A 71589-nucleotide genomic window follows, 5' to 3' on the forward strand; every position below is an offset into this window, starting at 1 on the left:
GTTCAGTCTGCGCAACGCCGCGGAAACCGTTGGCCACCTTGTGGCGCAGCGCACGTCCCCACCCCCTACGAATGACGAGTTCGTGAGGATGAATGAATACATCGTGGAATCTTTCCACGACCTTCTCGTGGGAGAATTGGAGTCGCCCTCCAACTCTGACTCCAGCAGGGGGAGCCATCACCCCTCGCGAGAGTGTTTCATGGCAGGTACCCCAGAGGGATACATCGAAAGCATCCACGAGGGAGGGGCTACCCCAATAGACGACCTCAACGACGAGGTCGAGGGGGATGTAGGGGCCCCACCTCACCTGTGGGTAGAGCAGCTAAGGGTGCGGCACCAAGAGCTCGAAGAAGCACGACTCTACCTTGAGTAGGAACGTGTGGAGCTCGAGCGAGAGATCGAGCACCGCTGAGATGGCGGGCGTGCGCGTGCTGTGGCCCGTGACATGAACTAGAGGATCATCAAGGACGACAAAGCCCTCCCACACTTCACCCGGGCAAGCCAAAACATCGCTGCCATGGCGGCCTTGCTCCTGGGGCTTCTGGAGCTCACGACACCTAAGGATCGTCGAACCCATCACGAGATTCGCACGCTACTCGAGCGTGCGGCGGCGCAGCAGGCCGAGAGCTCGCTGTCTCGACAACGTGAGCTCGACACCAACCAACGCACGCCCTTAGAGCAACCCGACAGGGATGAGTAAGTCCACCAAGCGCAGTGAGGCGGTAGGCCACGTGTCGTGGCCCTGGTGCATGAGTGTCTCAGCCTCCACCGTGACGCGCGCAACACCCTCGATGCCCATAGGCGTGCCTGCGGCAATGAGAGGGAGGATGCTAGCCGCGGCTACCACCCTCGTCATGGCGGACACTACGACAACGGCGAGGACCGAAGCCCGAGCCCCGACTTGCTTGGACATCAGGCCTTTGGTCGACACATCCTCAACGTCGTCTTCCCACCGCGGTACCGACCGCCGACCAACATCCTAAAATACTTCGAGGAAACAAACCCTGGACTGTGGCTCGAGGATTATCGGCTTGCTTGCCAAGCCGGTGGAGCGGATAGTGATAATTTCATTATCCGCAACCTTCCATTGTTTCTGGCCGATTCGACATGAACGTGGTTCGAACACCTTTCGCCTAACCGAATCCAAAGTTGGGCGGACCAAAAATAGATCTTTGTGGGAAACTTCCAGGGCACATACATGTATCCTGGGAACCCATGGGATCTAAAAAACTGTCGATAGAAGTCCGAGAAAACTCTTCGTGGGTACATCCGGCGCTTCTCCCAACAGTGCAATGAACTATCAGACGTCGTCAATGCCGATGTCATAGGAGCTTTCCTGTTCAAGACCACCTACGAGTCCCTGGTTCACAAGCTAGGATGTAAGGGCCCGCAAATCACCAAGGAGCTCCTCAACATCACCACCAGCCATGCCTTAGGCGAGGAGGCGGTCGGGGCGATGTTTGACCGCCCCAAGGGCAAGGCAAAAGCAGGATGAGGATGCCGGTGATGGCGCCTCCAACCACCCCAACAAGAAGAAGAACAAGCAGCGGCATGAGAGCTCGCTCATGGCCACTGCCGATCGCAAAGGGGGTCGAAAGCCAGCCGAGGGTACCCAGACCACTTCAAGAAGCTACTCGAAGGGCCATGCCCGAACCATACTTTTCCCATCAAGCACCTATACAAGGACTACATCCTCATAAAGCGATTCTTATCCAGAGGCTCCAATAAGGGGGAGCATAGAAAGGAGCCCAAGTAGGCCACAAACGACGTCGAGGGGAAGGACAGTGGATTTCTGACGCTGGATGGCTGCTCATGATCTTCAGAGGGTCGGTGGCCTACGACTCCAAGTGCCGCCAGAAGCTTGCATGCCACGAGGTCTATACGGCCGAGCTGGCCACGCCTTCCTTCCTCTGATGGTCGGAGTCCACCATAACCTTTGATCGGACCAACCACCCGGAAAGCGTCCCATAGCCAGGAAGATACCCGCTCATGGTCAACCCGATCATTGGCACAAAGCGGCTCACCAAGGTGCTGATGGATGGAGGCAGCGGCCTCAACATCATGTACGCTAAAATGCTCGACGCCATGGGCATCGACCGATCGCGCATCCGACTGACTGGGGTGCCTTTCCACGGCATCGTGCTTGGAAAGCAGGCCATGCCACTTGGGTAGATCGATCTACCCGTCACCTTTGGGAATTCAACCAATTATAGGATGGAGACCCTTAACTTCAAGGTGGTCAGGTTCCACGGGACCTACCACACCATCCTAGGACGTCCATGATACGTGAAGTTCATAGTCATCCCCAACTACACCTATCTGAAGTTAAAGATGTCGGGTCCATACGGGGTCATCACCATCGACACCTCCTTTTAGCGCGCCTACGAGTGCGAGGTCGAGTGCTATGAACATGCCGCGGCAATTGTTGCCGCCAAAGAGCTTGCAGCCATCAGGGACGAGGTTGTCGAAGAAGTGCCCAACCCCAAGCGGTCAGCTGGGTCTTTCGAGCCTATTGAGGGCGCTAAGGAGGTCCTCATAGACCCCAGTGGCTTCGAGGGCAAAGTGGTGCGCATCGACGCCACACTTTCCTCCAAATAGGAAAACACACTCGCCGACTTCCTCTGTGCCAATAGGGACATCTTTGTGTGGAGACCCTTAGACATGCCAGGCATTTCGAGAGATGTCACCAAACATGCCTTGAAGATTAGACCAGGCTCCAAGCTGGTGAAGCAGCGCCTGCATCACTTCGATGAGGAGAAATGCAGGGCCATCGGCAAGGAGATTACAAAGCTTTTGGCAGCCGGATTCATCAAGAAAGTATACCACCCCAAGTGGTTAGCCAATCCCATTCTTGTATGAAAAAAGAGTGGGAAATGAAGAATGTGTGTTGACTACACCGGTCTCAACAAAGCGTGTCCAAAGGATCCGTTTCCTTTGCCACGCATAGATCAAATAGTCGACCCGACCTTAGGATGTGAAACCCTTTGCTTCCTTGATGCGTACTATGGGTACCATCAAATCACGATGAAAGAGTTTGACCAGCTCATGATATCTTTCATCACCCCATTCATATAATTCTGCTACGTCACAATATCGTTCGACCTGAAGAACGCGGGGGTTACATACCAACACTGCATGCTCAAGTGTTTCGGGGATCTCATTGGGCAGACCATTAAGGCCTACGTGGATGACATCATGGTCAAGTCCAAATGGGCTGACCAGGTCATAGCCGACCTAGAGCAGACCTTCATGAAACTCCAAGCAAACGACATGAAACTTAACCCCGAGAAGTGCGTTTTCGGGGTCCCAAGGGGTATGCTGCTGGGTTTTATCATCTCCGAGCATGGCATCAAAGCCAACCCAGAGATGATCTCGGCCATCATGAAGATGGGCCCAATTCAGAACATAAAGGGGGTACCACAGCCGTCGAGTGCGGGGTCGAGCCTTCAACGTCGGGGACCTGGTGCTCCGCCTCATCTAGAACAACAAGAACTGTCACAAGCTTTCTCTGCCATGGGAGGGACTGTACATCATCGTGGAGGTGCTCTGACTAGGCACCTATAAGCTTAGGACCATCCACGGCAAATTCTTCATCAACGCCTAGAACATTGAACAACTACGTCGCTTTTACCCTTAATCTACACACGCTTTCTCTTATCGGTTTCGCTATCGACTCCTCGATCTTTAGTGACACTCAACCTTAGCAACGGCAAGGGGCTCATGACCATCGACGGTGAAGTCTTCGTCAATGCCTGAAACATCGAACAACTACATCACTTTTACCCTTAATCTACGCATGTTTTCTCTTATCGGTTTCGCTATCGACTCCTCGATCTTTAGTAACACTCGACCCCAGCAACGGCAAGGGGTTGGGCCTTACTCGGGTGCTGATAAGAGCATATCTATCCTATAGACATTCTCTATGCCTAGCCCTTTTTCACATTAAGATCTAGAAGCAAGGGTTACAGAAATAAACATTGAGTAAAACTGGTCGGACCACAAGAAACCTAAACCCTAGCGGCTACGGCATTTTTGCTCACCAGCGTGATTAGAGTTTTTTGTCCGCACCCTGAGCTTTTTAGCCTTAACTATAGAAAGAGTCGAAAGGCATCAAAGAGTATATTTATTCGGTAGAGATTCTCTACGCCCGACCATTTCTCACGTTAAGATCTAGAAGCAAGGGTTGCGAAAACGAACGCTGAGTAAAACTGGTCGAACTGCAAGAAACCTACGCCCCAGTGGCTACGGCTTTTTTGCTCACCAGCGTGATCAAAGTTTTTTCACCCGCACCTCGAGGTTTACAACCTTAATGATGGAAAGGGTCAAAACGCATTAACCTTTTTATACAAAAAGGGGAGAAGAGCTAAAAATCTGTTTGGCCATAACGAAATTTAAGAGCTTGTCCACTTATTATAAGTTCGCCGCCTGGCTTATCTACCTAACAAATTTCTAGGGGGGTGATCTCATCCTCTATCTCGGCAGGTAAGTCCTGTGCTAGAGGAGCCACCTCCTTCTCGATGTCATCCATCTCAGTGTCGGTGTAGATAGGCGTGAGAACCATCATAGATAAGTAGGGATACAGAGCTGAAAACGCTCCTATGGCCCATTTAGGACCAGGAGTTTGAAGGCTGGCCCTCTGATGGATTAATAGGCGCTCCAGGGCACCCTTAGAGTGAGGGATGGGTCCATTAGCAGCTAGTACCTAGACGCATGAGCACCATGGGCATCCTGGCCCATGTTTGAGTCTTGATCGGTTCCTAGTCTATGGTTTTTCCTCGAAGAAAGGCAGCGAGCCCTTGGGACCGGCCGAATGGACCAAAGAACTATATGGATTGGCTAGTGAGAGTCTAGAGTCGGTCACCAGCTGACCCATGTCGGGCCCTCGCGAACAGGAAGCCAGGGCCCCACTAGGACTAGCCCGTTTATAGCTCATCGAGCACCATATTTCATCCATCAAGGAAAAATGTGGCACGGCCCAGCCCCTCTGTTTTATCAAAAAAATGCTTGAGGGATGAAGATCACAAAGATGAGCTGACCGTCGACCGGACCCCTACTACGCATGGAGGCTCGAGGGAAGTTGGACTCGTAAGGAGACCGAACGCGCGGTCGTAGTACGACGGCAGACCGATCGGATCCTAGGGGACCGGAATCAAGGAAAATCTTTTCGATCTCCCGAATCCTACGGTTACATGCCCCCAAGAAGACCAATCATGACAAAGGGAATGGCCATTGTAACAACCCGGGTTTTTGGAGAAGCCAAAAATACGAATTTTTTAAAATTTTTCCTGCAATATGTGAAGCATGTAGATGCTAGGTCGAACTAAGAACAATTTATAAATAAATTGTTGCGTACATATAGAATTACTTGTAGGAGTTTGCCGGAGTTCTTTTGTTGGTTTAGTGTTTTGTGTTGGAGAGCACAAGTCCGTAGCAAATCTTTTTGATCCCTTCTAGAATAACTTATGAATCCCTTCTCCTCCATCTCAATTCATCTTCTTGCTTTTGAACCTCATTCGAATCCCTTGATCTAATTCATAAAGTCAATCGACCTTCCTTGTAGATCAATGCCCATCGAAGCCAACCCTTGGCATTTGGATTCCGAGACCTGAAGTAGACTCTAGTGGACTCCACCAGGAGGTGTACATGTTGGCGACATATGCATACAATACACGAGCCTTGGTTTATTTAGAAAATAGGAAATAGAAATAGAAAAGGAAGGAAATGGTAGGGGGAAAAAGAAATGACCCAAAACAGCCCAAGGCGCCAGCAGGCCCAGCCAACCTCTCCTCCCTTCTAGCCTCGGCCCAGCCTGTTCCGCCAGCCCACTCGCCCTTGGCCCAGCTCGCCACTCCTCCCTTCGGCCCGCCCCGCCAGCGCCTTGGCCCAACCAGGCCTGCAAGCCACGAGGCCTAGCCTGGCCAGCAGCTGCACGCCCCACCAACCCTAGGGCAGCGCATGCCCAACTCCCAGACCCCACCGCCGCCGCTCGCAATGCCTGCTTCCGCGCGTGCCCTGACAGCGCCCCGTCTTCTGCGCCGCTTGATGCGCGCCATGTGTCCCCGCCTGTGCACGGACGTCGAGGATGGACGGAGCCCCCGGAAGCCCTAAGCCGCTCGCCCTATAAACACCGAAGTAGCCGGCACCCTCTCCAATCCCAGCAGCCGCTGCACCCCATGCCCCTCTTCCTCTCCCGCGACAAGCCACGCCCGACCACCATGGCCACGCCATCGGCACCCATGGTGCTGCCCACCACTTCCCAACCGTGGTCGCCAGCGCTGAGCTCGTCCTCCATAGTGTCGCGACCGAGCCGCACCACTCCGAGCACGTCATCGCCAAGACCGCCACAAGCTCGTGGTCCGCCTTACGACGTCGTTGTCCCGGCCAGGCACCGAGCTCGACCTTCACTACGTCCGTGACTTCCGCGCAGCTGCACCGCTGAGGCCACACTGGTGCCCTCCACCTCGAGCCCACGCTGCCACCGGCGCCTCACCACCGCAACATCGAGCCAGCCATGGACACGATCCATCGCCCCAAGCCAAGCTCCTTCCCCGCCCGCGACGTGAGCCCGTTGTGACATCGCACCGTCCTGAGCCTCTGTACCAGCACCATGGCACCACGATGACTACACGGCGACCGCCCCTGACCACCATCTGCGCCGCGCCGAGCCCCTGCACTGACGCACCCCGATGAACGCCAACATCCTCCCCGCGGCCACGACCTGCACCGCGCGGACGCCCGGCGTCGAGCCTGTCGGTAAGCACCAGACCCCCAAAAGCTCCACCTTTGATTCATTGCCTTGAGGCCTGTCTGTCCGGCCTTCGTGCCGCATTGCCTGTGGCACCTGCACTTGCACACACGTTGCCAGCTCCTTCGAGCTCTCGGCCAAGCACGCACAAGACCGGACACGAGTACATACACGTAGGCCTCCGTGCCTCGACAGTCGACACACCGTCACATGGGAACCTGTATGCGGTGCTGCACGACCAAGGTACGACCATGCACCGGTGAACTCATCCTTGGCCAAGCTCCACCTTCTTGGCCCCTCGATGGCATGTCTGCATGCCCGGATGACGTGCCGCACTGACCTTGCCGCCCATGGCCATCATACGGCCAGGAGCACCGCACACCACTTGCCCATGTCGCTAGCACACCACGCTGGCACCCACACTAGCCACTGCCATCGCTTGACAAGGCCCTGCCTTGCCTCGGTGCCACACCGTCGGCGAACCTCGATGTGGCCATGACCACGCCACCACGCCGGCGGCCATGTCGCGGTGAGCACCTAGCTGGCAAACCAGAGCTGAAGACCTCTAGTTCGCTGCAGCGACGCCGGCGCCTCGCCAACAGCCACCACCAAGGATCACCATGCTAGCCCTCGCTTCCAAATCGCAGCATATGACCGCCGCGGTGAGCGCATCTCCACACGGCATCGTACCAACGGAGTAGCAGCCACATGACCACATCCTTGCTTTGTCCCCGTCCTGCCGCCACCCGACGTGCATGACGCGTGGGCACACAGCGCGCCGGTGCTGCCCCAAGCCGCCGAGCACCGGTAGGCTAAGGCCCCCTCTCTTCTTGGGCCGTCAGCAGCACCAGGAGCCCAAGTGCCGGCCCCTCTACTCCTTTTCTCCCCGCTGGTGGGCCGACCAGCAAGCCAACCCAGCCCACTCCGGCTTGTGGCCCACGTGTGAGCCCCTGCCGTGGGCCAATAGTAGGGAGAAGCAGCCCAACTGAAGCCTGCCCCTTTCCATCCTTCTTCTGATTTTCAGAAATTCTTGGCCACATTTGGAAATTCGCCAAAAAATTCATCTCAGCTCCTAAAATTATGAAACCAGTTCCATAAATTTTCTAAAATCAAGCCCTACGACATGGACCCATCCTTGAGTAGTTCTGACCCCTCCAAATGGTAAGCCATCACAATGCTTGCGCTCACTCACGTTCGCGTAGCTCACAGACTAACTTTGGATGACCACCGTTGCGAAGACCACCGTTGCCAAGACCACCGTTGCTGAGACCACTAAGACCCCGTCTACTGCGAGCCGTTACCTCTGGGTCTTTGAGTTATTGAACTTTAGTCGATGCCTTACCATGACGATGGAAAGCCCCGTCTATTATCTTCCCGTATATGCACATCTACCTTGTCGGACCCCAATCTCACCGACCACCTCGGTAACCTTTCCGACCACTTCGGTGATCTCATCGACCACATTGGTGACCTCTCCGACCACGTTGGTGACCTCTCCGACCACGTTGGTGACCTCTCCGACCACCTCGGCAACCTTTCCGACCACCTCGGTCACCATTCCGACCACCTCCGCGATCACTCCAACCACCTCGGCGACCACTCCGACCGGCTTCTCCTTTAGACCAGCGGGAAGACCCCACCATCTCACCGGGCGCTTTCTTCACCAACCCTTGCTGTGTCTGACAGCGGTAGGCGCATCTTTTCCAGTCGCTACCATGCCCGGCCAGCCAAAGCCAGCCTTTGGCCAACCATGGCCACTTGTAGCAAGCCACAACTAGCCACAGCAGGCCATATCTGGCCTTAGTTGGCCGGAAGAAGCCACAACCTCCAAGACAAGTAACAACAGCCTATGGCCCTCCACATCTTGGCCGTGAAGTCGAATTCTAGTCAAACGCCATTCCCCACCGACGAAAGCCCCTTCCGCTCATTCTTATACTCGTTCGTACACTTACAATACGTGATCTCGATCTATCTATATCTGTCTACACCATGCCTTTGTGCAGGTCTACCCATCCCCAGCTATGGAATGTGCTACTCCACAGTCGTGTCGAGTTGTTGCGTCTTTCGGTCGTGTTTGGTTCTTATTGCTGGTTGTTGGTGTTGTTGCCGGTGTGCCGAGCCTTCGAGCCAGCTGAGGGATCATACCTTGTCCGGACGTTACGATCGAGGGATCCATCTCGCCATGACCGTGATGCCGAGTGTAACTCGACCCCTCGCTTCTTAGTTGACTTCATAGTACCACAAGTGTTAGCTCCTGTCTTCGGGCCTAGAACCTGGTCGTATATGGATTCGATGTCGATACTAACATCGATGCGGATATCACCCGCACGCTTTGAGCCCTCCATGACCAAGTCCTATGGGAGATGACCTGGGAGATAACAATCAGGAAACAATGGATGCCAACTCGTTGGTATGGCTTGTGGCCACGAGTTTGCCTCACCATGACCATGGAGCTACGCCACTCTTTTACTTTTACTTGCCTCTTCGTGCTCAAACCCCCGTATGCTTGTACCTTGCATGACCATCGCATTTCTTTGATTCCCACGGTGACAACCGCACCGCTGCGAATCTGAGAGATGACTTAGTGCCAGTGCACCCAGGTCAGGTACCCTACGAGTGGCTTACGCACTTGGTGTTCTTGAGTGTCGCTCCTTCCGATGCCCCGTCTTTGTCATAGCATGTGTGTTAGAAGAAGGGGACCTTGCTCTTGGTTGTTCTTACTCTTATTGCCCCGATAGCCCGCTCTATTCGATCCTATCTTGCCCATGACGAATGGCTCAAAGACTGGACTACTCCCTTATGGTTAGCAAAGCTATGGTCTATATCGTACCTCAGACCTGTGTGTGTTGACCTAATCGACCATCTAAAAACATCTTCCCCGAAGATGTGTCTGGGAACATAACATGGACGTGCCTAGCTAACCCCGCTACATTTGCCGTGTTGAACGACTGTCTTCTCGGCTCCCGACGTTATAGCATCGTGTGGATTGAGAGGACCCGTCGCTGTCCAATCTCTTTGCGCTACCGCTTTCTACCATAGCGGGCTAGCCAAAGTACATTGGAGCCAAGTCACAATAGTGTTATTCGTTCTTGTTTGCTTCTCGTGTCCAATTGTGACTTGCGGAATAAAGCTGTAGGAGCTGAACCCCGTCGTTCTTCCTTCATAGGGCCCGTCTTCCAATCCCCGTCAGCTCAATGACACCGGATCGAAAGATCGTGAGCCGTGGTGTTTGCTCTGGATAAGCTCTGGCTTAAACCGTTTATCGTAAAGCCATACCGGCTTGGCCATGACATAAGCTTGTGCATAAGCAAACCATCACTTGTGTTTATTGGCCCAAGGAAATCGGACAACCGCCGAGAGGGCTAAGCTATGAATCCTTTAGTGTGCCGTTGGTGTTATTGGATCTTCCTGCGTCTTGTCGTCCTTTCGATTGTTGAGTGCTCTTTTGCCTTGCGTGTCGCTTCGCGAAGTAGCTGGCGATCGGACCAAGAGAACGTGGACGACAACAAGGACTGCGGAATGGAGTCAACGTAGGAGGAGGTGACCCCGCTAATGGAACACCAACAAATGGAGAATTGTACCACTACTACCTCTACATCATAGGTGTCATGGCAGGACCCTCTTTTAGAGAATCCTATTAGACATTGCATAATATCTAGAACTGCTAGCGCTTTATAATTATTCCTTTGCTAGTACTTTGATGCATGCTACTACCCGAGCCTTTATTACCCGGATGCAACCGACTCTACCACGTCACCCTGCTTTGTGCATTCGCTCGCTTATGTATGCTTACTTGCCTGCTTTCTTGCATATTACACCACTATACTTAATACTAACTCCACTTCGCATTATGTCAGGGATGTGATGCTGGTGGTGAACCCCATGGGAATGGTTTGGCTATGGGGGCCGGACTTGGTGGTGTGTGAGCGTGCTGCGTGTGTCTTGGGTGCATGGAGAGTGAGGGTCGTGTCGACCGAGCTAGAATAACGACGAGCCTGGGGCAAGTCTTGCCATGTGGTGCTACCTGGGCACTTGGATATGGAATACCTATGGCGGGTAAATGGTAATTGGAGGTGGTCTTGGGTGTGAACCTCGAAGAGGTGGAGCCCGGGGTAGAGGTGCTGTGGTGGCACGTAAAATGGAAACCCTAATGAAGACATTCTGGCTTGGTCATCCCTAAGGACTTACTAGTACTCAGACTCACCGGGAATCCTTTACATCCCACTCGCCCTATATGGTGCGGGATGGTCGGACTACTTGGTAGACGATGCCACTACTGCTAGGCAAACATGTGCAAGGAGGTACGGGGCGCGCGGTTTCCCCCACACCCTTCCGAGACTTCAGGAGGCCTTATGGACAGGCTCTTGACATCTGGTGGGCCTTGGCTCTGTCTACAACTCACAGTATCATCCATCCCAGACTAGACTTGGGATGTTCCAGGGCTGAGAGGTAGGGTGGCATCGTTCTAGGCTAGCAAGCGGCCAGAATCTGCCTAGACGGGGCACCATCGAGGATGGCTATCTTGTGGGTATGTGAAACCTCTGCAGAGTGTTTGGTTGATCGATCGATACATATGCCGACTTGTCGGCTATGGACCTTTCCTGGGTTTCGCTTAAACTAGATAGGAGATGAGTCCTTCTTTTCTCCCTCCAGGGTTGGGGTATTTTCCGGCCATGAGCCAGGGGCTGCGGGCCGTTGAGACAAGTGCCGAGAGGGAGTCGGCCTGTCGACCTGAGTGTGTGAGATGAGATGTGGTGATGGTGGTGTGGTTATGGTTGGGATGGGTTGGTGGATGGATATGGATGGATGTGGATGTGTGTGGCTGGGAATGTGTTTAAAACTGGGTATTATTATTACATTACTACTGTTACTTACTTCTCATGCGCTAAGGATGCAAACCATAGCCAAATATTAGGATCGCCAGATCCCTTGTTTATCTTTCCACTAAAGCTCATCGGTGCTGACCATGGCCTGCACACATCTGGCGATGTGCAAATTTCCTATTCTCAGAGATGCTGATTTAGAAGGATTAGAAGGTCTCGTGCCTACGCTCAAATTTGGTTCGGAGATGGAATCTACGCTGCACTACGCCAACTCTGATGATGCCCATGAAGGAGGAGCCTTCACTCGATAGTCTTCCGCTAGATTAACTCTGTAATAGGTGTGTTCTCCAGTGATGTAATATCTTGTATTCTTGTAATCTTACGATGTATGACCGTGACATCGACTGAAATATGATAATATGATAGAATCAGTTCTTGGTTTTATCATATTATAATTCATTCTTTGGATTTTCCCTTCGTGGAAAATTGAGGATGTTTTAGTTGGTATCAGAGCCATACTTAACCTTAGGACGAGACCTTTAGTACCAAACCCTAGTTTAGAGGCCAAACATTCTATCTATAGTGGAGTCATAGCTACTAACACTATGGCTTTGAATCTCGGGGTGAGATTTCTTTTAGGGGGAAGGATTGTAACACCCCGGGTGTTTAAATACTAAAAACTGGACATATCATCATATGCATTGCAAGGCATTTGGTCAAATTGCAAACTTTGATATGCATTCAGTAAAACAAGTTTACATTTGTGTGATGAGTGTTGAATTGAATTGTTTGAATCAAGTCAAAATTTGGTTTGGATTTGAATTTTCCAGAAAACCCTGATTTTCAGTATTTAAACCCTACCTTGAAAATCCATTTCAAAATCTAAGCATATTTTGGGGTTGAGCCCAAAAGCAAAAGTGTAGAGCTTGACAAGTTGTACAAAGTTTGTTTTTGGAGTTTTTCAAGTTGTTTAGTAAAATTTGGAGTAATTCAAAAAGGCATAATTCGTTAAATTTCCCCCATTTGAATTCAAAAGTTCATTTCAAAATCTAGACCGAATTAGGGTTTGGTTATAAAAGAAAAGTTGTAGAACTTTTGATTTTGAACAACTTTTGTTTTTGTAGATTTTTGAGTTGTTATGAAAATTTGAGAGTAATTTGTGAATTTTGGCAAATGGCAAACTTGTAAATACTATGAACAGTGTTCACCGCCGTAGCTACACCGCCAGCGACCTTCGGTTCGCTTCCAGGCGCGCGCGTGGACGTCCTCGGTTTTGCGCTGGCGCGGAGAAGTCTCCTATGTGGCTTTCTTGTGCTTCTGAGCCGCTCTATTTAGCCCTGGCCGTCGCCGTTTGCCTCCGCTCCTTTCCTCTGTTTCCACCGCCGCCATTGCCATAGCTCCGTTGAGCTTTTGCCGTCGAACCAGCGCCCACGCCATCACAGCAAAGCGTATCCCAATTCTGCTAGTTCCTTGCGAGTCCATCAAACTAGTCCTTGTGGCTTGTCTTCACCGGAAACTCATAGTGCGCGCTCTTCTTCCTCGCGGCCGGCAGCGTCCCCGTCGCGAGTACTTCGTCGTGGCCAGAGCTCCACGGTGCACCTCTGCCCCTGCTAAGTCTTGCTTCAGCTTCGCCACGATGCTGTGGTACTCCAGGACCCATTGATTTCTCATTTTGACCACCACAGCCACCGGAGCATCGCCACCGACGACGATCTGCTCCGCCGTGCTTGCTCAGAACGTCGACCCACCTCTCTGTTGCTCCTCCGGCCTTGTGCTCTACTCAGTCACGTTTGGGTGAGCTGCTGATACTTCCTAGGCCATCTGTTTAAGCTTTACAGGTCTCGCATCGCCAGCGTAGCGTAGCCGCACCATCGTGGCCGCCATGGCCGGCGTAGTGCTCGGTCCAGTCCGTAGCTAGTCCAGCTTGTGCCCTAGAATGATGCGCCTAGTTGAGGGGAGTGTTTTGGTGCTTTGGTCGTCGCCGTTGGTCTCGCCGTCGACGAGATATCGTCGGTCAGCGCAGTCGCCGGTGTGGTCAAACGTGCGAGGTTAGAGATGACATGTGGGGTCGGGATGTGAGTGACTGCGTAGTTCAAAATGAATTTCTGTTTTTCATATTTAAATGAATAGTGTTTGTTTTTGTTATTTTTGTGTAGATTTATTTAGAGCTCCAAAAATTATGAAAATTTTTGTGTGACTCCTCTGTGATGTATATTATTTAATAAAAATATGAAATATTGTTTTTCAGCACTTTTTGAATGTGATAAAATTTGCTCAATTTATTAATAAATGGATTTCCATGATTTTTCTAGGCTTATTTAATTGTCCAAAAATTATGAAATTTGTTTTGTCACTTACTTATCATGTAATGAACATTTACAAAAATTTTGAGCTCAATTAGAATAAGTTGATTTATTTCATAATTTTGAATTAAATAATTAATTCATAAAAGCAAATAGTAACCTTTAATGATTTAGGTTTTGTTTGAAATTTTGATTGAGTGATGACCTTAGGTCAGTTGTTGATAAGGATCCTTGGCAATTAAATTCGTATATGCCTAGTTTTGCTTAGCTATGCTTAGAACGATGAAAGTCGGGTGATTACCTGCCACCTGCAAGTTTTAAATGGAACTTTGGTTACTTGCGTTATCATGTGATATGGGAATGCGGAGTAAGAAATCTAGACCGGGCGGACTTGGTGTGTGTGAGCCACAAGACATGGAGGTCTTGTGAGCGGGTTCTTTCCGCCTGTGTCGATTAAGGCACGTCCGTTGTTGAATTGCATGAGGTGAGAATTTGTAGTACTAACCACATACTCCGGTAAGCCTTAACTTGGCGATTCTAGTACGAGAATGGCTACTCGCGCACTGGGAGTAGAGAGATGGCGGGAATAGCGTGTACCCACGTGGCCATAGGCTGGAATGGTGGAGTACTGTATTCTCGGGTGGCGCAGACCCATTCTTGTTTTAGAGGATATGAGTATAGGTTGGTATATGTCGGTCGAGGACCTGCATATGTCGTGTGGTCTGGAATCCCCAGCTGGGTCTTAATCGGTTCGAATCGTCATTGCTCCTCGGTTATGGAGACTCAACTCACTGTTCATCATCGTAGTATTAATAACTGGAACTTGAGGCTGGTTGAGAAAGTGTTGGATATGAAGTTTCATGATCTCCATACGGATCATGTCAGCTTTGTATATGATTTTATGAAGTTTTAACTATTGAAATAAAGAATTTTGTTAAAGAGCTTTTACGCAAAATAACTATGATTATTGCTAAAGCCATATCTTGAATCCCTGAGCCTGCATTCCTGAGTTTATCAGTTCTTATTTCGGTTAAGTCTTGTTGAGTACTTTTGTACTCAGGGTTTGTTGACCCTTGTTGCAGGTGAGCCTCATGAGCAGATCTATTTTGGATCATGCTGCATGACGGTTGTTCCTTGTGATGACGATGAGAAGTAAATGTGTGGCCCTTGGGCAGGGCAGTTTCTTTATGTGTTTTGTATTATATTATAATGCCACTCCACTATTTTATTTTGTAATAATCATCGAACTTAGTTATAAGGTTTGAAACTACTGTTTTGTAAATTATGTTATTGTAAGACTTCCACTGTTTTTACTCTGGTGTAGATATTTGAATAAATGTTATAATACTACAATGACTCTGTAACGTGATCCTGCTCGGAAATCATGGATGATTCAGGGTTCCCCGAGGACACCCGACAGTCTTCTTAAATTACCGGAAACATATGCACAGATGTCAAAGGTCGTCGGACAGTGACAGGTGCATGTGGGCCCTATAATTTAGGAGGTTCTACCACAGCACCTCTGCCTCCCCGTGCCATCACAGTGCCATCATCAGCGCCACGTCTCATTACATTGATCGGCCACCACATCGCAACCCTAACCCTAGACGTCCAATTACTGATTCCGATGGTGCCCGTGATCCGTTCCTTTGCTCTTTGGTCGCTGATTCGTCAGGTAGTAAGCCATCACCTCTAATTTCGTATCCATTGCTTGCTTCTTAGGGTTTTGTATCTCTAGATGTATATTGTAATTATTCATATATCTGATCTACTCTATCGTGCGGTGAGTCGGTATTTTTGAGGTTGCTTTGGCAGTTGTCAGTTAACTCAGGACCAAGCCCACGAGTACGGATCGAGGCCAAGCCTCGCAAGTGCTAGTTGGTAGTTGATTCTTGTCCGTGGCAGTAGTTCTTTTTAGCTCCAGCAATGACACGTGTCAAGAATGTCGGAGGTGGTCTAGGTGATGAGGATTCGAGACCTCCGCCTCGCTTGACTGCTCAGGAGAAAGGCAAGGCCAAGAAGACTACGATGAAGAAGTGGAAGCTTGTCGATGTAGAGGCTAAGAGAGCAGTAGCAGTAGCAGCAGTAGCTGAGCGTGCAGAGAGAGGAGGGCCTCAGAGTGGTGTTCATATTGCAGATTAGCCTAGCTCAGAGGGCCACTGTCGAGAGGGTTGAGAGTCTTCATGGTAGTCCAGCTGGGACTGTCATGCTTGGAGGATGACGTATTGCTATAGATGAGAGTCAGCCTCAGGGGGAGACTATTGAGCAGCAGGCACAACCAACAGATCAGTTAGAGGATATGCGACCGATAGAGCAGACTTAGGAGGGAGAGTAGACCGAGGAGATAGAGTAGGCACCTCAGGCATAGTTACAACGCTCTGGTCGTACTCGTGCTTAGGTGACACCGAGGCCTGAGACACAGAGGAGGGGTTCTCATTTGCCTCTTAGACCATAGGGTCCACCCCTAGTGACTCACCTTGACTTGAGGGCAGCCACAACCAAGCAGGTGCAACAACTCCACTTTGTGTAGTTCGAGGACTAGTTTCCACCGAGGTGGGATGAGCGTGCTTCAGAGCACTTCTATACACCACTACAGGAGGATTTCTATCATGCATATCTTAACAGTGGAGTTGTTTTCAGATCACAAAGAGTGTGTTCTATTGAGGCACTTGCAGCAGCAGCAGGCAAGCAGATCCACCCACACCTCTCTTATCTACTAGGGTTGACAAACCTACTTGGATAGACTGGCCGATATGTTCCATCATGGGTCCATAAGTTCTACTCTTCACTTTGGATCGACCCGGGGCGTAGGTTCATACACTTTGCATTCAAAGGCCGTGACTACAGGCTACATAGATCAAGGGTTAGAGAGATTCTCAGGATTCCAGAGTCACCCATTCATCTTCACAAGGTTTGCTATGGTCAAACAGAGCCTCCCAGATTCCCTCACGGCGGTCTTGTGCCTCCTATAGATCTGGTCCGACCTTGCTTCATAGAGCCTTTTGGCAAGGGGTCGAGCAGGACACCTAGAGACCTTACTCCTATAGCTAGGCTGCTTGATGCTATCATGAGGAGGACTTTGCTCCTGAGGATTGGTTATCACGAGGGATTGACTCACATCCAGTTGTGGCTAGTGAACTCTCTGATACAGTAGACAATATTTGATATTTGGGATGTCATTTTTTAGAGATGAAGGACACTATTGCAGAGGGGTTTAGAGGTCACAGACAGCTGCCTTATGCTCACTAGATCACATTCTTGATTCGCAAGGCAGTTATAGTGAAGTCTCCAGAGATGACGGCTAAGCACACGGGTGCTACTACAAAGTTTCCACCATATAACATGACTTAGATGCTCCGCCATAGTACAGCGAGGATACCTAGTCAGCCATGCCGTTGCCCAGAGGTGTCAGAGACTGCAGCCCAGCAGGATGAGATTATCAGGGGCACTGCAGCGACAGAGGAGCAGCTAGATGCACAATAGGAGGGTATGGTCGAGAGCGACCCTAGTGATAGTTCAGATGATGACTATCAGACTATTCCTCAGATGCCTCCTTGATGACATGACAGTGAGGCCGGTGGCTCTAGCTCAACTCCACCATAGCCACCACAGACAGACCCCACTCTTCTTGCTATTCTTGAGCGGATAAGGCAGGATCAGGCACGTCAGGCCCAAGAGATAGCAGCTGCACTAGCACAAGTTCAAGCCAGATAGGACGAGTTCTAGAGACAGCAGGAGGCCATACAACAGCAGCAGCTCCTGATCCAGCGGCAGCTACTTGGTTTTATGCAGCATGTCATCACAGTTATTGGGGTTGCACCACCACCATCTACACCTTAGCTAGGCCAGCCTGCCACCACTTTAGTGACTCCAACACTATAGCCTAGTGGGCTTCAGAGTCAGGCACAGCTAGCTACATAGTTTGCTTCATCGATAGAGCAGGTGTCCTAGTGGTTTGCTTCGCCAGTGACAGCCCAGGGTCCACACTTCACACCTATTGTTACGGGCTTCACTCCGGCTCAGAGCTCTTCAGTGCTTATGACTGACACCCTAGTATCCAAGAGTCTTGGTGCGACTTTCAATGAGCTTACAGGGCAACCTACATCGCCAGAGCTATGTGTCCCTGCTCCCACTACAGTCGCTCCAATTACTGGGGCTATAGAGATGCTCCCATCATCCATTGCATCATCAGAGCCAGCTGCTACAGTGATACCTATAGAGTCATAGGCCGCTCTAGTCCTAGAGCAGACCTAGACCATTTCAGCTTCACTTGCAGTGATAGAGGGTTAGACAGCTCAGAGGTCTAGATTAGAGGATGATGCAACATAGTTTTAGATCGCTCACCGCACCTCAGCGCCCGACTCGTCTGCTCCTGCCACACCGACAGACCCTTAGGTTTTGGTGCTTGACGCCAAAGGGGAGAGGGATCGAGTATGTTAGATCTAGGGGGAGCGATATATCTTGGGGAGCTTATGATTTATTACTCTTGGTTTTTTATGTGTGACACACTATGTATTCACGTTTACTTTCATGCATTGAACTATATACGTGTGATTGTGATATTTATATGTTATGTGATGTGACATGTGTGCTTTTTACTTTGATCTATATATATGTCATGTCACTTCATTATGCTCATTTGCTTTGCTTCCATGTTTTACTCCGATTCAAATGAGCTTTATTTCTTGTACTCATGCTTATTTCATATCTATTGAGTACACCATGTTGGCTTGGGTCATATAAGCATGTCTAACTCCTTTGCTCTTATTATCAAAAGCTTATATGAATCAAGCATGTTAAAAACCTCATCTCTTACACATACTTAAGGTTGTATTATCATCAATCATCAAAAAGGGGAAGATTGAAAGCATCTAGGCCCCTAGCTGGGTTTCGGTGATTAATGACAATACGAGATTACTATGACTAACGTGTGTTTTGCAGAGGAAATTAAGTTAGGTCTTGGTAATGGCAATTGATTGGGCCATCATAGTTGTTATGCCCCTACGATGGAAATTATTTTGGTTTTGAAAGGATGGATGACAAGGTTAAGGATGGACTAGTTTTAAGTGTCGTTTGGTGTTGAAGAGACACTTAGAGTAGTTTAGGACTTTATTTTTCCTTTGGCTGTACTATTAAGGGGGTATGAACTAGTAGCTTGACCTAGGTGAGTCTAGTAGGTTAGGTGTGGTGCACACTTGTCAAATCTAGCACTAGGTAGCTTAGGAGTAGCCGTAAGATCAATTGGAGCAAACTTCATTCACATATGATTTCGAGTTGGAAGTGGATGGAGGGTCAAATGACTGATCGGGCGCTAGTCTGGTTGTGACCGGGTGCTGAAGGGTGAGTCAGGTCAGTTCATTTGATCAACTGGAGCCGTCTGGTTGCGATCGAACGCTGAGTGAAATGTGACCGGACGCTGAGTTCCTGCGTTCGGTCAACTCTAGAGAGGTTCCAGAGAGGGAGTTTTCTGATCGGACGCGTTCGGTCTGTACTGACCGGACGCTGAACAACAAAGTGATCGGACTCTGGGTGCCAGCGTCCGGTCAACATCAGTAAGGTTCCAGAGAGCAGTTTTTGTGATCGGATGCAGGTCAGAGTCCGGTCACAACTTAACGGCTCTATGGCGGGGATAACTGACCAGAGCATCCGGTCACCTTGATTGGAGCGTCCGGTCACACCGCAGAGTGCTGACTCAACCTTCTAACGATTCGTTTTGAATGAGGGGGTATAAATATTTTCTCTATTCATTTAAGGGAGGTCTTTTACCCATTTGTCCCCATTGAATGCGGGTTTTGTCTCTCCCAAGGCCACGGGCTCCGTCTCACCTGACCTCTAGGCCGCAGGCTCCGTCTCGCCCGACCCCTTGGGTGAGGGCTCCGTCTCGCCTGACCCCAAGGACATGGTTTTCGTCTCGCCTAAGGTCGTGGGCTCTGCCCCGCCCGACCTCGATGACGCGGGTTCCGTCTCGTCCGATAAGGACCTATACCGCCACCAACCACTCCAGGTCCAAACATATGTGCCTGGGTCAAAACTCTGATGCTAGAAAAGAGGCTGACATGTCTCGATGTAACCCGTGACCACGACGGGCCATACCTAGGGATTCACATCAAGAACAGTGTCGGCGCGTGCCGATGTTGTTCTGCCTAATCCTCGTCCGGACACTGATAGGCGCGTCAGTTCACTACGACGTCCGTCGGGACGGAGTTGAACGCTATGACCGGCAACGCATGGCGCCAGTGATGAACAGGGCCGTGACATGAAGCCGTCCCTGCTGACATCTACAGGATCAGCAGGACCCACATGAAGGAGAAGAAGGACCCGACAACCCTGGAAGTCTTCTTCTCTCGTTCTTCTACTTTTCCTCCTATGTAACCCACGCTTTCCCTTCGTCTATAAAAGGGGAAGCAGGGCGCCCCATGAAGAGGATCTAAACACAAGAGCACGACACGAGCATACGGCTAAACGGCAAGGGAGCTCTCAGCACTCATTCATTTCTTCCACCAGAGACTTGGGATCATCTCCCTCTATCGTCTGTTTGTAACCTCTAATGCAAATTAAGTGCCGGTAATACGAGCAGCAGCGAACTGGACGTAGGAACGTTCCATCCGAACCAGTATAAACTCTTGTGTTCTCCAAACACACTATTCAAGCTAGACGTGTAAATACAAATTTACTCGTCGCTAGTCAAAAACACCTGACACAACTTATAATACATCGTTTCAAACGCAAGTTTCTGTACGACGGTCAGTACTGATGTTGCTTACATCATGCATGCTACCTCTGTGCTACCTTACGATCTACCGTCTTGAGAGGAGTTAGGAGTGGACTCGATCGAGCATTCAATTTTGGGAGCGGTGCCGATGTTAGGCTTAGTTCGGGATGCTGACGGGCCACCTCACTGATGATAGATTCCTGTTCATGCAAGACGGTTAGTTTCGTACTGTCGCAGGGAAGACTCATCATAGCATAGTATTTTATGTACACACCAAGATCAAAATACAGAAAAAAAGAGAGAGGAAAATAACAATAGATTTATAGCAAAATTTAGGTGACATGTTCTCAAAGATTATACAATCTTGTCATGAGAGAGAGAGAGAGAGTACCGATCACTGAAGCTGCGTGCATTGCCTCGCCCCTCACGTCAGATCGATCAGTAGCTGCAGGTTACACGCCCAAAATATCTTTTATCCTTCGTGACCTTGTGTCCTTGTGCTACTTGCTTTCACGGTCCAGGTGAGCGCAATTGCAAGTGCAAGTGCGAACAGGATAGACACCACGTTGCATTGCATGCAAGTGGAGTTCCGCGGAAAACCACAGTGCTACCACCACTTACCTTATCACTCAACCGCAGCGGTACATCAATAATGGACAACTGGCTAGTGGCTAGTGCATGCACTTGTCCAGTTCCAGTTCCAGTTCCATATACACTAGCTAGCAGCATGTGCACGATCGAGTCACTTGGCGACACAAATTGCACAGCATGCATATTGGTACACTCAATTTCGGTCCGATTCAATTCGTTGAGTGCATCGGAGGCGATATGTACACTCCTCAAAGATGGTACGTAGGACCGGGTGGTTGATGACTCTTCCTATACCTTTACAGCCAGCCGAAATGATGGCCAGCAGGCCAGGGCCCTGAAGACGGCAAAAAATGTTCCCATTGTGTGAGTGCGCGCGCGCGATAAGCGTCAGTGGAGTGGATCATTCGTTTCTCCACCAGACCACCAGTCCACCACCACACAACTCCGGCAAGGCACGCATGCAACTTTTGGCGTTCCGGGTGGGGAACGCGGAGGCCCCGGCCGGCCGGCTATGCGCCGGACCCGTAGTGGCGAGGCAGGCCATCGCGTTGCGGGTGCAGCGCCGTGCGGCGTGTGGCTGGATCAGATCTGACGACGGACGCGCTCGCCACGACTTTCCGCCCCGTCGTCGCGCGCGTCCACAAGCTCATGTCAACATGACAACATGTGGTGGTGGCCACCGAGGAGTGAGGAGAATGAACTATCCAAGGCAGCTTCTTCGGTTGGCGGCGCTTAATGATCAGAGTTGGTAGGTAGATCTCGCTTACGAGCACTGATGATCTGCGATGGTGCGCAGGGTTTCAGACGACTGGCTGTCTGGTTAGCTTTGGTTGGCTTCTTACTGGTGACGAGACTGGACTGCTTCTCATCAACTTTGGCTTGCTAATGCTGTGGCCAGAACTCCACATTCGGGTTAACGATCCGCTAGTTGACCCGCCCACACCACACGAGGCACGACCCCTGTTTCGTTGTTCCAATATGCCGTGAATTGTATATTGCCGGTGCTTCCATTTGACCGATTCCGTGGCTCGGCTGACTCGACTTCTTTCGCAGTACACTTTGTTTTGGTTGCTGGTCAGGAAGGTACACGTGGCAAGTAGAACAGTGGACATTCTTTGGTTCCACTTTCTACACTTTAGTAGTTGTTTCATTGGATGTTTAATATATATATATGGAGTATTAAATATATATTATTTATGAAACTAAATGTACAAATTGAGACCAATTTATGATAAGCCTAATTACTTCATGATTTGACAATGTGGCGCTACAGTAAATATGTGTTAATGATGGATTAATTAGGCTTAATAAATTCGTCTCGTAGATTATTGACGAATTTTGTAATTTGTTTTTTTATTAGTATCTGACCACCCCATGCGATATCCTATGTGACACATGTGGTAAAATACGGGTTGTTCGGCTGATATTAAAGCCGGCTGATAAGCCAGTTAAAACTGTTTTATTGTGAAAGAAAAATACTGTAAACGAACGGCCACGTATCAGAATTCAGAAAAGCCATCGAAATGGCACAAATTCTGGCATCCACAGGCCTACTAGCCCGTCACCATCGCCCTCGTCAACACTGTACGCTCCATCGCGGTTGCATTGCGTGCGTTCCATGCGCAGCGCAAGCCAATACACTTCAACGCCAGCCAGCGAGAGCCGCAAGTCGCGCCAGCCACCTGCGGAAGCGGCCATGCCCAGCCCAGAGCCCACCCCGCCAGGGCAAAAAATTACTTACTAATTTACTATATAAAAAAATCCGATTGCTCCTCGGGGTGTGATTAGTCGGCTAATTAATCCAACCGTCGCGACTGACCCGCCCTGCCGCCCACCCGTTCGGCGCTACAAATACCCGCGAAACGGCGTGCGCAACGCAAGCAGCAAGCAGCAAGCAGCCAGCAGCCGCAGGGAAAGGGAAGCGCGCGGCACAAGGACAACAAAGCCTTCCAAGAACAGAGCAGGCGAGGAGAGGGCGGGCGAGGCGATGGGGATGAGCCTTGCGCAGGCGGTGGCGGCGCTGGTGGGCACGTGCGCGCGGCGGCTGTCGCGGGCGGCACGGTGGCTGCACCACCTGCGCCCGCCGCGGGACGGGATCGTGGCGTCCTTCTCGTCGCGCGCCATCGTGCCGTTCCTCAGCGGCGGCGGCGGTGGCGGGGGCGTCAAGAAGGCGCTCTCCTCGTCGTCGAAGTCGAAGAGAAGGAAGGCGGCGGCGGCAAAAGAGGAGGCGGGGGACGCGGTGTGGAGGAAGGAGATCATGATGGGGGAGCGGTGCCAGCCGCTGGACTTCTCCGGGGTCATCTACTACGACGCCGACGGTTGCCGCCTCGCGCAGGCGCCGCCGCCGCGCTCGCCGCTGCGCAGCCCGCTCCCGGCCTCCATGAAGCTCGCCGCCAACGCCGGCGCGGCGTACTAGCTAGGGAGTCCTCTGTTTTCTTGCCGCTGCTCTGTCTGTTTTCTTCTTCTCTTTGTCGTTGGTACTTGCTATTAGCAAGAGGTTTTTCCTTGTCCTTTGTCTTGTGTACTAGTGATTAGTGAGGGCCTCTCCTAAAGTTTCGAGATGCTTGGCATGCTTTTACCCATATGTTTGAGCTTCGCCCTCATCACATACGCTGTTTTCTTTAACCGCTCAACATGTATTTTACGTTGTTGTTTTTTCCCTTGTTTTCTCGTTTCAGAGGTCCTATTTAACAAATCAGCAGCCTGTTCATTTGGCTGTGTATTGTCGTAAACGATCGTAAATTTTCAGCTGAAACAATATTTTTCTCTCACACAAACTAATCAACAGTACTTCTTCGTAAACTAGCAACAGTATAAATCAGCCAACCGAACATGCCGCAGTTTTGCTACTACTCCGAGGAAACATCACCTACGGAGTAGTATGTTTTAAGCGTTGGAAACTTTTTTTTTCTTTCAACAGACCATCTGAATATCTGATCAACTTTTATTTAAGCTATTGTTGGATGGTTGCCCAAATTTTAACGCAGAGGTCCCGGGGTTAAACAGGTGATCACAGTGACACGTTCCGCTCCTCTGCGTTATCCTGAGGGCCCGTTCGGTTAGGGTGGTTCTCGACTGGAATAGTTTCCGACGAACGCAGCTATATAAATTACGAAATGAATTCCGGTTGGAATGATTTCAGGCCACCAAAACCTGGGAACCGAACGCAGCCTGAATGGAATCGCACGACCTCTGGAACCGGCCGTTCTAATTAGTTCCACGGCAATCAAAGTTGGCAAGCACTGACTAAAGACTAAACCAAACGTCAACTTGAGTTTCCTCCTCCACCATCAATCAACGCCCTTTTGCCCTCCAAAAAGAGAGGAGCTTAACTTAAACGGGAAGAATTGGTTGACAGAACAATTTATCAGGTGGAACTACCAATGCATTCTGAATGTTCGTTCGTTGTGGTTCACCAAGCTCAACCGGTCAGAAAACTATCCAACTTTCGCGACCTGAAATTGGGAATTGGGAATTGCTGGCGTCCGAACGGCCAGCAGAAACGTGCCAAACTCCCACCGTATCACTACAGTGCTTTCCCGTCTGCCTCGTCCCGCCATGCACGCGTACCCCGTCCCTCGCCCGCTGCTCCTCCCCCTCCTCTCTCTCCGCGCGAGTGAGACCTGAGAGCCGAGATGGGGACGAGCACAGCCCGTCCATAGGACCCCAGGCACGCCGCGCGCCCCATCCGCTGGCCCCGGCTTACCGCGTCCATCCTCGGTGTCCAGGTCGTGCCCCATGACTCTCCAAACATACCTCTGTAACACAAAACATTTGCAACATAAAATACTTGAATGCAACATACGTATGAAGCAGATGAAACATTTAGAACATACACTTGCAACAGGTGTGTGAAACATATGCAACATCCAGATAAAAATATTTGCAACTTATAACATGAAAACACTTATTGCAACATAAGACTGAAACAACTGAAACATTTCGAACATACTCTTGCAATATATGTGTGAAACATATGGAACATACGAATAACGGGTATGAGTTAGCGTTACTTGCCTCGGTGGCTTGAGTGATGTGCTCGGTGAGCTCGCTAACGGGTATGTTCGAACAGAATGTGGTACCATCGTTTGTGACGGGGTCGGCAAAGCCCTCGTGTGGCATTCCGTTGCTCCTTAACCCGCCTTTCAACAGATTCCCCCTCAATGGGGATTCTATGGGCTCAGCTAGAGACTAGGATCGAACGAGAAGGTTGAGATGACCTTGTCCGCTTTTAAGCGGGATGGGCACGGGCCGCTAAGGCTCATCCGCATTTTTCCCCCTGGCTCTTTGTTTGACACGAGGCGGCCTTAGGCCATCCGCGAGCCGGCCTTCGACCCTTAGTCTTTTGATCTTGGATCAGGCGGCTCGAGCCCCCGAGCCCCGTGGGGTTCGGTAGGGGTCGGCCATGATTCATGCATCACCCCATCCTTGGTTTCCGCAACCAGAGGGGCTGAGCTAATGACACTTGCCTCGATAGCTCGAGTGTCGCGCTCGACGAGCTCGCTAACGGGCATGTTCGAGTAGAATCCGGGTTTGTTATCCGCTGACGGGGTTGGTAGAGCCCTCATGTGGCATTCCACTACTTCTTAACCCACCTCCCGGCAGATGCTCGAGCCATTCGATAGGCTCGGGTGGCCCATTGGCCTCTCCTCGATGGAGATTCTGTTGGCTTGGCTCGAGGTTAGAATTGAACGAGAAAGGTTGAGATGTCCCTGTCCGCTTCTGAGCGGGGTCGGGCAAGGCCACTGGGGCTCATCTCAGTTTTTCTCCCCTGGCTCTGTTTGACATGAGGCGACCTCGAGCCCTTCGCGGCCCGTCCTTTGAACCTCGGTCGGTTGCCTCTCATATCGAATGAGACGACTACCGCTTCGTGACGCGACACGAATCGTTGTGATGCAGCAATCGCATATGCGATGCTTGGATGTATGAGATAAGTGTATGAATGATTATATAAAGAAATAGCGGGGGTCGGTAATGTTACCTCGATGGCATGAGTGATGGGTTATGGGAGCTCTTACCGGATATGTCTATGCGGGTGTCTAGGTCCGATGTTCATGACAGAACCTGTGTAACCTGCATGAGCCTCCCATTCTTTCGTATCTATTGTTCGGCAGCGACTCAAGCCATTCGATCGATTTGGGTGACCTGACATCCTCTCCTTGATGGAGATTCCATAGGTAGGCCCCTCCAAATCCTTCCTGAGAAGGTGGAGGTTAAGATTTGGAGTGCGGAGACAAGGAATCTGATCGCGCTGGTGGATAAAAAACGCCATACCCACTGGGGCGTAGGATCCTAGCGGTTCGACTAGACTTACTCAAAGTTTTCGCCCGCACACCGTGCCTCTAGTTTTTTAAACGTAAGGAGGGGCCGGACAAAGAGAATGTCTAGCGAATAGACACCCTCACCAGCCCCCGAGTAAGTCCCGACCCTCTGCCATTGCTGGGGTCGGAGGCTCGGTAATGAAATTAATATGTAAAGTAACTAAGTGAGGATACTTATCTTTCGGCAGCGGGCTTGACCTGTCTGATTGACTTGGGCACCGGTTTTTCGTCGATGGTAAGAGCGATGGGTTCGGAAAGCCTCCCCCGGATATGAGCGTGATATTGTCCGCTCCTTATCCGCTTCTCGTTGTTGGCCAAGCCGTCCGATTGACTCGTGTTACCTATCGAGACAAGATTTCCCTATGGAAATAGAGGATGAGAAGATCCCACGCAAGCCAAGCGTCGAATTTGTGCAAAATGGACTAGCTCTTCATTATAGCAAACAACCTTTTAGCTCTCCTCCCTCTTTTTGTAAAAGAGGTTTGGTGCATTCTAACCCTTCCCATAGTTAAGGTCATAAAAGCTTGGAGTGCGGGTGAGCTAGCTCTGATCTTGCTAGCGAGCAAAGGCGACGTAGCCGTTGGGGTGTAGGTGTCTAGCAGTCCACCCAGTTTTAATCAGAGCTTGTTCCTAAAAACCAAGCTCTTAAGACTTAACGTGAGAAAGAGGGCAGGCACAGAGAATGTTTGCAGGATAAATATACTCATATCAGCCCCTGAGTGAGACCCAACCCCCTGCTGTTCGCTAGGGTCAGATGTCATGAAGGATCGGGGAGATTTGATAACGAAATTGATAAGTAAAAAACTGTGCATTTATTAGGGGTAAAAGCGATGTAGTTGCTCGATGTTCCAGGCATTGGTGAAGATTTCGCCGTCGATGTTCTTGAGCTTGTAGGCGCCTGGATGGAGCACCTCCACAACTACATATGGTCCCTCCCACGGAGGGGAGAGTTTGTGGCGGTCCTTGTTGCTCTGTATGAGGCGGAGGACCAGGTCCCCAACATTGAAGGCTCGGACCCGCACTCGTCGGCTGTGGTACCGTTACAACACCTATTGGTACTTGGCCGAGTGGAGGAGGGCGACATTGCGTGCTTCGTCTAGCTGGTCCATGGCATCTTTGTGGGATGCCTTGGCTCCCTGTTCATCATATCCCCTGATCCTTGGTGCTCCATAGTCGAGGTTCGTTGGTAGGACGGCCTTAGAACTGTAGACCATGAAGAAGGGCATGTAGCCGGTGGCTCGACTGGGGGTTGTCCTTAGGCTCCAGAGCACTGAAGGAAGTTCGGCGACCCAGCGTGCGCTGAATTTGTTCAACCGGTTGAAGATCCTAGGCTTGAGGCCCTGTAGGACCATGTCTTTTGCGCGTTCTACCTGCCTGTTCGTTCGGGGGTGCTCTACGGAGGCCTAGTTGACGCGGATGTGATGTTCATCGCAAAATCAGAGGAATTTCTTGTCAGCGAACTATGTGTCGTTGTCCGTGATGATGGAGTTCAAGACTCCGAAGCGATGGACGATGTTGAGAAAGAACAGTATGGCCTTCTCGGATTTGATCATGGAAATCGGTCGAGCTTCTATCCACTTTGTAAACTTGTCTATGGTGAAAAGCAAGTGGGTGTAGCCTCCGGACGCCTTTTTGAGTGGTCCAACCAGATCGAGTCCTTAGACTATGAACGGCCAGGTGATAGGGATCGTTTGGAGTGCTTGGGCCAGTAGGTGAGTTGGCCGAGCGTAGTATTGGCACCCTTCGTAGGTGCGTACAATTTGCTCCGCATCGGCTACCATAGTAGGCCAGTAGAAGCCCTATCGGAATGTGTTTTTGACCAGAGTTCTGGGCATGGCATGGTGACCGCAGACCCCACTGTGGATATCGCTCAGCAAACGCTTTCCCTGTTCGAAGGGGATGCAACGCTGTAGGATTCTGGTGTGGCTTAGCTTATAGAGTTCGCTCTCCACAAGAACAAAGGACTTGGCGCGATGTGCGAGCCGTCGAGCCTCTGTCCTATTCGTTGGTAGTGTGTCAAGGAGGAGGTAGTCAAGGTAGAGCGTCCTCTAGTCGACCAGAGGGTCCTCTTCGAGCTCCATAACCTCAGAGCTAGATGTAGCCGATGGTTGGTTAGCCCCTGGGCCAGGATTGGACGGACCATCACTGCCTTGTTCTGACTCATCGTAGCAAACCGAAGGCTTGTGCTGGTCGTTGGCAAAGATGCCCATTGGCACCGCCTCTTGATCGGATGCTGCTTTCGCAAGCGCGTCAGCCGCCTCATTGAGACGCCTCGGGATGTGGTTGAGCTCGAGGCCATCGAACTTGTCCTCCAACCGATGGACTTCTCGCCAGTACGCGGTCATCTTGATGTCGTGGCAGTTTGACTCCTTCATGACCTGGTCAATGACCAGCTAGGAATCTCCTCGAACATCGAGGTGTCGGACGCCGAACTCGATGGCAATGCTTAGGTCGTTGATGAGCGCCTCATATTCGGCCACATTGTTAGAGAAGGGGAAATAGAGATGGACCATGTACCTCATGCGTACCTCGAGGGGCGACATGAAGACCAGCCCCACACTAGCACCCTTCATCAATGATCCATCGAAGTACATTGTCTAGTACTCTTGATCGACAACCGCCGGTGGCATTTGGACCTCGGTCCATTCCGTGATGAAATCAGCCAACACCTAGGACTTGATGGCCATCCGAGAGGCATACGCAATGCCCTGGCCCATCAGCTCGAGCGCCCATTTTGCGGTTCTTCCCGTGGCATCCTAGTTTTGGATGACCTCACCGAGGGGGAAGGATGTCATGACCATCACTAGATGTGACTCGAAGTAGTGGCATAGCTTCCTCCTGGTGATGAGGACAACATATAGAAGCTTCTGGATTTGGGGGTAGCAGGTCTTCGAGTTGGATTGGACCTCACTGATGAAGTACATTGGGCGCTGTACTTTGAGGGCGTGCCCCTCTTCTTCCCGCTCCACTACCAGGATGGTGCTGACCACTTGCGTGGTGGCCATGATGTAGAGTAGAAGGGGTTCTCCCTTGGTATGAGGAACTAGGATCGGGGCCTTTGTCAGGAGTTGCTTAACCATGTCAAGTGCTTCCTAGGCCTCAGATGTCCATTTGAAGTGATTGGCCTTCTTCAGAAGTCGATAAAGGAGGAGACCTCATTCGTCGAGGCATGAGATGAAGTGGCTGAGCGTGGTGAGGCACCCTATAACCCACTGTACCTTCTTTATGTTCTGAATCGGGCCCATCCTTATGATGGCTAAGATCTTCTTTGGGTTGGCTTTGATGCCACGCTCAGAGATGATGAAAACAAGCAACATGCCCCTCGGGACTCCGAAAACACACTTCTCGAGATTGAGTTTGACGTCATTCGCTTGGAGTTTTGCAAAAGTTGGCTCAAGATTGGCTACGAGGTGGTTAGCCCATTTGGTTTTGACCACGATGTCATCAACATAGGCCTCAACGGTCCGCCCGATGAGGTCCCCGAAGCACTTGAGCATACAGTGCTGGTATGTAGCCCCAGCGTTCTTCAGATCGAACGGCATTATGACATAGCAGAACGATCCAAAGGGGGTGATGAAAGATGTCGCGAGCTGGTCGGACTCTTTCATCACAATTTGATGTACTCGGAGTACGCATTAAGGAAGCAGAGGATTTCGCACCCTGAGGTAGAGTTAACTATCTGGTCTATGCGCGGCAAAGGAAACAGATCCTTTGGGCATGCTTTGTTGAGACCCGTATAGTAAACACACATCCTCCATTTCCCACTCTTTTTCATACAAGAACAAGATTGGCTAACCAATCTGGGTGGTACACTTCCTTGATGAATTCAGCCGCCAAAAGCTTTGTAATCTCCTCGCCGATGGTCCTGTGTTTCCCCTCATCGAAGCGACGCAGGCGTTGTTTCACCAGCTTGGAGCCTAGGTGGATCTTCAAGGCATGCTCGGCGACTTTGAAAGGTCCTAATATGGCTAGACAGGGGGTGAATAGCCTATTTAAAAATCTACAAATCAACTAGAGCAATTTGATTAATATGACAAATAGCGAAATGCAAACTTGCTCTAGCTCTACAAGGGTTGCGAGCCACCTATCCAACAATTCTAGTTGCAATGATTACTAGGCACACAACTTGCAATGTTACTACCCACTAAGAGCTCTCAATCTTGCTACTCTAAAGAGCTCCACTAGATGAACTTAAAATAACAAAGCAAGCTCTCAATTCTAATTACACTAAAGAGCTTGCCATAACTAGTTTGCAAGAATATAGAAGAGTGATTAGGGTGATTATACCGCCGTATAGAGGAGTGAACCAATCACATGATGAATACTAAATCAATTACTAGGAGAATACCAAAGGGCAAGAGACAACCAATTTTTCTCCTGAGGTTCACGTGCTTGTCAGCACGCTAGTCCTCGTTGTGTCGACCAACACTTGGTGGTTCGGCGGCTAAGAGGTGTTGCACGAACCTCGTCCACACAATTGGACACCGCAAGAACCTACCCACAAGTGAGGTAACTCAATGACACGAGCAATCCACTAGAGTTACCTTTTGGTGCTCCGCCGAGGAAGGCACAAGACCCCTTACAGTCACCATGATTGGAGCCGGAGACAATCACCAACCTCCGCTCAATGATCCTCGCTGCTCCAAGCCATCTAGGTGGTGGCAACCACCAAGAGAAATAAGTGAATCCCGTAGCGAAACATGAATGCCAAGTGCCCCTAGATGCAATCACTCAAGCAATGCACTTGGATTCTCTCCCAATCTCACAATGATGATGAAAGAATGATGGAGATGAGTGGAAGGGCTTTGGCTAAGCTCACAAAGTTGCTATGTCAATGTAAATGACCAAGAGAGTGAGCTTGAGCTGGCCATGGGGCTTAAATAGAAGCCCCCACGAAATAGAGCCGTTGTACCCCTTCACTGGGCACAACACGGGGTGATCGGACGCTCCGGTCAGTTCGATCGGACGCAGGACCCCAGCGTCTGGTCGCTCGATGCTTGCCATGTGCCATCGGCTTCAAACGCCGATCGCCCGATCTCAATGGTCAAGTGATGACCGGACGCGTTAGATAGAAAGTGACCAGACGTAGGACCCCAGCGTCCGGTCATTTCTAGTAAGGTTCCAAATGCAAAATTTTACGACCGGATGCGTCCGGTCATGCTTGACCAGACTCACCTGGCGTCCGGTCACTCAACGTTTCCTCTGTGCGCCTTACATCAGCATACATCACCACTGATCGGACGCACCCTGCCAGCGTCTGGTCACTCTTCGCGCCAGCGTCTGGTCACAAGACCGAGACGTGTGCTCACTGCTGCTACTGACCGAACTCTGAATCCAGCGTCCCATCACTACACCACCAATGTTCGACCACTCTGTGAACCCCTGTCTTTTCTGTCTAGGGCGCCAGTGGCACCATCGGACTGCCCACACTCTACGGGCGGACACTCCACCGGTAAAGTTTCTAACCATAGCTCAAATGTGCCAACCACCAAGAGTATCACCTTGTGCACATGTGTTGGCATATTTTCACAAACATTTTCAAGGGTGTTAGCACTCTACTAGATCCTAAATACATATGCAATGAGTTAGAGCATCTAGTGGAACTTTGATAACCGCATTTCAATATGAGTTTCACCCCTCTTAATAGTACGGCTATCTAACCTAAATATGATCACACTCGCTAAGTGTCTTGATCACCGAAATAAAATGGCTCCTACTATTTATACATTTGCCTTGAGTCTTTTGTTTTTCTCTTTCTTCTTTTCAAGTTCAAGCATTTGATCATCACCATGCCATCACCATCGTCATGATCTTCGACATTGCTTCATCACTTGGAGTAGTACTACCTATCTCATAATCACTTTGATAAACTAGGTTAGCACTTAGGGTTTCATCAATTAACCAAAACCAAACTAGAGCTTTTAGACTTCCCTCGGAATGCCTGGCATGTCCGAGGGTTTCCACGCGAAGATGTCTTTGTTGGCGTGGAGGAAGCCGATGAGCGCGCTTTCCTATTCAGAGGAAAGCGTGGTACCAATGCGCACCATTTTTCCCTCGGTGCTCCCAGGGTCTACAAGGACCTCCTTGGAGCCCTCCACTGGCTCGAAGGACCTAGTTGACCGCTTGGGGTCAGGTGCTTCTTCGGTGACCTCCTTCCTGAGGGCCGTGAGCTCTACAGAGGCGACGATTGCTATAGCGTGATCGCAACACTCAACCTCGCACTCGTAGTCACGCTGAAAGGAGGTGCCGATGGTGATGATCCCACCTGGGCTTGACATCTTTAGTTTGAGGTAGGTGTAGTTGGGAACGGCCATGAACTTCACGTAGCATGGTCGCCCCAGGATGGCGTGGTAGGTTCCGTGGAACCCAACTACTTCAAAGGTGAGTGTCTTCGTCCTATAGTTGGATAGACCCCCGAAGGTGGTGGGCAAATCAAGCTGCCCAAGTGACAGGGCCTGCTTTCTAGGCACGACACCGTGGAAAGGCACTCCGGTCGGTCGGACGCATGCTCAATCGATGCCCATGGCGTAGAGTGTCTTGGCGTCCAGGATGTTGAGGCTACTGCCCCCATCTATCAGTACCTTGGTGAGGCACTTCGTACCGACGATTGGGTCGACCACAAGCGAATATCTCCTCGGTTGCAGGATGCTCTCTGGGTGGTTGGTTTGGTCAAAGGTCATGGCGGATTCTAACCACCGAAGAAAGGCGGGTGTGGCCGGTTCGGTCACATAGATCTCATGGCGTGCGATCTTCTAGCGACGCTTGGAGTCGTAGGCCTTCGATCCTCCAAAGATCATGAGGCAGCCATCTGGTGTTGGAAAGCCATTGTCCTTCTCCTCGACGTCATCCACGGTGGGGTCAGAATCCTTTCTGTGCTCCCCTTTGTTGGAGCCTCTAGACAAGAACCACCACATGAGGCTATAGTCCTTGTACAGATGCTTGATTGGGAAAGCATGGTTTGGGCATGGCCCCTCGAGTAGTTTTTTGAAATGGTTCGGAGTGCCCTCTGTAGGCTTTTGACCACCCCTCCGGTCAGCAGCAGCCACGAGCGAGCCCTCGTGTCGTTGCTTGTTGTTCTTCTTTTTGGCGGGATGTTTGGAGGTGCCTTCGCCGACGTCCTCGTCTTGCCCCACCTTGCGATTGAGCGATCGAAGATGGCTCCAACCGCTTCTTCACCTAAGGCATGGCTAGTGGCGATGTTCAGGAGTTCCTTAGTGGTTCGTGGGCCTTTACGTCCTAGCTTGTGAACCAGAGACTCATAGGTGGTCCCAGATAGGAAAGCTCCTATAATGTCGATGTCGGCGACATTAGGGAGCTCGGTTCATTGCCGGGAGAAGCACCGGATGTACCCACGGAGGGTTTCTCCGGCCTTCTATTGATAGTTCTTGAGGTCCCACGGGTTTTCAAGGCACTTGTATGTGCCCTAGAAGTTTCCCATGAAGATCTCCTTTAGGTCCGCCCAACTTTAGATTCTGTTGGATAGAAGGTGTTCCAACCAGGTTCTTGCCGAATCGGCTAAGAACAATGGAAGGTTGCAGATAATGAAGTCGTCATTATCCGCATCACCGGCTTGCTAGGCAAGTCGATACTCTTCGAGCCATAGTCTGGGGTTTGTTTCCCTAGAGTACTTCAGGATATTGGTTGGTGGTCGGTACCTTGGTGGGAAGGCAGCGTTGAGGATGTGTCGATCAAAGGCCTGAGGCCCCAGTGGGGTGGGGCTTGGACTTCGGTCATCGCCGCTGTCATAGCGTCTGCCACGACAAGGGTGATAGCACATCTGGCTCCCTCTCTCGGGTCATCATAGGTGCGTCTATGGGCGTCGAGGGTGTTGCGCGCGTCACGGCTGCGACCGAGACACTAACGCACCAGGACCGTGGTGTGCTACTTACTTCCTTGTGGTTCCTGGTGGACCGATGTGTCCCTATCGGGACGCTCTAAGGGAGTGTGCTGGCTAGCATCGAGCTCACGTCGCTGAGACAACGAGCTTTCAGATTGCTGCGCCACCGCACGCTCGAGCAGCGTGTGAATCTCGCGGTGGGCCCAACGATCCTCGGGCGTCGTGGCCTCTAGAAGGCCATGGAGCAAGGCCGCCGTGGCGGTTATGTGCTGGCTCACCTGGGTGAAGTGAGGGAGGGTTTCATCATCGGTGATGATCCTCCGGTTTACGTCGCGGGCCATGGCATGGGCATGTCTATTATCTTCGTGCTGATCGAGCTCCATGCATTCCTACTCGAGCTAGAGTCGCGCTTCCTCAATCTCTCGATGTCGGGCTTTCAGCTGCTCCACTGACATGCATGGTAGGGCTGTTGTCTCCCTCTTGGCCTCATCGTTGAGGTCGTTTGTTGGGGTAGCCTCCCCCTCATGGATGCTTTTGACGTGCCCCTAGGGGTACCCATCATGAAGCATTCACAAGAGAGGTGATGGCTTCCCCTGCTGGAGTCAGAGCCAAAGGGCGACTCTGGCTCCTCTGCCAGGAGGTCACGGAAAGATTCTATGATGTGTTCGATCACCCCCATGAATTCATCGTTTGTGGGAGGTGAGACCATGAGTTGTGCCACAAGGTGGCTAACGGTCGCCGCGGCGTTGCGAACACCGAACAGAAGCACTGTCGGGGCGCTTCGTATGAGGTGTTTCAAAGAGAGGGGTTTCCCTCTGGCGAGCCATGCCATGACATTGGCGTTAGAGAAGGGGAGGCAGTGTGGGTCCTCCCTAGATGGATGGGGTCCTAGAGAGACGCCGAGCTAGCGCTCAAGCCTCCCGTTGTTGAGACCGATGGAGGGGAGGGGTTGGATGGCGGCGTGCACCAATGCCAACTCTCCTTCCACCGTAATGATGAATTCTAGGTCCCCGAAACGCACGTGTGCACCCAGGACCCAGCTGATACCGTGGCTAGCCATCCTTGGCCTAATGTTAATGTCGAAACATGCAAAGGTCCCCTACCTGGCGCGCCAACTGTCGGTGTTTTGAGTAAACACTAATGAGTAAATTTATGTTATTGCGCGTCTGGCCCGAAGGTATGCTAAAAAGACACATGGTTTATACTGGTTCGGGTAGAATATCCCTACGTCCAGTTTGTGCCTGCTGCTCGTGTTATTTGTACTAAAAAGTTCATAGTAGGGGTTACAAACAGGAGAGAGAAGGAAAGATCCCAAGTCTCTGATGGAAAGGTTGAATGATTGCTGAGAGCTTGGTCGCTGCTCAGCCATGTGTGATGTGTTTGATTTTTTAGTCCCCTTAGTGGAGTGTCTTGCCTTCCTTTTTATAGACTAAGGGGAAGCAGAGATTATAGATGGGAGAAAGAAGAAAAACCAGAGGCAAAGGAGGTCCTACCGAGATGCCGGGTCTTCCTTTTCCTCTGAACGAGCCCTGCTGACACGACAGACGGTGCCAGGGATAGCTCCATACTGGGTGCATGTCCGCTGATCCTGATAGGACCGCGCTGGGCGTCTGTCCGCTGATGATGCCATGTTCTGGCTTGATCAGTAAGTGGTCACGTCCTATCCCATCCCAACAGGCGGCGCGACAGGGCGGGGTGTTGATCCGTGATCCTACGGGGAGCAGACGACATAGTGACCACACTCCCGTTACTGTAGACGATGCGAGTTTCCTCTAGGACCGTAGTGGTTGTCGTATGCTTCTGTCAGGATCCGTGCTCGAGGGCAAATGGCGGCGCCCACGACACTGTAAGACAAATGTCATCATCTACAACACTATTCGGGCTCTGACATGCCTAGAAGGCATGCAGGGTATGGTCCTCGGTATTGCGGTTGACTCAAGTGCCCTGCCTTATCTGCGCGCGTAGTTATGAAGGAGCAGCATGTAGACGTCGGACAAGGTGGAGCCAGTCCCCGGACGTCGGGCGAGACGGAGCCAGCCCCCAGACGTCGGACGAGGCGGAGCCAGCCCTCGGGAGTCAGCTTGAGGCGGGACCCATGGTCTCAGTGGTCAGTCGAGGAGTGACCCGGCATGTGATGTAGTCGCGCTCTCGATCGCGCGGATGAATCAAAGTTGACGGTTATTAGTTCCTCCTCTTCGGGTATCCTAATATTGGTCTCCGACAATTGGCAACATCACGTTCTATTTTTGCAACATCCATATGCAACACTTACAATATACGTCTAAAAAAGCAGATGCAATATTTAGAACGGACGCTTGCAACGTACGTGTACAACTATTGCAACATGGGCAGCATCATGATCTATTTTTTGCAACATCCATATGAAACACTTGCAACATACCTCCAAAATATCTGAAACAATTGAAACATACTCTTGCAACATGCGCTTTCAACGCAACATCTCCTTGCTTCTTGCAGAATGGAGGTTCTTCGGTATGTGGTGTTCAACGGAGGCAGCGACCTGACGACGCTTGTAGGCGGCGGGCTGACGGCGGTGGCTATATCCAAATTATGAGACATAATATAAGGCAAAACCTCTAAGCGTACATCCAAATTACCATGGGAAGCATGATGCCTTTTATCTGTACGTCCAGCATCGACCGTTGTTGCGATACCTATGTACTAACTACATCTCAACTATTGCCTTGTTGATGGCACCTGAGTACACATTTTGCGAAGTTAAAAGCTATATGTATACCTCTACTTCTCCATTTGGCTTTGACTGCAAGACATGTGATTGGATTAAAAAGGTATTCTACAGAAACTATCTATTGGAAATATAGTTTTTATATGTAGTGGCTCCGTTCATTTCGCTGAAAAAACAAGCTAAAATACTGTTCCGGCTGAAAAAAATAAACTGAAAAGTACATATTATAAGAGAAGCGAACATGACCAATATCTACATAAATTAATAGGCATAGAAACTATACCTAGTTTTTAGCATTGGATGCCTTAAATCGTCATTGAAGGTGTTCTTAAACAGAAATTCCGCTGTGTTTAAGTCCGAACTGGGGTAGGACTTGGAGTGAACTGTGTATCAGAGCCGGTTTGGTAGACCTCCCTTTGATTCTGATTCTCTATCAAAACTGATTCACTGATAGAAGTGATTTTATGGTTGAAAGTGATTCTCTTTGATTCTTAGCATAAACTCTCAAAATCACGATGGAGAATCACTTCATAGAATCAAGAGAAGCTACTTTTTCAGCTCCTGACCTTTTAGTTTATTTCAAAGAATCACTTCACACAATTAATAAAGAGTCATCTCTCTAAATCTAGAGAATCAACCTGAGAGCTCTAACAAGCCGGACCTCAGTGTTCATCGTGACAAGGATGTGCACCCCCCAAGGCCTAGCCCAACCTCCGAAGCACCGCAGCCCAGAAGCCAACATCAGTCATGCAGCCCAAGCAGCGGGCCAGCGGGGGACGAAGCCCAGCGCAGGAAGCCAGGAATTCGTAATTTCAGTCATCCACAAGCATAAACCCATCATCCAGCAACCTGCAGGTGTTCCCGTGTGGCCGTGTCCATGCCACCAATCCATGGTCGCCCACTCGCCCAGCCCGCCATGGAACCATGCACGCACCTAATCGGATAGGCCGTAACTGAGTGATTATAGTTGCTTAATTAATCCAGCCGTCCCGACCGGTTCGCCTGCGTCGTCCACTCGCTGGGCGCTACAAATACCCGCGAAATGGCGTGCGCAGCCGCACAGAAAAGCCACCGAAGAACGCAAAATCGAGAGAAAGGCACAGTGTACAGGTAAACGGGAAGAGAGGGACGAGAGGACAATGGGAATGAGCCTTGCGCAGGCGGTGACGGCGCTGATGGGCACGTGCGCGCGCCGCCTGTCGCGGGTGGCGAGGCGGCTGCACCTGCGGCCGCGGCAGGGGCTCGCGGCGTCCTTCTCGTCATCACACGCCATCGTGCCGTTCCTCGGCGGCGGCGGCGGAGCCATCAGGAAGGCCAGGTCGTCGAAGAGAAGGAGAGGTGAAGAAGAAGATGAGCTGAGCTTCGAGGCAGAGGACGGAGTGTGGAGGAAGGAGATTATGATGGGGGAGCGGTGCCAGCCGCTGGACTTCTCCGGGGCCATCTACTACGACGCCGAGGGCCGCCGCCTCGAGCAGCCGCCGACCCCGCGCTCGCCGCTTCGCAGCCCGATGCCGGCGTCCGTCATGCTCACGGCAAACGCCGGAGGGCACTAGCGGCTAGAGAGCCCACAGTTTCGCTGTAAATGTACATGGCTTTGTTGCCCGCTCCTCTCTTTTTTCTGGTTCTTTCTCTCTGGACTTTGGCTTGTGCTGCCATGTACGTAAAAGTTTATGGAAATTTGGCTTGCTGTTCTCTAGAAGTTGGCGCGGCTCTGATACAGTACAGTTCTTGCCCTGATCCATCAATACTTGCTTCGCTTGTGAACTGGTCGCTTTATTTTGTACTTTTTCTTGTTTGTTCGTTTTATAATCCTAGTAAAAATTGCAGCTTTATCCATGACTGCTGTTTTGAGCGGAACTGAGCCACTGAGGAGACTGTACGGTGACAGCGCTGAAAGCGTCATCTATCGCTGTTATTCTGTTATAGCTCTCAACAGTTTACGAACACAATAATGCACTTGATACATGTGCAAACTGCTGGGGCTAACATTTGAGTGGCCGATTGAACACGCGTGTAGCAACACCCCTTTTGCAAATTGAACTTTGTGGCGATTTTAATTTGTAAAAATAATACAAGAGTGCAGTAGCACATACGTATAATTTGTAAAAAAAAGGCACCAAATTCGAAGAATTTGAAAGAGTGCAGCTTGCGCAGTTTATATTCTTTGGCCAGAGCCCAAGATCATTGCGGCTCAGAAGTCGCCCTCTTCTGCAGTTCTGTCCTTGTATGAGTGGAAGTGGAATAACACTACGTCACACACAATAGCCGCCGTTCTAACCTCAATACCAAGTTGACATAAGTTGCCTCCCCCATCATAGCCGCCTTGCTTTTCTCCATCACAAAAGCGAGAGGCCTTAACTTAAACGGGACGAATCGGTTGACAGAACAGATTCATCAGGTGGAACTACCTCATGCATTCTGAATGTTTGTTGTGACTAATGAGCAGCTTCAAGCAAGGTGTCCAACGTCCGGGACCTGAAATTATTAGCACTGCGACGACTTTTGCCCCGGCACGCTTCAGTTACAATAAGGGGGTGTTTGGTTCGAGCTACTAAATTTTAGTAACTTCAGAGTTAGGGCCTGTTTGGTTCGCCTAATAGCTACTAAATTTAGTAGCTTTTAGTCACTTTAGTAACTTTTTAACCAAACGCTATGACTAAAAGCTACTAAAAGGGCTTTAGTCTTCTCTAGTAACTCTGGAGTTACTAAAAGTGACTAAACCGTTTAGTAGCTACTAAAGTTTAGTAGCTCGAACCAAACACCCCCTACTAGAGATAACTAAAGCTCTTTTAGTAGCTTTTAGTCATAGTGTTTGGTTAAAAAGTTACTAAAGTAACTAAAAACTATTAAATTTAGTAGCTACTAGGCGAAACAAACATGCCCTAACACTATGTTCTGTAGTAATGATTTCCTGAGAGCAAACCCAGATTATTCGTAGCCCAAGTTAGATTCTACTCCAAAGAATTTTTTTTTCTTCGAAAGAACTGCAAAAACTTTGCCGTGATTTCTATTAGTCGATGAAAGGAAACAAAAAAGGCAAATGCCCACCCAGTTTTTTGAGCGGAAACTGGGTCCAAAAACCATACAACTCAGGAGAGTGCTCCACTCATCCTAGCAACTTTTGAACAACTGTCACAACTCACGCCACTACTTGTAGCTTGGTCGCGTCTACTTAATTAACAACACCCACCCAACTAAGACACCTCAACTAGAGAAAGACAACTTGGAGAACCGTAGGGAGCACCGAGCACCAACACCGAGCACGGTCACTGTAGGAGAAGCGCCATGACTGCGACATCCAACGCGGTAGGAAGAGAGGTAGTAAAGGACGCCTCCAAAGAGGGCACGGCATCCGCAGATGTCGCCGTCCAAGCTTTCGCCCCGACCTCATGCTTCTTCCATATCTGCCACCGCCGGAGTCCCACAGAGGTAGCCTGACCCGAGGAACCAGCCCGGGCAAGGGAAAGGCAGGTGGCGGGGAGAAGAGGGACGGGATCAGAAGAAGCCCCAGTCGCCCATCCCACCACCGTCCCAGCTCCTGGAAAGCGGTCCCAGCGTCAAAACCCGCCGCGTAGAGCCTCCAGCAGCCCCATTACGAACTTCCGCCATCAGCACGCCGGATCCAGCAAGGAACGCCAGCCCCGACCAAGGAGGCCAAGGCCGACTGCCACCACTACATCCGTTCCCAGCCCCACCAGACCCGAAGGGTGCCGCGGCGAGCCGCCACCCCCGACGTCGGTGAAGGCCGGAGAGCACCTCCTCCGCAGATCCAGGGTGGAGAGTGCCGGCTCCGTCCACCCCGGACCGGGTGTGCCACCGGTCGAGTTCCCCTGAAGAGCACGTCGAGGATCCCCCCAGGAGAGACGCGATAACAGATCTTAGCCTGGGAGACAGATCCGGGCAGGGGAGGGAAGGGTCCGCCCCGGTGCCAGGAGCGCCGCCGGCCGAGGTTCCCCTTGAAGAATCGCGCCGGAACCCAACGAACTAGCCTGAAACGCGCCAGCACCACCCCCACGCCGCCGGAGCCGGATCTAGCCGGCGGGGAACTAGATCCACCCACAGAGAGGCCGGATCTGAGCCGCCAGCCACCACCATGAGAAGCGCGACGACGGCGCCGGGTATCACCGGGAGAGGGAGGGAGACACCCGGCCACCGCCGTCCTTGCCCTCCACCGGAGCTCCGGCGGCGAGCTCTAGCGACGGCCGAGACAGGGAGGATGTAGGGAGGTAGGGACGTAGCCAGCGGTGGGGCTAGGGGGGCTTCAGTCCCCCCTACCCATCCTGAGCACGTGGAGTTTTCCTAAGTCATCCCTTAAAATTTTATACATACATGTATTAGGTAGGAGGAGCTAAGGTCAAGAGAAGATAAAAAACATCTATTCTTTTGTTCAGCTCCTCCTAAATTTTTTTCTGGCTTCGTCACTGTAGGGAGGGGCCCGAAGACAGGGGCGACGGCGCCGCCCGAGTCGCCCTCGGGGGAGAGCGACGGGGGCGAAGGGGTATGTGGACTGGCCTTCCCAAGGAAATTTTTGAAAAATTGAATTTCCAAGAAAATCCATTGCGCTTTTCATCTCTGATGGAGAGAAACACGAAACCCTCATTATGCCTACAGCTGTTCTTTGGAGTAGAGTAGTAGACATTGCGAAAGCTTGAAATCACAGGTAGTTCGATAGGACGCACTGACCAGTGAAGAGTGGCCGTATATCTGGTCATTTTGGCAGCAGGGAAAATGGCCAAGGAGCAAATAATTCGGAAGAAAATGATGGCGCCCCTACCCTACCCAGAAGGATCTCGCGTGGGATGGGGGACATGGCGCAATCGCCAACCGTCTCACTGTCATGGCAGTCGCCCGGCGCACGGCCCAGTACGGCCGCCTGCGCTGCCCCCAAACCTTCCTTTCTGCTGCCTTTGCTGGGGCTTCCAGGCCGCAGCCTGCAGGCGAGATGTCAGGAGCCAGAGCCGGAGATGGAAAGCAATTGAAGAACAGAGTTCAGTGTGGTACCTGCCCATCATTCAGCTCATCGTCCTTCCTCCTCTCCGATCGTCAAGATGGTACGCGATCGACACTCAAAAGCGACACGCAACTAGCCGACTGCTCGTGAAACGGAAACCTCAGATTTTCAAACACAACAAGATGAATTTCACTTATACAAGAGAGAATTTGCGAGTCACAGGAAACGACTTTACAGAGACGAGAGATCCGCCCATTGCACGCACGCAAGCACCAAACTACGCACGCATGGATACATATATACATCGTCAGGCGCCTTTGAAGCAAAGAGGAGCTATACTGTACAAGCTGCAGGTTTTGACGCGGACGCACGCACAAAACCAAGCGTGGTTTGCAATGCATCGTCACGGCCAGAACCTGCAGCACAAGGGCTTGCTGCCGCCGTGGTGCCGCTTCTTGCCGCCGCCGCCCTTCCGCTTGGGCACGGTCACCGTGAGCACCCCGTCCGCCATGGCCGCGCGCACCTCGTCCTCGTCCGCGGCCGCGTCGTCCGGCAGCCGGAACTGCGTCTCGAACGCGCGCGCGCCGGCCCTCTCCCTGCAGTGCCACCTCACGGTCACGGCGCCGTCGGTGCCCCCGTCCTCTTCCTTCTTTTCCTCGTGGCCCGCCGCCGCGCCGCCCTTATTGGCGGCGGCGGCGTCGTCCTGGTCCTGCTTGCCGCCGCGGACGCGGAGGATACGGCCGTCCACCAGCTCGACGGCCACCTGCTCCTTGGTCAGGCCCGGGACGTCCATCTTGAACACGTGCGCGTCCCGAGTCTCCTTCCAGTCCATCGGTGGCCGCGTCTCGCCGACGCTGGCGGCGTCGGGGAAGAACCTGTCGAGCAGCATGCGAGACAGCGCCAGCGACATCCTACTAGTCTTCGTCCTCTCTAGCCGGGGTTGTTGCCTTGTTGGATTGGCTGACAAGTGTCGATCGAGCTCGGTTAACAAGTTGCTTACTCCTAGTACTTTGTCTCGTAAAATTTACAGAGTGCTTGTTTTATAGGCGCCAGCGCGGTGGCGGGAATTTGCGAGAAAGATGCAGGACGCGCGCACCGGCTTCTCATTCTGGCCAGAGTCGTCTGGTTGTGTCTAGAACTCTAGTACTAGTGCAAGTGCAAGTCGCCGCAGGGCACAGGCGCGCAACCCGCCCTACGCTGCGAGTTCGAGTTCCTTCGGGAAGCATCTCATTATCAGATGAGCGCCTGAGTCCTGACGAGGGTCGAGGCCTCGAGGGCGCCCAGCGCTGACTCGGCTACCGTTCCAGTTCGGCACCGGGACCAGGACTCCAGGAGTGGTGGGCTCTGCCTGGAAGTGGAAGTGGAAGGAGAGCCCGTGCGGGCATTGTCGGGCCTCTCAACGCGCGCGCCCTTCTTCATTTGATCATTTGTCAATCAAAATCAGGGCAACAGAATCAGAGAAAAAAATCGCCAAGGTAGTGGGAGAAGCATTGCACGTACTCCCTCCCTTCCAAAACAAGCCCTCAAACGTTTTAAACTTTTACCAAATATATATATACAAAAAATATTAATCTATACCTAATAATAATAAAGAGGTAAAATTTCAACCTACTTTTTCGTCCATCCATTTTTTGGTCCGTCTACATCTAACTAAAGGAAAATAGAGAGTTTCTTTCGTCTGGACTTATATATATAATAACTCGTACTCATACGAGTTAGCGCGATACGGAGTTCGATTCCAAAACCTAAGAAAAAAGAAACGTTATGAGTGAATTGTGAATATTCTTTTCATATATGGAATGCAAAGATATGGGATAGAGTTCAAGTACAGTACGCTTGGAAGATAAAAACATAAACAAAGAAGGAAAACGAAATAGGCCAGAAAAAGGAAACGTTACGAGTGAACCGACGTCGCTCTCTCCTACTCCAAAGTCAAAGCTGGCCAATCATGTAAGCATACACCTATTCAAATTACGTGCATAAACAAATCACCTCATTTGGTCTTCTATTTCCTTTTTGAATCACGTACGCAACACTTTTTCACCCGGCAAGCTCATCCTTGACTCAGTTTGTTCCTTCGCACTTGATATTCCAAGCTGTTTACGATACTTTGTTTCCAAATTCCACAATTTTTGTTTTGATCTATTGTTGTTTTGGTCCCAAACGTCATAGACCAGAGCGCTCCAGTTACCACCTCACTTCGTCTATCAGGCTTTTAATTAACATAACATAGAAAAATCAACAAGCAAATAAGGGAAGCTCGACGGGGATGAAAAAAAAAATCAAGCACCGAACCACTTCCCTTATATTCTTTCTCCATTTTATTTACCCTTTTTTCTTATTTTCACCATAAATATAAAAACTAGTAATAACCAAATATTATGGTACTTGAGCAATTAGACCTCTTTCTTAATAAAATAGATAATTTCACCACTAAATTATTGATGTGGTAAATCGTTGATGTAGTTTTAAATAAAACAAAATTTATCTTATTACAACATGATATAGTCAATGGTCGAATTAATCAATGCCTTGTTCGCTTGGCTGATAATCCATGGCTAAAAGTACTGTTAGCTGATTTGTTGTTTGAGAAAAATACTGTTCGTTGGCTGAAAAAGTACGGCTTATAAGCCAAGCGGACAGGGCGCAAATCGTAACCTGAAATCTTGAGCAGTTTGTTGTCCAATTTAGTCGACAAATGTGACTCTAAACTTTATGCATGTAACGGTGAAAGACATGACAGGGGCAACCATGTGGCAGTCCTAGATACGTCGGCAACTAAATCCTTACTGACTATATATATATAATCAAAACTAGAATTACAAAATTTTATGGGTTCACAAAGAAAGTCATCCGAATTCGATATTAAACTGTACCAACGAATAAATAGTATGAAATTAAAATTATGATATATTTAAAAGTAAATATATTTGTGTTTTGTAATAGAAGAAAAAATCTATCAGGATTGTATTTTAATCTGATACATACATTTAATCTGATACATACTTAATAAGACATCATGGATTGCCAACATTAGCTTAAATATATTATGGATGTTATAGTCTTCTTAAAATAAACTATAGCTTTAAAAATTTATAGAAGGATAAAACATAAATAGGTAAGTATTATCTTGGCCCTCCTTTTTCTATGAATGTTTGATAGTTTTTTCTTTCCTGTTGTAACGTACGAGCATATTTGCTAGTATTTATAATACATAATTAGTATCATTAGATAGATAGTTGAATCTATTTTTATATAAACTTATTTGGAGATACAAATATTGCTAATATTTTCTACAAGCCTAGTTAAATTTAAAAAAAATTGACTGGCACGGATACCATAGCAACACTTACTGTGGGACAGGGAGAACCAGAAAAGAGAAAATGAAGACATACAGTGCAGCACCGCTGATAGTCAGAGTTTCAGATTCAGCTCCCGTTTGAATAGCATCTACGATGAATCAACGCAAGTTGTGCCCGTGAGAGTTCCCTAGAACGTGCAATCAGCAAGGTATTACAATTGATGAGGCTTGGGATGGAGAGAATCTCAATTAACTTTTACAAGGTGCCTTATGAATCTGTGGTATTCAACCGAGGGTATTGTTGAAAACATTATTTTTTTCAGAAGATGAGGATCAAATTGTCTAGAGCTTTAGCTTAAATGGTAGCTATTTGGTTGAATCTCTTTATACAGTTATCACACATAGAGGTGTACTGCCTGTTTATGTTCAAGCAGAAGTGTTTCTTTAGCTTTTAGCTAAAAAACTAGCTCTTAAACTAGAGACAATTTAGAAAATTGAAGAGAAGTGAATGACCCTTCCTGCTTATTATGTAATGAATCAGTATCTATTTGTCACTTTTTTTAGTTGCTGCATTACTACCAATATTTGGAGTACAACTTCAGATATCCTCAGTATCTCTGGAGGTCAATATTTTGAATCTTTAGCCTGCTTTTGGTTTTGTAGTAAGAAAAATGTTCTTGTTAATATAGTTAGCTTTGCAGTTTTATGGTGCTCATGGAAAATGCGAAATGAATTCTGCTTTCAAGGGGCAACTTGGTTAAGGTACACAACTTATCTATACAAGTTACACAATACATCTTCTAGACATAAGATACAAAACTAATATATACTAGTGTATTTTTCTTATGCTTATGTGCATAAGTTATTCTACAAACAAGTTACACAATCCAACTCATGTACACAAGTTGCAAAATAAGCAATTGCATAAATAAAATATAAATGAAAATCCATAATATTAAGCAAAAATTGACCCAAGCTAGAACACAAATGAAGCCATGTAACCATAAACAAAAAATTTAAGATCCAAATGAATACAATAAATAAAACTACCTCACTGCTACATTGAATACCAGCAACAGAACCAATAAACTTGTCAACATCAGGATGCAATTCCTCTCCACAGAAAACACGCAAAGCAAATTTAGTACATTTAGGAATAACTCGCTCAGCAGAATCCCTATCAATTTGCATATTTTAATGAAGTGATTGCGAATGACTCTTTGTGGTCTGCACAATAGAAGAAAAATAAAAATGTCATCAAATCATTATATTGAGTGTTGACCAATTCATTATGAATAGTTGCTCTGTTTATGTTTCTCTAGTGCCTAGTTTACAACTTGATATTCTTCTAAGTTTTGAATCTTTGGTTTATATGAAACCATCATGAACCTAAAACTTTGTGGGATGCAAGTGCTGTCACCAAGTCTGAGTTGTTGTGAGATATGAGATAGCAAGATAAGAGCTGCTATAATCTTGTTCCAAATGAGTATGACTACCAAAGTTTTATTTTGAAAAGTATGAAAACCTTAAGGTTCCTCAATGGTGATGGATTCCTACCAAAGCCATACATAATCTTTCATGATATAAGCTTTCTACATAAGCTACTTGCTTTGTGTTGAGTTTTGTAAAGTCTCGTTGACCATTGTTGAGAGATTTATCATGCTCCCAAGATTGAGATCACATACACGCCACATATATGTGTTGCTTCTACATTGGATGTATGCAAAAATATGCCTTTCATTTCCACCAAACAAATGATCTAGGTTCTAAAAGAATGATCTCTCTCTCTAAATATGTTTTTAGTAGAAGAGATATGGGCTATACAAAAGTATGAAAAAAGAGAAAAATATTTATGGACACATGAAGGTCCAAGTATTGAAAAAAATATGAGCACATGAAGTCTCATGCATAGAAAAAAAATGAAAAAAATGATGATGATAGCCATGTCTCAAAATAATAAGTTAGAGAGAGAGATCATATCAAATAAAGGAGTATTTTTTCTATCATGTTCCACACACATGCACATCTTGATGTAAGAGTATGACGCTTCTCTTCTTGGATCCAAGCTTTGTCTTTACAATACATGCAAGGTAATTATCCTTCCCAAAGCTCCACATATACCATTAGAAGTAGAAGGCGACTTAAAAATATGCTTTGGTGAGGAAACACATATCATATGAGCGACATGAGAGTACCATATGAGGAACTTAAGCTTTCTTTTGAAAAATATTACAAAACCTCTGGTACAAAACTTGTGCGGAATGAGAAAATTAGTGCTCAAGTCAAGTTGTTCTGTCTCTCAATCGCGCATCATAAAGGAAAAGGCCATATGCCCCTTGAATGACTAAGATAATATGGGATGAGTTTTTAACATTGCTAAATTTTCCAATGAAGCAAGAATATATTTGTTGTGCACATGGTACTCTTGAAATGTAAACATAGTAGCAACTACTGATCCACCAAGGCTAAGTTTTAGTCTTTGCTCGGGATGAGTAAAGGTTAAGCTTGGAGGAGCTAGTTGATGGTGAAAATGTCATAGTTTTACATCTTGAAAACACCATTAACGTGCCTCGGAATAAAAGGAAATAAGAATTGCATAAGCATATTTTATTCAAATAGCAGAGTTCCACTTGTATCAGAGTTTTATTTATGTGCAGGTGAAATACATGCAAAGATGGGAGAAAGGGGGCAAAACCTTGGGTTGGCCGACCGTAGGCAGTCGCCCGACCCACCTAGTACCCCCTATGCCCTTCGTCCTAGTGAATGCTAAGAAAAAACACTCACAAACTCTCTAGACCATTGGATGTAAAGTGTGTTTCTTGTGGATGGTATTGGTGCTTTGCACAAGGATTGGATGGCCCACATGACCAAGGATTTGCACACCCAAGCGACCCAACATGGTGGAAAACATAATATGAAAGTGGCACCAAGCCACACACTAGAGGGGGTGGCCCCATAGGCCAGAATGTAGGTTGCCCAACCTACATATTGACCCCACTTGAGCTTCTACACACTCATGAAGGGTGGGCTAGCCTCCACTCCAAAGGAGAGGGACCCACATGGCAGTAGGGGTCGGCCGATGAAAGCCCTAGTTTGGTTTTGGATAATTGATAAAACATATTTAGACTAATCCTAGATAGGATGGTCCAATCCAAGTGGTGGAGCAAGATGAAGTTCATGGTGGTGGTGATGGACATGTGATGATGATCATGCTCTAGACTTGGAAAAGAAGAGAAAAATAAAATGGGCTCAAGGCAATGGTATATTTGATAGGGCCATTTTGTTTTGGTGATCAAGACACTTAGTGAGTGTGATCACATTTAGGATAGATAGCCATACTATTAAGAGGGGTGAAACTCGTCGTGAAATGCGGTTATCAAAATGCCACTAGATGTTCTAATTCATTGCATATGCATTTAGATTCTAGTGAGTGCTAACACCCTTGTAAATGCTTGTGAAAAATGCTAACACACATGCACTATGGTGATACACGTGGTGGTTGGCACATTAGAGCAAGGGTGGTGAAGTTTGAGAAGTGGAGGAGGCATCTCGTAGTGACCGGACGCTGCCCTAGCAGTGACCAGACTTGGTGCCTGTGGCTGGTCAGTGGCGCGCAGAGAAGGGCACACTCGGGCATGTGATCAAACTCTGGTTCAAGTGAAGGACCGAACACGCAAGGGGTGCATCCGGTCTCGCTGACGTGTCTTGGCGCACAGGATAGGAGAGGCCCGGACTCTGCCTGGGTCCGGTCAGCCTCGAACAGACGTGTTAGGTCGAGAAAGTGTGGCTCTGGACCCTTACTGGAAGTGACCAGACTCCACGTTGTGGAGGGTCCGGTCATGCTAATGTTGAGTCCGATCGTTTGCTGATTGGGGCGTGGGATCATGTGATCAGACACTAGGGTGCCATGTCCAGTCTGCCTCTGCTACGTTCAGTCATCTCTTGACCATTGGCGCGCAACTGCTAACCGTTGAAATCGAACGTGAGACGTTAAACGTGGACGACACGTGGCTTCATCGTGGGGACTAGACCCCACTATGTTGTGTCTTGTCGTTATGTAGAGGCGTGTCCGATCGACACACAGAGTGCCCAGTGAGGGGCATAACGGCTCTATACATTTGGAGGCTCTATAAATAGAGTTTGGTGGGCTTGGGCTCACTCTCTTGGCTATTTGTATTGAGAATACACCCTAGTGAGCCTAGCCATTCCTCTCTCACTCATCTTGCTTGCTTGATTCATCATTTTGTGAGACTAGAGAGCATCCAAGTGTATTGCTTTGAGTGATTGCATCTAGAGGCACTTGGTGATTGTGTTTTGCTACGGGATTTGCTTGTTACTCTTGGTGGTTGTCGCCACCTAGATGGCTTGATACAGCGAGGATCGTCGAGTGAAGGGTGGTGCTTGTCTCTGGCTTCGATCGTGGTGATTGTGAGGGATTCTTGACCTTTCCCTGATGGAAAGCCAAAAGGTACTCTAGTGGATTGCTCATAGCTTGTGGATCTCCATCTTGTGTTGGTTATGTAGCACCCGATTGCGGGTTAGACGTGGATGCCTATTAGCGCGTGAACCTCCAAGTGGGTGAATCGCTACAATGGGGATGTAGCTTGTCGGCAAGCAAGTGAACCTCAGTGAAAAATCATTGTGTCTTCTTGTCTCCGAGGATTTCATTGGTATTCATTGTGATTGATTGATTATCTCTTTCCACGGCGGTATAACCCTCACTATCTCTCTTGTATTTACTTTCTAGTGTAGCTAAGATCTTTAGTGTAACTAGTTTTGAGAGCTAACTTGTGTCTTGTTAGTTTGGTTAGTGAGGCTCTTTAATTAGTCTTTGAGAGCTCACTAACTTAGAGAGTAGTAACTTAGCCCTTGTGTGAAATAGAGATCATAGCAATGAGAATTGTGGATAGGTGGTGAAAGGATCAAGATGCCCAAGAGGGGGGGGTGAATTGGGCTAATTCTAAAATTCTTTGCAATAATTAAACCCTACGGTTAGCCCACTTCACCCCTTGTGCCTAGAAAATGTTTCTATTATTCTATCGCACAAAAGTTTAGCAACCTATGTTCTAATCCTACTTTAGCATGGCAATTCTAGAATGTAAAGACAAGAATTAAATTGCATAAAGTAAATGCTCAAAGTAAAGAGAGAAGGAGGAACGCGACGATGTTTTTGCCGAGGTATCGGAGAGTCGCCACTCCCCACTAGTCCTCGTTGGAGCACCCACGTAAGGGTGTAGCCCCCCTTGATCCATGCAAGGATCAAGTGCTCTCTACAGGTTGATTCTTCGACACTCCATCGTGGTGAATCACCCACAACCACTCACAACTTGAGTTGGGTCATCCACAAGCTCCACCAGATGATCACCAAGCTCCTAATCACCACCAAGCTGTCTAGGTGATGGCGATCACTAAGAGTAACAAGAAGAACTCTCACTTAACCATGACAAGCCTAATGAGAAGGGTGGATGCACACTTTGCTACTCTTGCTTTCACTAATGAGGCCTCTCTCTTGGATTCTCATATCTCAATCACTTCACTAGGACCTTGCTCTTCTTGGCACTCTTAAGGGTGTTTCTCAGCTGTTGGAATGAGCAAAAGTGATCCCTTGAGTGAATAGAGAAAGTATTTATAACCCCTCATTCAAAACAAACCGTTATGTGTCTCTGCGGGGTGACCGGACGCTTCGATCAATGTGACCGGACGCTCTGGTCAGTCCACCCGCCTCTATGCAGTTTAAGTTGTGATCGGACACTAGCCAGCATCCAGTCAGCACTGACCGGATGCGTTTGGTCACAAAAACTACCCTCTAGAACCTTACTGATGTTGAGCGGACTTTGGCACCCAGCGTCTGGTTACTTTGCTGCTCAGCGTCCGGTCAGTAGCCGGAACCTGACCAGCGTTTGGTCAGCATTGGCCGGACACGTCTGATCTGGATTTTCCCTCTCTGGACACTTACTGGAGTCGACCGGACGGTGGCACCCAGCGCTCGGTCACTCACCTCTCAGCATTCGGTCGCGTCCAGACAACTTCACTTTGATCAAATAAACTGACCGGACTCTGCGCCAGCGTCCGGTCAATATTTGACCCTCCATTCACTTCCAACTCACAATCATATATGAATGAAGTTTGCTCCAATTGATCTAAGGGTTTTTAGGAGCTACCTAGTGCTAGATTTGACAAGTGTGTACCACACCTAACCCACTAGACTTACCTAGGTCAAGCTACCCGTCCATACCCCTTAATAGTACGGCCAAAAAACAAACAAAGTTCTAAACTACTCTAAGTGTCTCTTCAACACTAAATGACACTTAGAACTAGTCCATCCTTAACCTTGTCGTCCATCCTTTGAGAACCGAAACGATTTCCATCGTAGGGGCATGACAACCATGATTGCCCAATCAATTGCCATTACCATGACCTAACTTAATTGCATCTGCAAAACACACGTTAGTCATAGTAATCTCGTATTGTCATTAATCACCAAAACCCAACTAGAGGCCTAGATGCTTTCAGGTGGCTTGAATTTTTAGTAGGCTAGCGCAACATTCGTTTCGTCACTTAATTGTCTGACCACTTGGTTTAAGTGCTGTTGTAGAAATTTTTATAGATTATTCACCCCCCTCTAGCCATTAGAACCTTTCAGCCGACCCTCCCTATGGTCGACCGTGTTATAAAACATGTTGTCAGCGGTTAGGACCTTCCCCTCTCCGTCTCTCATGATCAATAAATAGATGAAAGTAGAAGAACAAATATACACAAGATAGGGAGACTATTCTTTATTCCTCTGAATATTGGTAATTACAATATAGAGCTCCCACATATATATAGTCTTGTCAAGGCCTAAGAGTTTGGTAAGAGTCCACATACAAACAGACTAGGATTAAAATTTCACCTTCTCCTTTCCTTCTAGGATAGAGTCCATATATTTTACTACCGATCCTCCATCTCCCTGCACTGCCTTCTAGCATGGAGGCATGCAAAGAAACAGAGCTCCAGAGGATCTCCCACGTTGATATGACGGTGATTTGATCCAATGACAATCAAGAAACATCACATGGATCCATGGGCCCACTTGATCACTTCCTCTCCACTATAATAGAGGGTATCCCCTCACTCTCAACACAAACCACAAGGATCAAGCCTCTTCACTTTCTTAAGACGTATGGTTTTAGTTACAAATTAAAGCTATGGGCTATCTATATATCTAGCTGATCCTCTGATGCACGATTTCATCTCATCAATATGTAGTGTAGCCACAACACCTGCTTTGGTATAATTAGTTTTGTACAACGCACAGTGTCGGTGTTTCGTACAAGCACCGGCAAGTAAATTTATAGTAATGCGCGTTAGGCTCGGATGGTGCGCTAAAGGACACAGGATTTATACTGGTTCGGGCGGAACGTCCCTACGTCCAGTTTGTTGCTGCTTGTGTTATTAGCACCGTGAACGGTCTGTAGTAAGGGATACAAACTGCCGAGAGAGGGACTGGTCCCAAGTCTCTGATCGAAGGATTGAAAGGTGGTCGAGAGCTTCGTAGCTGCTCGTGTGTATGAGTGCGTTCTATTGTTCGGTCCTATTTTTTCCGTCCCTTTGATGGAGGATGCGCATCCCCTTTTATAGATGAAGGGGCTGGCTTTACAAGGGTGAGGACTCCAGGATGCGTATTCTACTTAGTCTTGTGGCTTACGTCTATCCGATCAGGTCCTCCATCCTGATGAGTGCGAAGGAAGATAAGTGCTTACAATATTGTCGATGTCTGTGGAGGATGTCAGGTTAGTCACAGAACGCTGCCCTGCGCAGGGTATGGGCTGTAGTACGGTGGTTTTGACTTATGAGCCTCTCCCAGCCTCGCTCCGTGCGCCTTCTGGTTCCCATGATTCCTTGTTGGGAGAGTTCGGGGTCGGGGTCCGGTGTGGCACCGTGGCCAAGGCCTTCCGACTGGGAGGACCTGAGGGGTCGAGAAGCGGGCGCCGCTCCCTCGGGTCCACAGCATGGTGACGGAATACCCGTCGTCCGTGGAGATAGCAAATCCGTCCTTGGAGCATAGCGGTTGTCGTATATCTTCGTTGGGTTCCGTGTCCCAGAGCTGAAGGCGGCGCCTACAACTCTACAGGGTGAGGCGTACACACCTGTAATACCTTTTGGGCTCTGCGGCGCCCGGAAGGGTCTAAAGCATCAGTCCTGTCGTTCCCTGGCAGTCCTTTTCCTGCCAGGGCGCAGGGTATGGTCGTTGGGGCCATGGTTGACCCGAATGTCTTGTCTCATCCTGTACCCATCATTATGAGGGATAGATATCGATCAGGGCGAGGCTCGTTCTGGGCCATCGGGTGAGGCGGAGATCAATCCCTATCTCTTGGGCGAGACTAACCCTATCCCTCTGGGATCGGGCGAGGCGGAATCCATCCCTTAGCCCTCGGGCGAGACCGAGCCCGCCCTATAAGCGTCGGGTGAGACGGAGTTTGGCTTTGAGCCTTTGGGCGAGACAGGGTTATCCCACAAAGGCGTCGGGTGAGGCTGACCCTGCCCCTCCGGGATCGGGCGAGACGGAACTCATCCCTTAGCCCTCGGGCGAGACCGAGCCTGCCCTCAAGGCGTCGGGCGAGACAGAGTTTATCCCTCGGCCCTCGGGCGAGACCGAGCCCGTCCCAAAGGTGTCGGGCGAGGCGGAACCGAACTCCTGTTACTCGAACAAGGGATGACATAACGCCTTTATGCGTCCGGAAGTTTTTCACGTTTGGTGGTTATCGGTTCTGCCTTCTAGGGTACCCTGGTATTAGGTCCCCGACAGTAGCCCCCGAGACTCTAGGTGATTCGGGTAGAACCGCCTGGAGGGTCTTTTTGATTTCGCCGAAGCTAATTTGCCGGAGGGTGCGCGCGAGCGCACCCGATGGGTGTAGCCCCCGAGCCCCCGGGTGACTCGAGTTGAGTCGCCTAGGGGGTTGTGCCGGCCCCTTCGTGGGTAAGGCTGAAGGACTTAGTTTTTCATCAACCAGGTGTTTTTCCGAGTGGGTCGTGTCGTCCCGTTCGCTGGGGATTGAATCGGAGCTGTCATAACTGGTGCTTCTGCCCTTGATGGCAGATCGTTCGTGGATTCCTTTTTAGTTGGGCCGGTCGGCGAGTGTCTGGGCCCTTGGTGGTCCAAAGAGAAAAGAACAGGCCTTTGTGGCTGGCGCTTCCCTGGTGGGTAGAGAGTCCGGATTCACTTGGGGAAGGCGAACCGTCCGCCGAGATTTTTGGGGTGAGAGGATAGGGACTGCGGGCGCGTGTCCCGCGACGTGACGCGGTGGCGCGCGTGGCAGGCCTAGAGATCGAGGCGGACGGTTGCCCTTCTCGCATCCGTCGCCCCCTATAAAACCACGGGGTTCGCCCCCAGGATCCCGTATTTCGCTCCCCTTCCTTTGCGTTCTGAAACATCCGCCGCCAATCTTTCTAGCCTCTCGCGCCCGCATCGCTTCCGTCGACCGGCCTGCGTTCGTGCTCCAGCCGCCGTTAAGCTCGCGCCTGCCCTTCCCCCCTACTGCTTCAATGGAGTTGTGGGGCAGAAGGTGGACGAGGACGTCGAGGTGGTCCGCTCTCTCTGGGCGGAGCTTGGTGACGCGGTGGAAGGAAGGTTGAGTGCTGAGAACGTCGCCACCAAGCTGGAGAAAGAGGCTGCCTATACGCGAAGAGCCCTTCAGGCTGAGAGCGATGAGCACGATCGTCTACAAGCTGCGGTCAGGGTGGTCCTCAACGCCCTGAATGTGACGGAGCCGGTGGAGACCGGCCCGCTCGCAGCTTGTGTCGGAGGTATCACGGCTCGGGTGGGCCAACTTGAGGAGAGTGCCTTTCACGCCGGGATTACCCAGGCCTTCACCGTCGCCCACGCCCATTATGAGAAGGAAATAAACCTGAGGGTGATGAGTGAAGGCTTTCCGTCCACCTACGAGGATGAAGAGCTAGAGAAAATGGAGAAGATGGTCGCTCCCCTTGCGAAGAACCTGGCAGACAGTCTGAAAGAAATGCTTCTCCCTTCGCGGGAGTAATTAATCGAACAATTTTGAGAACAGCTTATATGTAATATGTGGACAAGTGTCGGTACTTTTCGAGTCTGGACGCCTTTCGTGCTTTTGCGTCTTAATTTCGTTTTGTTTGATTTTTTGCGATTTGATTTTTTACGGTCTTACCAATATGTTCCCCTGAATTATGCCGCTGATTATAATGCGAGGAGATTGAGGAGGTAGCCGTACCTTAACTGGCGCTCGGAAATCACTAAGGATCGGGGTTCTGTTAAGACAAAAACTGATAAAGAAAAGTGTAAGCTTATTTTAAGGATAGAAACGACGTAGCTGCTCAATGTTCCAGGTAGGCTGAAGGACTTAGTTTTTCATCAACCGGGTGTTTTTCCGAGTGGGTCGTGTCGTCCCGTTCGCTGGGGATTGAATCGGAGCTGTCATAACTGGTGCTTCTGCCCTTGATGGCGGATCGTTCGTGGATTCCTTTTTAGTTGGGCCGGTCGGCGAGTGTCTGGGCCCTTGGTGGTCCAAAGAGAAAAGAATAGGCCTTTGTGGCTGGCGCTTCCCTGGTGGGTAGAGAGTCCAGATTCACTTGGGGAAGGCGAACCGTCCGCCAAGATTTTTGGGGTGAGAGGATAGGGACTGCGGGAGCGTGTCCCGCGACGTGACGTGGTGGCGCGCGTGGCAGGCCCGGAGATCGAGGCAGACGGTTGCCCTTGTCGCATCCGTTGCCCCCTATAAAACCATGGGGTTCGCCCCCAGGATCCCGTATTTCGCTCCCCTTCCTTTGCGTTCTAAAACATCCGCCGCCAATCTTTCCAGCCTCTCGCGCCCGCATCGCTTCCGTCGACCGGCCTGCGTTCGTGCTCCAGCCGCCGTTAAGCTCGCGCCTGCCCTTCCCCCCTACTGCTTCAATGGAGTTGTGGGGCAGATCAAGCATCACCTCCCGGCGTCTGGAGGGCCTCGTCCGCCGTGGCCTTCTCCGCCCACTGTCCGCCGTCCAGGAGTGGTTACTTCCTGGCGACGAGGGTGAGCCGGTACCGCCTGAAGGGTATGTCGTCTCTTTTGCCCTCTTCCATGAGCGGGGATTTGGGGTACCCGCGCATAGATTCCTTCGGGGGCTATTAGATTACTATGAGGTAGAGCTGCAGCATCTAACTCCCAATGGGATACAACATATGGCAGCGTTTGTTGCCCTGTGCGAGGGTTTCCTGGGGATCGATCCCCATTTTGATCTGTGGTGGTATTTCTTTAGCGTTAGTCTGTCGAAGAGGAAGATTGGGGGGACAGAAGTGAACGCGCCGATGGGGTGTGCCAGCATTCATCTGCGCCATACCCGGTCGAAGGGTTACCCGTACATGTGTCTGGCTACATCCAACAAGGGATGGCATTCGTAGTGCTTTTATGTTAGGGATGATGTGAGTGCCCCCCTACCGAAGTACACCGGACGTCTTATTGTGGATGCTCCGGTGTCATGGGGCTGGGGCGTCCAGGCTAAAGACAAGAAACACATCTCCGACCTTCTCTCCGCCCTCCATGCCCTAAAGGGTCGGGGTGTAAAGGGGTCGGGGATTATCGGTGCCTACCACGCGAGGAGGGTGGCGCCACTGATGGCGCGTGTGCTTCCCCTGCATCGGATGATGCCAGGGATATCGTTCGAGGGGACGGTGCTCGTTGACGAGGCGCTCCCTTATTCGGAAGTGGCGCAGCGTGTCAAGGAGGCGATGGAGCCAATGAAGGATTCTGCCGGCATGGTCCTCGACATCGTGTATCCGGTGCCCGGGCATCCTCCAATGCGGCCGGAGCCTGGGTTCTTCGAATTCGTAAGCCCTCTTCTCCTGCACTCTTTTCTTTCTCCTGAATCTCCCTTTTTTAATACTTGCTTTTGTGATGTTGGGGCTAGCCGAGGGGGCTAGTCTTCAAGGATAGTCCAGCTCCACTGCCGAAGGACAGGGCTGTGGCGGCGGCGAATCGACTCGCGGCCGAGCAGGACAAGAAAGCAAAGGAGGAGATGAAGAAGGCGAAACGACTGAAGCAGGAGGCACGGGATCGGGGAGAGGACGTGAGCAGTGAGGATGACAACGATGATGATGATGACGACGACGATGACGAGGTAGCCATCGATGTGGATTGGGGCGTCCTGGAGGATGAGGAAACGCTGACAAGTGGCCACCCACCCGTGCAGGGGCCCTTCGCTTTTCACGCAGAGGGAAGTGAATCAATGAGGTCAGTGGAGGCCGATGAGTCCACTGCTTCGCACGGCGTGCCGGCTGAGGATCGGTGGATGGGGGAGGCCGGGCCTGCTGCCGCCGACCCTGAGGCGATCTGGAGGGGGGTGGTACTAGAGCCGCGCCCGGCTTTGGTGCCGCGCCTCGTGAGGTGATGGAGGGGAGCAGCTCCGATGCTGCGCCCCGTGAGACGAGGGAGGGGGATGGCTCCGGTGCCACGCCCGACAAGACGATGGAGGGGAGCGACTCCGGCGCCGCGCCCGACGAGACGAACCCCCCTGCCCCAGAGCAGGGGGCAGGCATGAAACGGTCCCGTCCGGACGAGTCAGGGCAGGGGTCTGGGGATCCGTCCCCAAAACGCTTCCGCCGGCCGAGGACGTCAACGTAAGCTCTTGACTCCTCTGTTTTCATTTTTTTTTATTTTGACTTATCGGTTATTACCTTTGTGTAGGTTCTTGCGGATGGGTCACCCCCTAGGGCTGGCGCCCAAGAAGAGTCTCGCCCTTCAAGTGGGACAGACGGCGTCGCCTGGAGTCACCCCTATTTCGGGCAGGGGTGGTGCCGACATTGGGGCCGCATTGGCCGATCCGACGGCGTCCATGGTGGCTCCCACGCCCGCGGAGGCTACTGAGCGAGCGGCTTCTTCCGTGGCGGGCGTGGAAGAGCCGGCCGAGGACCGCATACCGCCGGTGAAGGTGATCATGACTGCGCCGAGCCAGGATCAGCCGGGCGCGGTCGTGGTGGCACCCGAGGGCATGGTGCAATCTACGCCGCCAGGTGCCCATGTGGATCCGCCCGTGGCGCCCGAAGCGGTCCAGACGGAGGAGGGTCCAGCCAGAGGGTCCTTGAGTGCGGCGGTGGTGCTGCACAGGGTCAGGAGGGAGCCGCCACCAGCCCCTTTGTCGGGAGGAAGCCGCTCCCCTGCGCGGGGGGAGCCGCCGCTCCAGTGGATGGCTGCTCAGAACCTGACGTCGGCTCTTTTCTCGCTCGATGATCATTCTGAGAGTATGGAGCGAGAAGGTCTTGACATCGGGATCTCGACCATGCTGAACGCCCTGGACCAGGCTAGAGGAGCCCTCCGTGAGATCGTTATCCCTACCTCTCAGGTATTTTCTGGACTTTCTTTCTTCTTTCTTCGTGTGTTTGTGTGTTCTCGCATTTCTGATATCAGTCTTCTTCTTCTTCAGATTCTTGTTGCTCGTAGCCGGAAAAAATCCCAATTCCTCCATGAGCAGAAGGTGGAGCGGGATCGCCTCTCCGAGGAGGCCCGGCTGTGAGCAAACATGGCCGCCCAGCTTGCTATCGTCCAGGAGCAGGAGGCCCAGGCGCGTCAGGATGCGGAGGAAGCGCACGGGATGTTCGAGGACCTGTCGGCGAGGTCTAAGCTGGATGGAGAGGAGATTGCCAGGCTCCAGAAAGAGCGAGACGAGCTGTTGCAGAGGAATGCCGTGGCCAATGAGAAGGCCAGCGAAGTCCTGAAGGAGCTGGAGATGGAGCGGGACCTCTGGCGAAAGGCCGAGAGTAGGGCCACAGCCCTCCAGCAGAAGGTGGACGAGGACATCGAGGTGGTCCGCTCTCTCCGGGCAGAGCTTGGTGACGCGGTGGAAGGAAGGTTGAGTGCTGAGAACGTCGCCACCAAGCTGGAGAAAGAGGCTGCCTATACGCGAAGAGCCCTTCAGGCTGAGAGCGATGAGCACGATCATCTACAAGCTGCGGTCGGGGTGGTCCTCAACGCCCTGAATGTGACGGAGCCGGTGGAGACCGGCCCGCTCGCAGCTCGTGTCGGAGGTATCACGGCTCGGGTGGGCCAACTTGAGGAGAGTGCCTTTCACGCCGGGATTACCCAGGCCTTCACCGTCGCCCACGCCCATTATGAGAAGGAAATAAACCTGAGGGTGATGAGCGAAGGCTTTCCGTCCACCTACGAGGATGAAGAGCTAGAGGAAATGGAGAAGATGGTCGCTCCCCTTGCGAAGAACCTGGCAGACAGTCTGAAAGAAATGGTTCTCCCTTCGCGGGAGTAATTAATCGAACAATTTTGAGAACAGCTTATATGTAATATGTGGACAAGTGTCGGTACTTTTCGAGTCTGGACACCTTTCATGCTTTTGCGTCTTAATTTCGTTTTGTTTGATTTTTTGCGATTTGATTTTTTACGGTCTTACCAATATGTTCCCCTGAATTATGCCGCTGATTATAATGCGAGGAGATTGAGGAGGTAGCCGTACCTTAACAGCCCCCGAGTAAGGTCCGACCCCCGCACCTGCTGGGGTCGGGTGTTACTGGAGACCAGAATCGTGGTTTTGGTGACAATGGATGTCATCGCAATAATCCCCACCCTGTCTTCCAACAGAAATCCCAACTGGGGACTCTATGGGCTCGGCAAGGTGGGGCCTTTGAACCTGTGTCCCTGCATTTGTTTGGCCCAAGCCCCCGAGCCTTGTTAGGGTCTGATAGGGGTCGGTCGTTATTTGCGTGTTACCCCGTCCTCGGTTTTCGCAATCGGAGGGGCTGAGTGAACGACACTTGCCTCGACGGCTTGAGTACCGTGCTCAACGAGCTCGCTAACGGGTACGTTCGTGCAGAATCCGGGTCCATCATTTGCTGATGGGGTCGGCAGAGCCCTCTGGTGGCACTCCACAACTTCTTAACCCACCTCCCGGCAGATGCCTGAGTCGTTCGATAAGCTCAGGGGGCCCGATGGCCTCTCCTCGATGGAGATTCTGTGGGTTTGGCTCGAGGTTAGAATCGAACGAGAGAAGGTCGAGATGTCCCGGTTCGCTTCTGAGCGGGATCGGGCAGGGCCGCTGGGGCTCGTCTTGGTTATCTCTCCCTTGCCCTGTTCGGCGTGAGGCGGCCTCGAGCCCTTCGCGGGCCGACCTTCGAACCTCAGCCTATGGTTTCCTATATCGAATGAGGCGACAGCCGTTTCGTGGTGCGACACGAATCGTTGGGATGCAATTTTTTGCATATGAAATGTTTTGAATGCAACATTTAATTGAAAATAAAGGCGGGGTCGGTAACATTACCTTGGTGATATGAGTGGCGGAAAAGCTCCTACCAGATGGGTTCGGGCCCTGACGTTTGTGACGAGGTTGAAAAAACCTGCGTAAGAATTGATATTCTTTGTTTTCGTGTCTCGGTGACGATCCGAGCCGTTCGATTAACTTGGGCAGCCTGACAGCTTCTCCTTTGGGGGAGACTCTGTAGGCGGACCCCTCCGATCCCTTCTTTGAGAAGGCAGACGTCGAAACTAGAGACGCGAGGGGCGTTGAGTAGGATTTTTCTGGTAAACAGAAACACCGTAGCTATCGGGGCGTAGGGTTTGCTAGTTCGTTCAGTTTTACTCAAAGCTTTGTGCCTGTATGTCGCGCCCTTAGTTTCAGGCGTACGGAGGGGTCGGGTGAAGAGGATGTCTAGACTGGTAGTCATCCTCGGCAGCCCCCGAGTGATGCTCGCGTCCCTGCTATTTGACGGGGTCGGAATCTTGCGAACAAATTTTAACGCATAAAGTGAGAAAGCTGAGAGGCTTATCTTTCTTTGGTCGTTCGTTCGTCGTGTCTTCTGGGCCGAACGGTCGACCCAGGAGATCTGAAAGGTCCCGTCGTCGGGTCGTCCGTGGTCCTGCATGGGGAGGCGAAAAGTTGTCTGCCTATGTGGGTGCCTTAATCGCCGCGTCCGGAGCAGGTCAGTGGCGGGCCATACCCAGGCAGTGTTTAGTTTGACCGAAGAGGGACGCCTCGCAGACCGGGGTTCGTCCCGTCACTTCTGGCACGTCCCCTCAGATATCAATCAGCATTGATTGCATATTAAAAAAGAGGGAAGGGAGAGGGTTTTTCATCCGACCTTTCGCCTTTCCTTAGTTACAGCGCTTCCTCTTTAAATAGGGAGGGGGAGAGGAGCTCTCATCCCATCTCCCCTTCTGCCTCCGAGCCGCTATCTCTCCTTCTTCTTCCTTTCCGCCAAACGCGTCCGTGCGTCGCGGTGGTTCCTGAGTGAGGAAGAGTAATGCCAGAGGGAGATAGAGAACTTACAACCTTGCTCGTGAGTCTGGTGCGTGATGTCGAGCCGGAGGTTATCCAACGTAGATGAGATGGTACGTGCGGCCCTTGGTGAGGAGTCACTGCTGCTGAAGGAGAAAAGGCGTCGGTGGGCGTCGTACGTCGTTGACTGCGCCGTTGTTCGCTGCGCTCCTCCCTTGGCGGGAGGCGTTTCCTGCCCATACGCCGTTGTCAGGGTTATGGCTGGGGATGATGGCGTAGTCCCCAGACGCCATGACGGTGGCGTTGCTGCTGGGGTTGCGGCTGACGACGATGGCGTAGTCCCCGGATGCTCCGGCGGAGGCGTCATAGATGGTGGCGCCTTCGAGGATCCAGCGAAGATGTCGCCGATGGAGAGCGTGGCACGGCGTCCGCAGTAGACGAGCTAGCTCGTGTACACGCCCCGGTCGTCACCGATGGAGAGCGTGGCACGGCGGCCGCAGTGGACGAACTGGCCCGTGTACACGCCCCCGACGTCGCCGATGGAGAGCGTGGCGCGGCGACCGTAGTAGCACTTGTGGTAGAGCTGAGCCGAGACTGTAATGAAATAACATTGTGGGGAAGCCCCCGAGTAAACAGTCTTCAGAGTATATTGTTCCTTTTTTGTAATGACATCGCTTTGTAAGTGGTGAATTCGTGCAAAAAATGAACAAAATTACATCCTTTGCTTATGGCAAGTCATTTTAGCGCTTTCCAACTCTTCTCATGGTCTAAGTCATAGGAAGCTAGGAACGTGGGCGAACTAATTCTGATTGAACTGGTGAGCAAAGAGGTTGCAGCCGCTGGGGCGTGGGTGTCTCGCAGTCCTACCAGTTGTATTCAGAATTGGTTCCCAAGATCTTAGCCCTCGAGACTCATTTACGAGGCGAATGGACAACTTATAGAATGTTTGTAAGTATAACACAGGGATTTTTTGCAAGCGCGATACTTGTATTACACATAACATATGTTACGATCACATGCCAGCCCCCGAGTGAGGTCTGACCCCTCGCGATTTGTAGGGGTCGGAAATCACTAAGGATCGGGGTTCTGTTAAGACAAAAACTGATAAAGAAAAGTGTAAGCTTATTTTAAGGATAGAAACGACGTAGCTGCTCAATGTTCCAGGCGTTGGTGAAGACCTCGCCTTTGATGGTTTTCAACCGGTAGGCGCCTGGGCGAAGTATTTCCGCGACGATGTAGGGCCCTTCCCAGGGCGGGGAGAGTTTGTGACGATCCTTGTTGCTCTGTACAAGGCGGAGGACGAGGTCTCCGACGTTGAAGGCTCGACCCCGCACCCATCGGCTATGGTACCGCCGCAACGCTTGCTGGTACTTGGCTGAACGGAGGAGGGCGATGTCGCGGGCCTCGTCCAGCTGGTCCATGGCTGTCTTGGTGAGATGCCTCGGCTCCCTTTGCGTCATATGCTCTGATTCTTGGTGCTCCATAGTCGAGGTCCGTCGGGAGAACGGCCTCGGAGCCGTAGATCATGAAGAAGGGTGTGTAGCCGGTGGTCTGGCTAGGAGTCGTCCTTAGGCTCCAGAGCACAGCTGGGAGCTCAGTGAGCCAACGCGCGCCGAACTTGTTCAACCGGTTGAAAATTCTGGGTTTGAGGCCTTGAAGAAGCATGCCGTTTGCACGCTCGACCTGTCCGTTCGTCCGGGGGTGCGCGACGGCTGCCCAATCGATTCGGATGTGTTGTTATCACAGAAACGAATGAATTTCCTACCGGTGAACTGCGTGCCGTTGTCTATGATGATGGAGTTCGGTACTCCAAAGCGATGGATGATGTCGAGAAAGAACAACACAGCTTGCTCGGATTTGATTGTGGATATTGGCCGAGCTTCAATCCATTTTGTGAACTTGTCTATGGTGACAAGCAGGTGGGTAAAGCCTCCGGGCGCTTTTTTAAGTGGCCCGACCAGGTCAAGCCCCCAGACCATGAAGGGCCACGTGATGGGGATCATCTGGAGAGCCTGGGCCGGGAGGTGTGTTTGCCGAGCGTAGTATTGGCACCCTTCGCAGGTGCGTACAATTTGCTCGGCATCGGCTACTGCGGTGGGCCAATAGAAACCCTGTCGGAATGCCTTCCCAACCAAGGTTCTTGGTGCGGCATGGTGTCCGCATGCCCCACCGTGGATGTCGCTCAGTAGGAGTTTTCCCTGTTCGCCAGGGATGCAAAGCTGAAGAATTCCGATGTGACTTCGTTTGTAGAGTTCGCCCTCTACAAGAACGAAGGATTTGGCGCGTCGCGCGAGCCGTCGGGCTTCTGTCTTGTTGGTTGGTAGTACGTCATGGAGGAGATAGTCGATGTAAAGCGTTCTCCAGTCATTGGGAGGATCGGACTCCATTGCTGGGTCTTCTTCAAGCTCCATGACCTCGGGGTCGGGAGGAACAGTTGGCGGATCGGCCTTGGGGGTCGGACTAGAAGGGCCATCGTCGGCTTGTTCCGACCCCGCGTAGCGTACCGAGGGTTTGTGTTGATCACTGGCAAAGACGCCTGTTGGAACCGGCTCTCGGCTGGATGCCGCTTTTGCGAGTGTGTCGGCCGCTTCGTTGAGGCGCCTGGGGATATGATTGAGTTCGAGGCCAGTCGAATTTGTCCTCCAGACGTCGGACCTCTTGACAGTATGCCTCCATCTTGGTATCGTGGCAGCCCGACTCTTTCATGACCTGGTTGACGACCAGCTGAGAGTCGCCCCTGACGTCAAGGCGTCGGATGCCCAACTCGATGGCGATTCGTAGGCCGTTGATGAGCGCTTCGTATTCTGCAGTATTGTTTGATGAGGGAAAATGAAGCCGAACCATGTACCTCATGTGGACCCCGAGGGGCGATACAAAGACTAGTCCTGCTCCGGCGCCCTTCTTCATCAGCGATCCGTCGAAGTACATTATCCAGTACTCTTGATCGACGGCTGCTGGTGGCATCTGGACCTCGGTCCACTCCGCGATGAAGTCAGCTAATGCCTGAGATTTGATCGCCGTTCGGGGGACATAAGAAATGCCCTGATCCATCAGCTCGAGTGCCCATTTTGCGGTTCTTCCCGTAGCGTCATGGCTACGAACGACCTCGCCGAGGGGGAACGATGTTACTACTGTCACGGGGTGTGACTCGAAGTAGTGGCGTAGCTTCCTTTTGGTGATGAGGACGGTGTAGAGGAGTTTCCTGGATCTGGGAGTAGCGGGTTTTGGAGTCGGATAACACCTCGCTGATGAAATATACAGGGCGCTGCACCTTGAAGGCGTGCCCCTCTTCCTCTCGCTCTACTATTAAGGCGGAGCTAACCACTTGGGTGGTGGCCGATATATATAGCAGGAGAGATTCTCCATCGCATGGAGGAACTAGGACCGGCGGCTTAGTTAAAAATTGTTTAACCATGTCAAGTGCCTCCTGAGCCTCGGCCGTCCACTCGAAGCGGTCAGTTTTCTTCAGGAGTCGATAAAGGGGGAGTCCTCATTCGCCGAGGCGTGAAATGAATCGGCTGAGGGCGGCAAGGCACCCGGTGATCCGCTGAACCCCCTTTATGTTTTGGATCGGGCCCATCCTCGTGATGGCTGATATCTTCTCTGGGTTGGCTTCGATGCCACGCTCGGAGACGATGAAGCCTGAGCAGCATGCCCCTCGGGACCCCGAAAACACATTTTTCGGGATTGAGCTTGATGCCGTTCGCCCTGGAGTTTCGCAAAGGTGCGTTCAAGGTCGGCGACAAGGTGGTCAGCCCGCTTAGATTTGACTACGATGTCGTCGACATAGGCCTCAACTGGTTCGCCCGATGAGGTCTCCGAAGCAACTAAGCATACAGCGCTGGTACGTTGCCCCAGCGTTCTTCAGACCAAACGGCATTGAGACGTAGCAAAATGATCCGAAGGGCGTGATAAAAGATGTCGCGAGCTGGTCGGACTCTTTCATCGCGATTTGATGGTAGCCTGAGTATGCGTCAAGGAAACAGAGGGTTTCGCACCCCGAGGTGGAATCGACTATTTGGTCTATTCGTGGCAAAGGAAAAGGATCCTTTGGACACGCTTTGTTGAGGCCAGTATAATCAACACACATTCTCCATTTCCCGCTCTTTTTCTGGACAAGAACAGGATTTGCTAACCACTCTGGGTGGTATACTTCCTTAATGAATCCTGCGGCCAGTAGTTTGGCTATCTCCTCGCCGATGGCCCTGCGTTTCTCCTCGTCGAAGCGGCGCAGGCGTTGTTTTACTAGCTTGGAGCCCGGGAGGATCTGGAGAGTATGCTCGGCGACCTCCCTCGGGATGCCCGGCATATCCTGAGGGTTTCCACGCAAAGATGTCCTTGTTGGCGCGGAGGAAGTCGACGAGCGCGCTTTCCTATGCGGAGGAGAGCGCGGTCCCGATTCGGACTTCTTTGCCCTCGGAGCTACTGGGATCCAAGAGGACGCCCCTGGAGCCCTCTGCCGATTCGAACGATCCAGACGACTTTTTTGCGTCGGGTGTCCCCTCAATGACCTCCTCCCTGAGGGTGGCGAGCTCTTCGGATGCGATGACCGCGGATGCGTGTCCGCAGCATTCGACCTCGCACTCGTAAGCGCGCTGGAAGGAGGTGCCGATGGTGATGATCCCATGGGGGCCCGGCATCTTCAGCTTCAGGTATGTGTAATTGGGTACGGCCATGAACTTCGCGTAACATGGTCGCCCCAATATGGCGTGGAAAGTCCCCGGGAACCCCACTACATCGAAGGTGAGGGTCTCAGTCCGGTAATTGGATTGATCCCCAAAAGTGATGGGCAGGTCAATCTACCCTAGCGGCACGGCTTGCCTTCCTGGCATGACGCCATGGAAAGGCGCTCGGACGGGGCGGAGGCGCGTTCGGTCGACGCCCATCTCGTCGAGCGTCTTGGCGTACATGATGTTGAGGCCGCTGCCCCCATCCATCAGTACCTTGGTGAGCCGCTTTGGACCGACGATCGGGTTCGACGACAAGCGGATACCTTCCCGGGTGTGGGATGGTATCTGGATGGTCGGTTCGGTCGAAGGTTATGGCGGATTCCGACCACCGGAGATAGGCTGGTATAGCCGGTCCAGCGGTATAGACCTCTCGACGTGCGACCTTCTGGCGGCGCCTGGAGTCGTAGGCCGTTGATCCTCCAAAGATCATGAGGGCACCGGTCGGAGTTGGGAAGGTGTCGTCCTTCTCCTCCGTGTCGTTAGTGGTGGGAACAGGCTCCTTCCCCTGCTCCTCCTTGTTCAGACCCCCGGCCAAGTATTTGCGCATAAGGCCTGCATTCCTTGTATAGGTGCTTGGCCGGAAAGGCGTGGTTTGGGCATGGCCCCTCGAGCATTTTTTCGAAAGTGGTTCGGAGTGCCCTTCGCGGGCTTCCGGCCACCTTTGCGGTCGGCAGCGGCCACGAGCGAGTTGTCGCGCCATTGCTTCTTATTTTTCCCTTTGGCGGGACGGTTGGAGGCGCCTTCGCTGGCGTCCTCGTCCCGCCTTGTCTTTCCGTCGGAGCGATCAAAGATGGCTCCGACCGCCTCCTCTCCAGAGGCGTGACTGGTGGCGATGTCCAGAAGTTCCTTGGTAGTTCGCGGGCCCCTGCGTCCTAGCTTGTGGACCAGGGATTCGCAGGTTGTTCCGGACAGAAAGGCTCCTATCACGTCGGCATCGGCGACGTTCGGGAGCTCGTTGCACTGTCGGGAGAAGCGCCGGATGTACCCGCGGAGGGTTTCATCGGCCTTCTGACGGCAGTTCTTGAGGTCCCATGGGTTTCCAGGGCGTTTGTACGTGCCCTGGAAATTACCCACGAAGATCTCAGTCAGATCCGCCCAACTCTGAATAGCATTGGACGGTAGGTGCTCCAGCCATGCTCGTGCCGAGTCGGCCAAGAACAGCGGGAGATTGCGAATAATAAAATTATCATCACTCGCACCACCGGCCTGACATGCAAGCCGATAGTCTTCGAGCCAAAGCCCTGGGATTTGTTTCACCAGAATATTTAGGAATGTTCGTAGGCGGTCGATACCTTAGGGGGAACGCAGCAGTTGAGGATGTGCCGGCCAAAGGCCTGAGGGCCTGGCTAGAACGGGGCTCGGGCTTCGGTCCTCGTTGCTGTCGTAGCGCCCGCCACGTCGGGGATGATAGCTGCGGCGCGCTGCTTCTCCATCGTCGCCGTGGGCACGTCTCCGGGCGTCGATGATGCTACGTACGTCGCGGCCACGGCCGAGGCGTTGATGTACAGGGACGACGGAGGGCTACCCGCCGGCTGGCGGTGTTTGGTGTACGGATGCGTCTTTGGTGGGACGCACTGAGGGCGCGCGCTGGCTGGTGTCGGGTTCAGCGTCGTCGAGACAACGAACTTTCCGCCTGCTGCGCTGCTGCACGCTCGAGCAACGTGCGAATCTCCCGATGAGCGCGTCGATCCTCGGACGTCGCGGCCTCCGGGAGGCCATGCAGCAAGGCGGTTGCTGCGGCGATGTTCTGGCTGGCTCGAGCAAAGTGAGGAAAGGCCCCATCGTCGGTGAGGATCCTTTGATGTACGGTGCGGGCTGTGGCGCGCGCGCGCCCCCCGTCTTTGCGGCGTTCAATCTCGCGATTGATGTCCGCGTATTCCCGTGCGAGCCCTTGCCCGGCCTCATTGATTTCCTATTGACGAGCCTTTAGCTGCTCCATCCTCAAGTGAGATGGGGCTGTCCCCTCCTCCCCGGATCTGCTGTCAAGATTGTTTGTAGGGGTGGCCTCTTCCCTGGAGGCGCTTTCGACGTGACCCTCGGGGGTCTACGTCATGTAGCATTCCCGGGAAGGGTGGTGACTCCCCCTACTAGAATCTGAGCTGGAGAGCGATACGGGCTCCTCGTTGAGGAGCTCGTAGAGGGTCTCCGTATCCTGCTCAATCGCCCCCACGAACTCGATGTCCGTGGGTGGTTGAACCACACGTAGCGCCAGAAGGCGGCCAGCGGTTGCCGCAATGTTGCGGAGACCAAACGGAAACGCTGTTGGGGCGCTCCATATGGACCCTTCCGGACACATGGTGGCGTTGTGAGAGGCCTCCTTGGGTGACGGGTCTCCCCGGGAGTTGCCCGGTGGACCCTCAAGCCTGAGACGGTTCAGGTTGATGGAAGGGAGAGACGGAGCGGCTGAGTGAGTCAGCGCCAGCTCTCCTCCTAATGTGATGATGAAATCCTAGGTCGCCGAAACACAGGTGTGCGCCCGGGGCCCAGGTGATTGCGTGGGTGGCCATCCGAGACCTGATTTGGAACGCGCAAAGCCCCTACCTGGCGCGCCAACTGTCGGTGTTTCGTACAAGCACCGGCAAGTAAATTTATAGTAATGCGCGTTAGGCTCGGATGGTGCGCTAAAGGACACAGGATTTATACTGGTTCGGGCGGAATATCCCTACGTCCAGTTTGTTGCTGCTTGTGTTATTAGCACCGTGAATGGTCTGTAGTAAGGGATACAAACTGCCGAGAGAGGGACTGGTTCCAAGTCTTTGATCGAAGGATTGAAAGGTGGTCGAGAGCTTCGTAGCTGCTCGTGTGTATGAGTGCGTTCTATTGTTCGGTCCTATTTTTTCTGTCCCTTTGATGGAGGATGCGCATCCCCTTTTATAGATGAAGGGGCTGGCTTTACAAAGGTGAGGACTCCAGGATGCGTATTCTACTTAGTCTTGTGGCTTACGTCTATCCGATCAGGTCCTCCATCCTGATGAGTGCGAAGGAAGATAAGTGCTTACAATATTGTCGATGTCTCTGGAGGATGTCAGGTTAGTCACAGAACACTGCCCTGCGTAGGGTATGGGCTGTAGTACGGTGGTTTTAACTTATGAGCCTCTCCTAGCCTCGCTCCGTGCGCCTTCTGGTTCCCATGATTCCTTGTTGGGAGAGTTCGGGGTCGGGGTCCGGTGTGGCACCGTGGCCAAGGCCTTCCGACTGGGAGGACCTGAGGGGTCGAGAAGCGGGCGCCGCTCCCTCGGGTCCACAGCGTGGTGACGGAATACCCGTCGTCCGTGGAGATAGCAAATCCGTCCTTGGAGCGTAGCGGTTGTCGTATATCTTCGTTGGGTTCCGTGTCCCAGAGCTGAAGGCGGCGCCTACAACTCTACAGGGTGAGGCGTACACACCTGTAATACCTTTTGGGCTCTGCGGCGCCCGGAAGGGTCTAAAGCATCAGTCCTGTCGTTCCCTGGCAGTCCTTTTCCTGCCAGGGCGCAGGGTATGGTCGTTGGAGCCATGGTTGACCCGAATGTCTTGTCTCGTCCTGTACCCATCATTATGAGGGATAGATATCGATCAGGGCGAGGACTCGTTCTGGGCCGTCGGGTGAGGCGGAGATCAATCCCTATCTCTTGGGCGAGACTAACCCTATTCCTCTGGGATCGGGCGAGGCGGAATCCATCCCTTAGCCCTCGGGCGAGACCGAGCCCGCCCTATAAGCGTCGGGTGAGACGGAGTTTGGCTTTGAGCCTTTGGGCGAGACAGGGTTATCCCACAAAGGCGTCGGGTGAGGCTGACCCTGCCCCTCCGGGATCGGGCGAGACGGAACTCATCCCTTAGCCCTCGGGCGAGACCGAGCCCGCCCTCAAGGCGTCGGGCGAGACGGAGTTTATCCCTCGGCCCTCGGGCGAGACCGAGCCCGTCCCAAAGGTGTCGGGCGAGGCGGAACCGAACTCCTGTTACTCGAACAAGGGATGACATAACGCCTTTATGCGTTCGGAAGTTTTTCACGTTTGGTGGTTATCGGTTCCGCCTTCTGGGGTACCCCGGTATTAGGTCCCCGACACACAGCTTACCACAGCTAATGTAAAAATAAAACAAGGGCTAGCTAGATTTGTTTCAGAAAATAGTACATTGATATTAGAATCCTTTCAAAATCCAACCAGGGAATTATATAGGAATACATAGGATCCATAAGGGAGAGGCCAACAAATCCGGTTCAATTCATATGCAGAACTGATAATCAAATCGACATACACACAAAAAAATGAACTCCCCATTTACTAACAAACTATGAGTGTGGTATCCAAATTAAACTGTTACAAGCTAAACAATAACGAACACTGCAAGCAGCGGCGGATCTGCCGGGGGGGGGGGGGCGCTCGAGCCCCCCTACCATGGTTGAGCCTGTGGAGCCCCCTCTCAGCCTTTCCTAAATTTTTCTGTCATTGGATGATAGAAAGGAGGAGCTTGAGCATTGAGCTGAGGTTGAAGACGATGCTGGAGCGTTGATTTGAGCTTGATGTCTTTGTCCTCGTGTGAACTTAAGCCCCCCTAGATTTTCATCCTAGATCCGCCACTGACTGCAAGTAACGACTAATCTTCAGTTAATACTGTGTCATCCAATCCAAATGTCAGATGACAACTAAACTTGTGTCCTTTATATATCTTCGTGCCACCTTCCTTCACGGGGAACTCCCAAATGCTTTGAGTGCTAGTGTCTTAAAGCATGGTCCCAGCAATACCTCCAGGCGGCTTGCAGTGACACAGAACTTCAAATCAAACCCACTGTCGATATACAACTCTTTGTCAATGATATGATACACCCCTGCTCTTACCTAGGCCAAAACCTGTAGTGTAGATCCCCAAAGACAAAGCCTACAGCTTTGCTGTCCATGTTGAAGACAAGACCGGCCAGATGTAAGCCTGCGGACCCTGTTGGGAGAGCAATTCCCGTACCGGCATGCAAAGATGAAAAGTCCGCCCAACGAGGAAGGATGGTCCCAGGCACATCACCACCAGCTGCAAGCGACCTCTGAATTATGAAGTCAGGAATGTTGTAGGCAGAGCAAGCGGTGGCAGGCGCCAAGGTAGCTGTATAGGTGTGGTTAGCTTTGCCTCAAAATAGCTGCATAGGCTTGCACTTGGGATGGAAGTCGGTCCTCAGTATGTAGATGGGGTCCTCCGGCGAGTCGGAGATAGCTAGGGCTTCCGCCGGCTGTCTATGGCCATCAGAGAAATGCATCGCCACAGCAGCAGGCTGTGGCGAATGTGACTCCAGAATGCTTGACTGGGTGAGTATGAAAGTGCCATCATCTTCTTCGTTCTGAACAACTGAGCCAACACAAAAGTAATCAAACCTTCCGACCTGCTCGACCAAAATGAC

General features: G+C 51.1%; 3 protein-coding genes across 3 annotated transcripts; 2 read left to right on the plus strand and 1 right to left on the minus strand.

Annotated features, from left to right (window-relative positions):
* The first annotated feature begins 23051 nt into the window (after positions 1–23051).
* LOC136474659 (uncharacterized) lies at positions 23052–23829 on the plus strand. The gene has a single exon (XM_066472221.1). It carries the CDS (start codon positions 23162–23164, stop codon positions 23588–23590), a length of 429 nt encoding a protein of 142 aa, XP_066328318.1. The 5' UTR covers positions 23052–23161; the 3' UTR covers positions 23591–23829.
* Positions 23830–38032: 14203 nt separating this feature from the next.
* Positions 38033–38738, plus strand: LOC136474660 (uncharacterized). Its single transcript, XM_066472222.1, has one exon. It carries the CDS (start codon positions 38179–38181, stop codon positions 38590–38592), a length of 414 nt encoding a protein of 137 aa, XP_066328319.1. The 5' UTR covers positions 38033–38178; the 3' UTR covers positions 38593–38738.
* Positions 38739–42149: 3411 nt separating this feature from the next.
* LOC136474661 (17.8 kDa heat shock protein-like) lies at positions 42150–43164 on the minus strand. The gene has a single exon (XM_066472223.1). The coding sequence runs from the start codon at positions 42898–42900 to the stop codon at positions 42394–42396; it is 507 nt and encodes a 168-aa protein (XP_066328320.1). The 5' UTR covers positions 42901–43164; the 3' UTR covers positions 42150–42393.
* Between the last annotated feature and the right edge of the window lie 28425 nt (positions 43165–71589).

Source organism: Miscanthus floridulus, chromosome 8 (genome assembly GCF_019320115.1).
Source record: "Miscanthus floridulus cultivar M001 chromosome 8, ASM1932011v1, whole genome shotgun sequence".
Classification (NCBI taxonomy): Eukaryota; Viridiplantae; Streptophyta; class Magnoliopsida; order Poales; family Poaceae; genus Miscanthus; species Miscanthus floridulus.

Coding starts and splice junctions, on each gene's coding strand:
- LOC136474660 (XM_066472222.1), top strand. CDS start 38,179: ATGGGAATGAGCCTTGCGCAGGCGGTGACGGCGCTGATGGGCACGTGC.
- LOC136474661 (XM_066472223.1), bottom strand. CDS start 42,900: ATGTCGCTGGCGCTGTCTCGCATGCTGCTCGACAGGTTCTTCCCCGAC.
- LOC136474659 (XM_066472221.1), top strand. CDS start 23,162: ATGGGGATGAGCCTTGCGCAGGCGGTGGCGGCGCTGGTGGGCACGTGC.